At 55.1% G+C, this 71,001-nt stretch overlaps 1 long non-coding RNA gene across 1 annotated transcript; it reads right to left on the bottom strand.

Moving 5' to 3' along the window:
• Positions 1-38,778: 38,778 nt before the first annotated feature.
• Positions 38,779-43,678, bottom strand: LOC138562544 (uncharacterized). Its single transcript, XR_011299345.1, has 2 exons — positions 43,632-43,678; positions 38,779-39,151 (listed from the first exon to the last, which is right to left on the bottom strand). It is a non-coding gene; the product is annotated as an uncharacterized lncRNA (long non-coding RNA).
• Positions 43,679-71,001: the final 27,323 nt, after the last annotated feature.

Raw genomic sequence — 71,001 nt, 5'->3', positions numbered from 1 at the left:
TTTTGGGTGTCTAAAAATGGGGGCTGTGGTAAAATATTTTTTAAAATTTTAGAAAGCCTCCTCTGCTTCTTTGGTCCAGGAAAATGTCTTGTGCTTCTGCAATAATGAAGTGATTGGATGGACTAGTTGGGAAAATCCTGCAATAAAGCGTCTATAAAAATGGGCAAATCCTAAAAAACTCTGGACTCCTTTCACTGACATTGGGGAAGGCCAATTTAAAACGGCTTCAACTTTTCGATTATCCATTTGAATTGCCATTGGTGACGGGATGAATCCCAGAAATACCACTGCGGTTGCATGAAAGGAGAATTTCTCCAGCTTGACAAATATCTTATGTTGCCATAGTTTCATCAGTACTGCCCTTACATGAGTTATGTGTTTTCGGACCGAATTTGAATTAGACTGTCATCGAGATACCCTACTGCACAGATATCTAGCAATTCAAATAAGGCATCATTCATAAAGTTCTGAAAGGCTGCTGGAGCATTGCATAAGCCAAAAGGCATAACTTGATACTCATATAAGCCTTATTTTGTTTGGAAGGCAGTTTTCCATTCATCCCCTTCTTTGATTCTCACTAAGTGGTAAGCTCCTTGAAGGTCTAGTTTGGTGAAAACTTTGGCATCCTTAACTTGGTCCATTAACACAGGGATGAGTCGAAGGGGGTACCTGTTCTTAACTGTGATCTGGTTTAGGGCACAATAGTCTATGCAAGTACGAAGGTCCCCTTCCTTCTTGGGCACAAAGAACAGAAGAGACGCCATGGGGGACTTAGCGGGTCGAATAAAACCATTGGCAAGGTAGTTATCCAAATAGGTCTTCAAATGAGTATTCTCTTGTTCGGTTAAGGCATAGAGTCTACTGCAGGTGGTTTTTGAGCCAGGGATTAGATCAATTTGGCAATCATATGGCCGATGTGGAGGCAACAAGTTGGCCTGTTCTTATTCAAATACTTCTTGAAAATCTTGATACTGTGGGGTAAGGGTTCCTATTGATCCTAAGGTGGGGTCTTCTCTTGAGATCGCTGGGACTTATTTTCCAGGGGTTCTGCCTTGAACATAGCAGGAGTGTTTGCATTCTTCGGCGATGTTAGGCAGAAACCTGTGCAGTTCCCTTAGGAAACACTGCAAAAGATTTAGGACTACAGGTGTTAGCAGTAAACCCACTTGGTAGCAGTCTGTACCACCCAGATTTACCTGGTAGCTGTGGCTGAGCAGTCATACTTCCCTCAAGAAGAGTTAGGCAGTATGCAAAGTATACACAATAGGCACTCGGACACAACAATACAAGCAAACACTGACCAGAGCTTTGGTATCAAAGTATATAATTATTTATTCAAAAACACACTGTTTGAAACACTCCAGCACTCTTATTGTAAAATATTCTAAACAGTTACTATTGTAATATATACACCCCTTTTTCCTTATCAGATACGTCACTGTAAAACACCACTTATTTTCATACAGAGGTGAGCGCTTAACTAGATGGCACTCCAATAAGTTTGTGAGAAAGGGAGGGAAAAAGACAGAATATGGAAAGGTACACCACTCTAAGATTCAGGAACACTGTTAGCAAGGCGGAAGAGCATAAGTTCCTGATGAGCCAAAGTCCAAAGGCTGGGCCCACTCTTAGAGAGAGCAGAGCACAAATGCGCCCAAGATCACACAGTTACACTAGGCTTAGAAAGTCTTGCAGAGGGTTCAAAAAGAGTAGAGAGGCTTAGGAAAGTTTAGCCAGGGTGTCTCAGGCTAACCCAGGTTCGAAAGCCGGGGTCTAAATCTACCCCGTACAGTCGGTAGCAAGGGAAGCCAGGTGGGACACGGTACCTTAAGTGGGAAGGGTCCTCCAGCGGTGGCAGTTGATCCTGGTAGTGGGTGCAAGTTGCGTCGTCGTCCAGGGGAAGAGAAGATCTCGACTTGGAGGAGAGATGAAGGTCATTGCACTACCAGGGAAGAAACCAGCCGCAGAGTTTTCCGGTTAAAGGTGGTACCTTTGTTTCGCGGTCGTGGTAAAACGTGGTATCCCGGTTGCCGGGGTGCTTGGCACAGGCAAGGCGGCCACGAGGTACATCGGGAAGGCGAAAAGACGGTGAAACTGGTTATCGCCACCAGTTAAAGGAAGAAGACTCTCCGGCGGGAGATCTCCTCTGTCGTTGGGAAAAGTGGTGAGACGGTCCAGCAGGGCTCCACTGGTGGTGGTGTCGTGGCAGGTCGGCTCAGCTTCTCCCTCGTCAGATTCTTAGGTCCTGTGGCGACTTCTCAAGTTCCAGTCCCCAAAGCCCTGCTTTTATGTAGAAAACCCCCATTCACTCAGCCTAGCTGTCACTCAAACATGCTAAGTGGTGAGCCGGCCGTGGCAGTGTGGCACCACTTTGGAGGGCTTCTGTGAAGAAGCCCGCCAAAAAGTGGAAAAAAGGGCTCGACTTGGGTTGGAGTCACAGAAGAGAACACAAACGCCATTTTAGAATCAAGTTTTGGCAAAAAATACCAACCGGAGAATTAATATTAATTAAATAACCCGACGGTGTTCAAGGCTACCGTAAATAATTAAATAAAGGTAGTAGCCTGAAACAATGGGAAATCCCATAGGAAAATATGCGCGGTTGAATATAAAAAGTAGTATCCACTGCCACCAGCCAAAACTCGATCAGGGGGGACGGAGACGTGCCCCCTCGACTAACAGACCCCGGGGCAATTGAATTGCCCCAGCCAGTACGTCCACAATATGACGGTTTGTACTGGTTCTGTTCAGAATTTAAGACTAGTAAAGTCAATGGTGACTTTACATGCCCTGGGAGACAGTAGTCAGTCCCAGGGTATGGAGTCTATACTGGGGGGTCACTATGACACCCCTGTGTTACTGCACTGAGGGTGCTGTGTAACATCACAAAAACACATGAAGCCCTATGGAGTAAAAGACCCCATAGCCCATTAAACACATTTAGATTCAAAGAAACATACTCAAATCATGCCCAAGAATGAGGGTAAAAGAGTCTCACTCTTGGCAGGAGAAATAAATAAACCCCAAAAATCCAGCAAAGCTGCTGGGGGACTCACTAGGTTAGGAAATTCAGCCTAAACAGACTTCTCCCTAACACTCGCCCCCCCCCCCCAGACTAAGGGACAGGAGGATTTAATCCACTCCTGGATGAACCTCATACCTCTAGTCGATGACAGACATCCTAGAGAGTCCATCAGCATTTTGATGGTGACACCCTGACCTGTGCTCAATGGTGAAATCATACCCTTGCAGGCAGATTGACCATCTCAATAGCTTTGGATTGTCCCCCTTCATTTGCATTAACCATCTCAAGGGTTGGTGGTCAGTCTGAATGACAAAAGTAGAACCATACAAATATGGCCTAAACTTCTTCAGTGCCCACACAATAGCAAAGCATTCTCTTTCTATTGTTGCCCACCTTGTCTCAGGATCCTTCAGCTTACGGCTGATGAAGCAAATGGGGTGCTCCCTACCCTTCTCATCCAGTTGGCTTAGAACTGCACGTATACCTACATTGGAAGCATCAGTTTGTACAATGAAAATTTGGTGGTAGTCAGGAGCTCTCAATACTGGAGCTTGGCAAAGAGCTTTCTTCAGTTTTTCAAAGGCCTGATTGCACTCCTCATTCCATTTGACCTTCTTAGGGAATTTTGGAGAGGAGATTACATTCAGTGGAGAAGCTATGGTCCCATAGTTCTCAATAAAATTCCTGTAATACCCAGTGAGGCCTAGGAAGGCTCTCACTTGGGTTTGAGTAGTAGGTGTTGTCCAATTTTGCACAGCTTCAATCTTGCTGAGCAAAGGCCTTATTTCTCCACCTCCTACCTCATGCCCAAGGTAGACCACCTTACTTTGACCTATCTGGCATTTACTTGCCTTGATAGTCAAATTGGCTTGTCCAAGAGCCTGCAAAACATGTCCTAGGTGGTTCACATGGTCCTCCCAGGAGTGGCTGAAGACTGCAATGTCACCCAAGTATGCCATGCAGAAGTCCTCCATCCCAGCTAGAACTTGGTTCACCATCCTTTGGAATGTAGCAGGTGCATTTTTTAATCCAAAAGGCATGACCTTAAACTGGTACAAGCCAGCTGGGGTGGAAAATGCAGTTTTCTCCTTGGCATGGTCTGTCAAGGCTATTTGCCAATAGCCTGACGTAAGGTCAAATGTGCTGAGGTACTTGGCTGCACCAAGTTTATCCACCAACTCATCTGTCCTTGGTAAAGGGTGGGCATCAGTCTTTGTGACTGCATTAAGAGCTCTATAGTCCACACAGAATCTCAAGTCTTTGGATCCTGCCTTTGGCACTAACACAACTGGGCTAGACCATGGACTAGTAGAGGGTTCTATTACCCGGAGATCAAGCATCTTCTTGACCTCCCCCTTGATATGGGTTCTCACATTTTCTGACATTCGGTATCCTCTGCTTTTGACTGGCAGACAGTCACCAGTGAGTATCTCGTGCTGTCCCCAAGGGGTCAAGCCTGGTGAGAGTGAGAACAGGGAGGCAAACTGATTTAACAGATTTGCACTCCTCTTGTTGCTCAGGTGTCAGATCTGAAGAGAGATTGACTCCTTCAATGTTTTCATCTAAAGGTACGCCTCTGAGGAGATCAGGGAGAGACTCACTCTCTTCTTCCTCTGCTGCTGAAGCTAGAAGCAAGGCTCCTACTTCAGGTCTGGAGATGTACGCTTTCAGTCGGTTGGTGTGGAAGACTCTAGGAGCTTCCCTGGGTCGGCCCAGATCCACCAGATAGTTGACCTCTCCAAGTTTTCCCACAACCTTGAAGGGTCCCATCCATTTGTCTTGCAAGGCCCTCTGCCTTGTTGGGAGCATAACGAGAACTAACTGGTCTTGAGTGAACTCAACCATGTTAGCCTTTTGATCATGCCAATGCTTGACCAAAGCTTGTCCAGCTTTCAGGTTATCACTAGCTTCTGCCATCATGTGTGACATTCTCCTTCGGAGACCTATCACATAGTCAGTCACTCTGACTGGCTTGCGGGGAGGAGCACCTTCCAACCCCTCCTTAATCAGGGCCAATGGACCTCTGACCGGATGGCCATAGAGAAGTTCAAGGGAGAATAACCTACTCCCTCCTGCGGGACTTCTCTATAAGCAAAGAGAAGGCATGGCAGTAGAAGGTCCCACTTTCTTTTCAGAGGTTCCTCTAAAGCACCTATCATGCTCTTAATTGTTCTGTTAAACCTTTCTACCAACCCATTGGTTTGGGGGTGGTAAGCGATTGAGAACTTGTAAGTAACTCCACAGGTTTTCCACATGGCTTTCATGTAGTGGGACATAAAGTTTGACCCCCTGTCGGATATTACTTCCTTAGGAAACCCAACCCTGGTAAAAATACCAAGGAGGGCCTTAGCCACAGCCGGAGCTGTAACAGTCCTCATAGGAATTGCCTCAGGGTATCTAGTAGCATGGTCTACTACAACAAGGATAAGCCTTTTGCCTGAGGAGGTAGGGGGATCAAGGGGACCAACAATGTCAATCCCTACCCTCTCAAATGGGACTTCCACAACTGGGAGAGGCACTAAGGGTGCCACATTCTTGGCGCCAACCATACCAGAAGTTTGGCAGGTATGGCAGCTCTTGCAAAACTTATCTACTTCTGCCCCCATTTTTGGCCAATAGAAGTAGAGGGAGAGCCTTTCCTTGGTCTTCTTGAAGCTCAAGTGACCAGCCAAAGGAATCTCATGGGCTAAGTGCAAGAACTGTTGTCTGTTTTCTTGAGGTACTACAAGGCGTTTGTAGTCTCCAGGTTCAGACTCAGTTGGTTCACTGTAGAAGAGGCCATCTTCCCAGTGCAACCTATACTTCCTAGGCTCTTGCCCATCAGCCTGAGCAGCTGCCTGTTGGCGGAGACCCTCCAGAGTTGGACATTCTCTTTGCCCCTTACGGAAAGCTGCCCTGTTGGGCCCACCTTCTGCCATACAGGGTTGTACCTCCCTCTCAGCCTCAGCTGGAGGTGGAGGTGGAGTTACAGGTGGAAGCACTGGAGTGCTTGCTGCTGACTTTTTCCTAGGAGTCTTGGGTTGCCCCTTTGCTCCTGATCTGGTAGGTACTGCAGTGAGTTGCTCCAGTGGTAAAGGAGTGATCTCTGTCATCATCTCCTGAGATAACCCTTGCAGGGTTTTCTCTCTTGCAGGTTTTGTGAGCTCCTGTAACCTTTTACTAGGTGGTCTGGGGGTATGTGACAACTCCAAGAGCTTTCAGGTCATTACCCAACAGAACCCTACCTGGCACTTCACATTGTACACTGACAGGTATTTTTACAGCCATGTCATTACACTGGATGAGAACTGGTAACTGGGGACACATCTGCACAGGCCCTCCAGCTAACTTGGTGAGGCATTTGGGTGCCTTAGCAACATCCTCTTCCTTGAAAAATGATTCATCCACCACAGTTATGCTGGCCCCAGTGTCTAATGACAGGAGTCTCCTGACCATTCACCTGGACACTGTCTTTATAATACTCTTTAGTATTATCTGGGATAGAATTCTACACATCTAAATTATGTTGTTCCCACAACCCCAGAGAGACTAAAGAAACACTGGCTGAGACACCAATGGGTTCAACAGCCAGCAGTAGAAAGTTTCCACTTGCCATGGGGACTTCCTCTTCTGGAGCGAAGGCAAAGGAGGCAAGTTGGATCCCTGAAGGTTTACCCTTGCATCTGGGATCTCCTTTCACATGGTCAGTAGAGCCACAAACAAAGCATTTACCAAATGCCTTCTGGAATGGAGGCTTGTTCTGACCTCCCTCTGGTTTGGCACCAGAGGAGATACTATTCTGCTGTGGTTTCCCTAGTGGCTTACACCCTTCTGGTTTTGTTTGGGGCCCTCTTTGGAATTTGCAGTATTTTAATTCTCTTTGGAGTCCTTTTTAGGCTGTTTCCCCTCATCCTTTTTCTGAGTTACACATTCATACTCTTTCCTATCCTCCTCCCCCAACTCCATCACCACATCAGTTGCAACAGGGGGAAGCCTAGAGAACAACCAGGTGAGTAAGTCATTTCCTGTGATGTTCTGAAGCCCATGATTATATTCAAACAGACAACCAATCCAACACATCCAACTTAGGCTCATGCATACCAACCAATTCTTTAGGCATCCGGGGTCTTTTAGGACTGGAGCATCTAGAGGAGCCAGAGAGAGAAGCATTTTCAACAGATAATTTCTTCATTTCAGGGGACTCTTGACTATAAGTTTCCATAGTTGACATGTTAGAAAGATCACTTTTTCAGTGCTAAGCTTTGTGGTTAGTTGTACTAAGGTATCCTCAAGCACTCTAAAGTGTATACTCAATACAAATCCCACCGCTGTACACCAGTGTTAGGCAGAAACCTGTGCAGTTCCCTTAGGGAACACTGCAAAAGATTTAGGACTGCAGGTGTTAGCAGTAAACCCACTCGGTAGCAGTCTGTACCACCCAGATTTACCTGGTAGCTGTGGCTGAGCAGTCAGACCTCCCTCAAGAAGAGTTAGGCAGTATGCAAAGTATACACAATAGGCACTCGGATACAACAATACAAGCAAGCACTGACCAGAGCTTTGGTATCAAAGTATATAATTATTTATTCAGAAACACACTGTTTGAAACACTCCAGCACTCTTATTGTAAAATATTCTAAACACAGTTACTATTGTAATATATACACCCCTTTTTCCTTATCAGATAAGTCACTGTAAAACACCACTTATTTTCATACAGAGGTGAGCGCTTAACTAGATGGCACTCCAATAAGTTTGTGGGAAAGGGAGGGAAAAAGACAGAATATGGAAAGGTACACCACTCTAAGATTCAGGAACACTGTTAGCAAGGCGGAAGAGCAAAGGTTACTGGTGAGCCAAAGTCCAAAGGCTGGGCCCACTCTTAGAGAGAGCAGAGCACAAATGCGCCCAAGATCACACAGTTACACTAGGCTTAGAAAGTCTTGCAGAGAGTTGAAAAAGAGTTTAGAGAGGCTTAGGAAAGTTTAGCCAGGGTGTCCCAGGCTAACCCAGTTTCGAAAGCCGGGGACTAAATCTACCCCGTACAGTCGGTAGCAAGGGAAGCCAGGCGGGACACGGTACCTTAAATGGGAAGGATCCTCCAGCAGTGGCAGTTGTTCCTGGTAGTGGGTGCAAGTTGCGTCGTCGTCCAGGGGAAGAGAAGATCTCGACTTGGAGGACATATGAAGGTCGTTGCACTACCAGGGAAGAAACCAGCCGCGGAGTTTTCCGGTTAAAGGTGGTACCTTTGTTTCGCGGTCGTGGTAAAACGTGGTATTCCGGTTGCCGGGGTGCTTGGCACAGGCAAGGCGGCCATGAGGTACGTCGGGAAGGCGAAAAGACGGTGAAACTGGTTATCCCCACCAGTTAAAGGAAGAAGACTCTCCGGCGGGAGATCTCCTCTGTCGTTGGGAAAAAGTGGTGAGACAGTCCAGCACGGCTCCACCGGTGGTAGTGTCGTGGCAGGTCAGCTCAGCTTCTCCCTCTTCGGATTCTTAGGTCCTGTGGCGACTTCTCAAGTTCCAGTTCCCAAAGCCCTGCTTTTATGCAGAAAACCCCCATTTCTCAGCCTAGCTGTCACTCAAACATGCTAAGTGGTGAGCCGGCCGGCTCACCACTTGGGCCAATCAGGATGGAGTGCGACTTGAGTTGCCTAGGCAACTCAGTCCAGGGTGCCTAAATTCCCCTCCACGCCTCCTAAGTACCCCAGACAGAGTGGCACCACTTTGGAGGGCTTCTGTGGAGAAGCCCGCCAAAAAGTGGAACAAAGGGCTCGACTTGGGTTGGAGTCACAGAAGTGAACACAAACGCCATTTTAGAATCAAGTTTTGGCAAAAAATACCAACCGGAGAATTAATATTAATTAAATAACCCCGCGGATTTCGAGGCTACTGTAAATAATTAAATAAAGGTAGTAGCCTAAAACAATGGGAAATCCCATAGGCAAATATGCGCGGTTGAATATAAAAAGTAGTATTCACTGCCACCAGCCAAAACTCGATCAGGGGGGACGGAGATGTCCCCCCTCGACTAACAGACCCCGGGGCAATTGAATTGCCCCAGCCAGTACGTCCACAATATGATGGTTTGTACTGGTTTTGTTCAGAATTTAAGACTAGTAAAGTCAATGGTGACTTTACATGCCCTGGGAGACAGTAGTCAGTCCCAGGGTATGGAGTCTATACTGGGGGGTCACTATGACACCCCTGTGTTACTGCACTGAGGGTGCTGTATAACACACATCACAAAAACACATGAAGCCCTATGGAGTAAAAAACCCCATAGCCCATTAAACACATTTAGATTCAAAGAAACATACTCAAATCATGCCCAAGAGTGAGGGTAAAAGAGTCTCACTCTTGGCAGGAGAAAAAAATAAACCCCAAAAATCCAGCAAAGCTGCTGGGGGACTCACTAGGTTAGGAAATTCAGCCTAAACAGAGAATTCTCCCTAAAAGGCGAATCCTAAGGTTCTGGCACGCCAGTCAATCTGTGGATTATGTTTCTCTAGCCAAGGAATTCCTAAGATCACTTTAAATTGAGGAGCACTAATCAGGTCACACGAGATCTTTTCCTGATATCCCTCCTGGCAAAGCAAGGTACAAACTTCAGTACACTTCGTCACTGGTCCGGATATCAGTTGAGTACCATCCACTGCGGTGACATTTTCCACCGCAGCCTTTGGGTGCATAACAATACCCATCTTGCCTGCCAAATAAATATCCATGTAGTTCCCGATTGCACCACTGTCCACATATGCTTCCAAAGCATATATCTTGGAAGGTAAAAGGTCACTACTTAAGATAGCAGGAACAACGAAATTAGAGATCTGAATTTCCTTTTTCTGGATCGACAAGTTGACCTCTACACTTGTCAGGCGTTGGAGTTTTCCGTCGGCTCATCTTTTATTAAACTCCTGTCTGCCCCGTCTACGGCTCCCACTGGTTTCCATAGTGATTTTACTGGACAATTACGCAAATGATGACTGGCTGAACCACAATAGAGGCATAGATTCTGTTGTCTTCTTTTGTTTCTTTCTTCCTTGGAAATGGGCCCCTGAACACCTCCAATCTGCATTGGTTTTGAATGACTTTCAGTCATTTGATGAGTTCCACTGTCTTTTGAACGAACATAGATTGATCTAGTCTCTGATCTGGCCCGATCAGAGCGCCAGTCCTGCAGTCGGTGATCCAGTTGTATAGTTAGATCAATAAATGAGACACCTTGTAAGAGGGTTCACTACTTCCGCCAATATATCGTTGAGTTCCCCTCATAATCCTTGATAAAAGAGTAGCGTTCTCTTCTCCTCTGCTCAATTAGTCTCTGCTACTAGTCGATTAAACAGAGCTATATGAGCTAATAGTTCTTGGTTACCTTGGCGTAAAGAGAGCAGCTCATTATCTAAGTCCTGTCCCTGAGCATGATTGGCAAAGAGATTCCCCAACTCCTGCCTAAAACCAGGGAAGTTTCTCAATAATGGGTCATCATGATTGACTAAGGGTATGAGCCAGTCAGCAGCATGCCCACCCAGATATGATAACACAAATGCCACATTAGCCTGATCTGAAGGAAAGACCCCTGGTCTACACAGAAAGTGTAAATTACATTGATTCATAAGAAATGCGAAACGCCTTGGATTTCCCGTGAACCTTTCTGGGGGTGCTAGTGGAATGTTCCCGGGTAAAACTACCTGTAGAGGGGGACTGGGAGTGGAAACTTGACCCTGTGAAGCTCCAGCTGCAAGTGGTGCTGCTTGTCTTGCTTGCGACTGTAATAATTGACGTCGCAATTCATCAGTGCATTCTCTGTTAACCACCAACTCTCTTCTAAGAGAATTGGGTTCTGAACTAGTTGCATGGACTTCTGCCCTTAACTCCCACAGAATCTGAGATAAATTGTCTACTATATGGTGCTGGGGGCTGGAACGCCATGTTTCACTGCTCTCTGCGGACCTTCCCCGCTCAAAAGGAGGGACCACTACTCCGCCTTAGCCTACGAGGGCCTCTCCACCTGTGTCTGCCTCAGGGGCCCCCAGGTCTCCAGTCACTGTCTGGGGGTCTGCATCCGGCGCACATCTCCCCTACTTGTCAGAGGGGTGCCTGCAGCTCCCCTGCCCTATACCCTCCTTTTGTCAGCCTCCTAACCTCCACTGGGGGGCTGGCACATAGCTCCTGAATCGGGGGCCCACACCGCTCAGCCCCACTGGTGTCACACCTGTCCTTTATTCGCTCCTTCAGGCACCATGTGAGGGGGGGCTCTTGTCCCGCGTCCTCCTCCTCCTTGCCACCCTTTGTCCTCCCTCACTAAACTGGGCAGACACGAGCCTCGCCCTGGCAGGTCTGATGAGGCCGGGTGCCGGCTCCGAGCACACCTCACAAACTGGCCGTGCAGGGGACCTTCACTGCTTCTTTGTCTCTGGGTCATCCACACGGGGGTAAGCGGGGGCTCTGTCCTCTTTTCAGGACTGTCACGGGAGAGCAGAGCTCTGAGGAACTGCATCCAAGCACCCCATGGTGGCCAATCCCACATCACATCTTTAAGCCATGCTGGTAGACTGGGACCTCAATAATGTTAAATCCTGCTCGCATGGATGGCCCCACTCTTAGCACTGTCACGAGATGGGTGTACCTCACAGTCTCTATTGGAAGTGACAGTGTGTAGAGTAAAATTGGCTCTCAGTTGTTTCAGAAATCAGGATTGAAGGCCAATGGTGAGTGCCATTGGACAATGTCTATCCCGTACACGCACAACTGCTGCATGTGGTGCCTTGGCAGTCGCCACTACAGTACGGTGCGTCAGGCATTCTGGCCAGGACCACCAAGGGCAGGCAGTCCTTGGAGCACTGACTCTTGATGTCTCAGGAGAGGATTAAAGAACACAAATTATCTTCAGAGGGCAGCAGAGGTTCCTTCAAACCAGAACGGTCATGCTGTGAGCCCTCATGAGGGAGGGATTCTGGCCCCAGCACCCCCACCAGTCCCAAAAGGAGACATGAGAAGAGATCCCACTCAAGGAGTACCTCTTGCTTCTCTAAGCACAATCACTCATACAAGTCAAAGAAGTAGAAGAGAAAATGCAACCCCAACTTGGACCACACTGGTCAGTGGTTTCAACTGTAGTGCCCACACAGACACCAATGATCCTGGGACTGGCACTGTTGGTTCCGGAAATGCTGGAGACATGAAATCCTGCCATGAGATGCTGGCTATCTCCTTGGATGTGTTAGACGCTCCTCTGCACACCAGAACACTGCTAGTACCTCCATAACACCTTCCCTGGGTTCCCACACTACTCCCTCCAGGTTTCGAGACTCACGTGATGTGGTTGCCCCAAAGGACCGGTTACAGTGTACGTGCCCGGTTGCAGCCCTTCCTGCATTGGCAGTTGCCATGGAGAGCATACGGCAGAAGGGGCGGCGGAACTCTTCCGCATCGAACAATCGTCCGCTCACGTGATTCAGAGCGGCGTTTCCCATGTGACAATGGAAGGTGTCACATGACTCGGAAGAGCACAGTATTTAACGCTTCATGCACGGAGCACTCACCGCTTCTCAGCTGTCTTTCGACTCCTGTTTGGCGCTACGTTTGGACTTACTCTGCTGGTTTACCTTGACTTTGGATCACGCACCTGGACTCCCTCGGATTATCCTTTTGTACCTTTGCTTGGAACCGTTTACTCATTGCTGAACCTCGGCCCGTCCCTCAACTGCCTTCGGATCTAACCTTGGAACTTTATTGGACTTCTACGCCATTGCCCTTTGGGGACTCGCGCTACGCCTCCAGCTCTAGTTTCAGGTGGGCTGTCCTGTGTCCACGTGTGACTCCGGTCCCTGTTGTTCTAGGGATTGCCTCTCATCGGAGTCTCGAACCTCCCTCACTAGGTCTCCCGGGTTTTCCCACCACCGGATAGGTAAGACTACTCAGATCCTGTGATTCTTGTATTCTATTGTATTTGCCTGGTACTTAACCCAGTTTCTTTTCAGCAGCATCGGTGTTCCAGAGGTTCCGTGGATCCGGGAAGTAACATCTCCCACCTGTGACTCCAAAGGTCGCACAGCGGGGTTCTTTTGGTTCCCCTGTGCGTCACTTGGGGACGGAGGTCTCAATGGTCTACACAACACTCAAGTCAGAACAGACTGAGAAGCCGTATAGTCGTGTTGAACAATGCAGGGGTCCACGGAAGAACCCATAGTTGCTTTAGTACAGGCAATTACAGTATTAAGGGCAGATATGGCCGCCGCAAACACCGTTATTCACCAAAGGCTAGATTCCATACAGAGTGTCCAGCATTCCCTCCCTGCAGACTCTGAATTCGGGGATGCTGCCACTCCAGCCACACCTCCTCCATTAGCAAGTACCCCAGCTCCAAACCCGGTGGTCCTTCCAGCCATTTCTCCCCTGGCTGCTCCTGAACGTTATCAAGGCGACCCCAAGAAGTTCAGGACCTTCATCAATCAGTGCAAGTTACACTTCCTGTGCAGGCCTCTGGCCTTCCCTAACTCCACTGCTAAAGCGGCCTTTACCCTGTCACACCTGGCCGGAACGGCTGCCGCTTGGGCTAATCCTTTACTGGAAAACAATAGCCCGGTTCTCTATGATTTTGATCTGCTAGTTACCGAGATGTCCCGAGTCTTCGACACCCGACACAAGGCACAATCCAGGGATCTGGAGTTGTTAGAACTAACCCAGGGTAGAGGGACCTTGATAGACTACATCACCCGCTTCAGCCAATTGGTCGCCGAGACATCATGGCCAGAAAGCAAGCGGGCGGTCGTCTTCTATAGAGGGTTGAGTAATCCAATGAAAGATGCCTTAGCAGTGGTCCCTTCCGTGCCCACTCAGTATCAAGAACTAGTGGATCTTTCCCTGCAGGTAGATGCACGTCGCTCAGAGCGCAGGGCTGAGTTGGGCTTTTCCCATCCTACAGCGGTCAGTACTCCCGCCTCCAGCACTGTGGAACCCATGCAAGTGGGAGGTTTACGTAGTCCCATCACGACATCCGAGAGAGAACGTAGGAGGGTGGATAATGCATGTTTTTATTGTGGCACCACGGGTCATTATGTTAAGGAATGCCCTCGATGTCCCAAGAAGTCCCAGGTTTTTCGGACAGCTCGACCCTAGACCCGGAGACCAGGCCGAGCTTCCAGTCCTCATCTCCGGGTGCATCTCCTGCTTTTGCTCGTGTCCAGCCCATCTCTGTAGAGGCCACTCTTTGTCCCTCTTCAGGTATCTCCCACCCAGTCACGATCAACATTGACTCTGGTGCCACGGGGAATTACGTAGACATTGCTTTAGCCCATTCTCTCAATTTGCCTTTAGTGGTGAAAACCCGACCCGAACCGTTTCAGGCTGTAGACGGTACTGCCCTAGTCTCTGGTCCCCTTAGGCACCAAACTGCCCCCCTCTTATTGACTATACAAGACATTCACACAGAGATGCTAAGTTTTGATCTGATTACCACACCCCAGTTTGGTATCATATTAGGAATGCCCTGGTTGTGTGAGCACAATCGTCTCATTAATTGGCAAACAGGCATGGTCCTCTTTGAGTCAGATATCTGCCAGAACTTTTGTCTCCCAACCCATCAGGAAACGGATACTCCGTCACGAGCCTTGGGAGCTCTCGCTCAGCTCACATTGAATGATGGTGGATCAGTAGTTGTGAATTCCCATACTGTTGGAGGGGTAGTTAGCGGAATTCCCCCAGAGTACAAAGCATTTGAATCAGTGTTCGATCGCGGTTCTTCCGAGGTGCTTCCTCCACACAGACCATATGACTGCCCGATTGAACTAATCCCGGTTTCTACCGTTCCTTCGGGCAGGATCTATTCTCTGTCCCCCTCGGAAGAACAGGCTCTGAAGCAGTATGTCCAGAACGCCCTACGACTAGGTCACATCCGCCCCTCTACTTCAGCAGCCGCAAGCCCCATTTTTTTTGTTCCCAAGAAAGAGGGGGGATCTACGTCCTTGTGTGGATTACCGGCTCCTTAATGCCATCACGAAAAAGGACAGGTATCCAATCCCTTTGATCACCCCCCTCCTGGACCGCTTATCCCATGCCTCCGTTTTTACCAAGCTGGACCTTCGGGGCGCGTACAATCTTGTGCGCGTCCGCAAGGGCGATGAGTGGAAAACTGCCTTTTGCACCCGTTACGGGTTGTATGAATACCTAGTCATGCCCTTCGGCCTATGCAACGCCCCGGCCACATTCCAGCGTTTTATGAATGACATATTCAGGGACATTCTGGACGTATACATGGTTGTTTATCTGGACGACATCCTGATCTTTTCGCGGGATCTTGATGACCACGTGCAGCATGTCTGGGAGGTCTTATCCCGTCTAAGGAAACATTTGCTGTTTGCCAAACCCGAGAAATGTCAGTTCCATAAAACGTCTGTTGAGTTTCTGGGCTTCCATATCACCCCTGGGGCCCTATCCATGAACGAATCCAAGGTGAGGGCGGTCCTAGATTGGCCGGTTCCTCTGACACTCAAGGCCTTACAGGCCTTTTTGGGTTTCACCAACTTCTACAGGCGCTTTTTTTCGTCCTTTTCTACAATTGTGGCCCCACTCACGGCTCTGACTTGCCCTCAAGTACCCTATCAGTGGCGAAAGGAACAACAGGAATCCTTCGAGGCTCTGAAGACCGCTTTCACCACCGCACCGATCCTTCAGCACCCCAATCCCGAACTTCCATTCATAGTCGAGGCAGACGCCTCTTCTTTCGCCCTCGGTGCAGTGTTGTCTCAGACATGTCCGACTACGGGCAAGTTGCACCTGGTGGCATACCACTCCCGCAAGTTTTCCAGTACTGAGGCCCATTATACTGTAACGGAGAAGGAACTTCTGGCTGTCATGGACGCCTTTCGTGTCTGGCGCCATCATCTCCTGGGGGCTAAGCATCTAATCACTGTCTACTCCGATCATCAGAACCTGTAAGACTTGGCCTCCCTAAAGTGCATCAACAGCAGACAGGTCTGGTGGCATCTCTTCTTTATCGCCTTTGACTTTCACATCACTTATCGTCCTGGGGTCACTCATGGAAAAGCGGACGCCTTGTCACGCTCTCCGGGTGGGGTCTCGTTGCCAACCTTCCCCGATACTGTTCTAGGTAAGAGTCACGTGATTTGTCTCTGTACTCCCTCTCTCTCATTGTTGGATTCTGTGCGAGCATGGACGAGCAATCACTCTGACCAACTGCGAGATTGGGATCCGGTGTATTGTGACGGCTTGCCTTTCGTGCATGATCGTTTGTTTCTTCCCATGCCCGACACCCGTAACCTGGCCCTTGAATGGTCTCATGATGCCCCCTTTAACCCCCATCCCGGCCAGGAGCGTATCATGGATCTCCTAAAGCGCTGGTGCCCCTCTATGAAGCGCGACGTGGAATGTTATGTCAACTCCTGCTCTGTTTGCGCTCAAGCCAAACATAAAAGAGGCCGCCCAGTCGGCCTGTTGCATCCGCTACCGGTGCCCCCTAGACCTTGGCACACATGGACTATGGATTTTGTGACCGATCTCCCCAGGGTGCAGGGTTTTGATACCATCTGGGTGGTGGTGGATACATTTACTAAAATGGCTCGCTTTGTCCCCTGTAAGGGGATCCCTTCGGCCCCGGTCCTGGCTAACTTGTTTTTCGAGTCTGTATTCACGTTGTTTGGGCTCCCTTCTGTCCTTATCTTCGACCGGGGGTCGCAATTCACGTCTCGTTTTTGGAGAGCTTTGACTAAGCTGCTTGGCATCGATACCAGGTACTCCTCAGCCTATCACCCCGACTGATGGGCAGACCGAAAGGACGAACCAATCTATGGAGCAGTATCTCCGGTGTCTTATCTTGCAGCAGCAGTCCTTCTGGTTGAGTTTTACGGCTTACCGAGTTCGCCTACAATAACGCGGCTCACTCTGCTACGGGTCTCTCTCCTTTCTACGCCCTCTATGGCCAACACCCCAAGGTCTTGCCCGTCCCTGACGCTTCTGTCTCCTTGAATCCTGCGGTCACGGCTTGTCTTAGAGATCTGTCTGCTGTTCATGCTCGTACTCTGGTCCACCTTACTGAAGCAAAGGCCTCCATGAAGTCCCGTGCTGATGGCAAGCGCTTGGCTGCTCCTCCCATTGCGGTGGGTTCCCGGGTGCGGTTGTCTTCTCGTCATCTCCGCCTGGTTGGTTGTCGGAAACTTCTGCCTCGCTTTGTTGGGCCGTATGTGATCTCCCAGGTTGTGAATCCAGTGGCTTTTCGTCTGGTTCTCCCGAGCTCTTGGCGAATCCATCCTGTTTTTCATGTCTCCCTTCTCAAGCCTTGCCCTGATTCCTCCCGTCTCCGTGCCCCGGTGGCCCCGGTGTCCCTGGCCTCCCCTGATGTCTTTGAGGTGTCAGCTATTCTGGGTTCCCGTTGGTTTAGGGGTGGGCTCCAGTATTTGGTGGACTGGACGGGTTATGGCCCAGAGGAGCGCTCTTGGGTTTCCGCCCTGGACGTTAACGCTCCTCGGTTGGTGGCCCAATTCCATCGGGATCACCCGTCCTGCCCACGGGGTCGTGGGCCGTTGAGGGGGGGGCTATGTTAGACGCTCCACTGCACACCAGAACACTGCTAGTACCCCCATAACACCTTCCCTGGGTTCCCACACTACTCCCTCCAGGTTTCGAGACTCACGTGATGTGGTTGCCCCAAAGGACCGAAAGCTCCGTACCGGTTACAGTGTACGTGCCCGGTTGCAGCCCTTCCTGCATTGGCAGTTGCCATGGAGAGCATACGGCAGAAGGATCGGTGGAACGCTTCTGCATCGAACAATCGTCCGCTCACGTGATTCAGAGCGGCGTTTCCGATATGACGATGGAAGGCGTCACATGACTCGGAAGTGCACAGTATTTAACGCTTGATGCACGGAGCACTCACCGCTTCTCAGCTGTCTTTCGACTCCTGTTTGGCGCTACGTTTGGACTTACCCTGCTGGTTTACCTTGACTTTGGATCACGCACCTGGACTCCCTCGGATTATCCTTTTGTACCTTTGCTTGGAACTGTTTACTCATTGCTGAACCTCGGCCCGTCCCTCAACTGCCTTCGGATCTAACCTTGGAACTTTATTGGACTTCTAAGCCATTGCCCTTTGGGGACTCACGCTACGCCTCCAGCTCTAGTTTCAGGTGGGCTGTCCTGTGTCCACGTGTGACTCCGGTCCCTGTTGTTCTAGGGATTGCCTCTCATCTGAGTCTTGAACCTCCCTCACTAGGTCTCCCGGGTTTTCCCACCACCAGATAGGTAAGACTATTCAGATACTGTGATTCTTGTATTCTATTGTATTTGCCTGGTACTTAACCCCGTTTCTTTTCAGCAGCATCGGTGTTCCAGAGGTTCCGTGGATCCGGGAAGTAACATCTCCCACCTGTGACTCCAAAGGTCGCACAGCGGGGTTCTTTTGGTTCCCCTGTGCGTCAGTTGGGGACAGAGGTCTCAACGGTCTACACGACACTCAAGTCAGAACAGGATGCAACAATAACTGGCATTAATCACTTCTTCTCTCACAGTATCTATTACCAACCTTGAACCTGCAACACTACGCCACAGACCTCAACAGCATCAACAATGCCTAAGGTGCCAGGAATCCCAGAAAAGACAAGGAAGCCAACCACAATGGTAGTAGAACTGTTCAGAAGCGACTCCTCCACCCCCTCAGTGGAGTTGAGTGTCACTGCTAATCAGTCCTGGCATAGCTCCACACAATGCCCACCAGGCACCATTAACAACACCACCAAGGGCATTGCATAAGGCACTGGAGACTAACTACCTAGGAGCCTATTTTGATGTGGAAGAGGTGGACCCTGAAGTACAGGGGAGAGTGGATATACTCCTGGATAAGGGAGTACATGGCATTGGAGGTCGAAGAGACCATTTTGAGATACTGAGTATGAGTTCCTTAAGGACCTAAAAGATGCCAGAGGTTTGAGCATGTCAACAGAGAAAATCATGAATGAGAGGGTGTCTTAGGGCCCCAATGCTGAATTTGTATCTTACATGGCCTTTGTGAGAAGAGCAGTGTGATAAATGAGGGCACAAGGGAGGACCTACCTTTCCTGCCTTTTGAGGAATGCTTCAAGAACCCAATTATGGATTATTTGGGAAAGGTCATTGCCTTTTCCTGCACTGAAACAAACATTCTGGGAAATTACAGGTCTGTAATGGGAGGTCCCTTCCTATATGTAGGACTACCTGGCAGCGGACTCAGTGCTTGGGCATGCTGCAAATACTAGGGGGTGCCTAAGTGCCATTTCTACACACTCTTCAGCGCTTTAGCCAAGAAGGTTTTTAGATCAGGCTTGTTAGACCTTCGCTCGGTTAGTGCTCTCACCACCTTGTACAGGACCCAGTTTACCCTGTAGCAGGTGCTGGATAAAGCTTTGACGCCTCCAGACACATCCTTCAGGTGGACATAAAGGAGACTCTGTGGTCAGAGGAATGGCAACCTCAAGAGCGATTGTCAGGGTTTTCACTGATGTGCAGCCAAAGATTATGGCCATGCCCTTTCAGAGGGACAGCATATTTGAGGACAGGGTGGATCATACCTTGGAAGAGTTCAAGTAATCTGGACTGACTACTAGGTCACTGGGCCTATGTGCAACCCCTAAACTGTTTTTCTAAATTCTAGCAGTACAAGGACACCTCAGCCAGCCCTTAACAGCAGCATTTTGGCTGGGGCACTATAATGAGCACCTGGGTACAGAGAAGGCCATTCAATGTTAGGCGTCAGAGGAATAATGAACCCAGGAATTCAATAGCTGAGGGGGCAGCATCGCCTGGTAAGCTGTTTTAAATAATCCTCAACACATGCAACGGCAGTGAGGTCAGGCTGTGGGACTTCTTCAAGCAATAGAGGGCTGTGACCACAGATCAGTGGGTCGGATCTGCATGATTTTTCCGTCGTGGAAAAGTCAGTGATAGAAAGGTTTGCATGAGAAATGTGCAAACCACAAAAGGTTCACACATTTCCCTTGCGAACACGCATTCAAAACCCCTACATACCCCCACCCACACCCCCAACATAAACCAACCCTACTTACCTTTTTTACACGCTGAGTCCCTGCAGTGCTAGTTCCCTTTCACTTCCGTGATCGGGAACCGGCGCCACAGGGTCCTTTTGTTTTTTTGTTTTTTCGGGAGCTGCAGAGGTGTCCCTCGCAACCCGCGCTTGCTATACCACACAGTATAGTGAGCAGGGTGTTGCGGGGGACACCCCTGCAGTCTTTTTTTTATACTTACCTACAATACTACCACCAAAGGTTCGAACCTTTGGTGGTAGCATTTTTCTGACTTTTTGTACGGTCAGCCATTTTTTTCCGGTCCGATCGTACAATACCCAGTGGGTCCTGCAGATTGTGGAAAATTGTTACAGCCTCCCATTCTTGAGTTTTCCCTGAGTCTATGCCACACAGTGCAGAACACAGGAGCTTTATCAAAAGGAGTCCCTGTAGTAAGTAGAGCAGATATTTGAAAAAAGAGCTATAGAAGCGGTACTCGAAGTAGAACACCATACCAGGGTCTACTCAAGATAATTTCCAATCCGAGAAAAGAGAACCAGGGAAGTTGTGACCCATTCAAGACCGATGACACCTCAGCAAATACATCAAGAAAAACAAATTAAATATAGTACCAGAGGCTAAGATGCTGGCCATCATGTGTCAAGGCGACTAGCTATCATTGAACCTTGAGGAAGAATCCTTTCATATGCCCATTCCACCAACCCACAGGAAGTTTGTTCTCATTGTAGGGGCCGGTCGACACTGGCAGTTCCATGTGCTGCACTTCAGCTGACATTTGCGCACAGAGCGATGTCGGTCATGGTATCCCACTTGCAGCTGGCTGAAATGGAAGTATTTGCCCTATCTTGAGAAATGTTTGTTGAAATTGTACAACCGACAATGGATCCGGTCTGTGATTTACAGACCAATGGGCTGCCTTACAGTCTAGGTTTTCCACTGAACGCCAAGAAGTCAAAACTAATCCATACAATATGGCTACAGTTCATATTGGCGGTTCTTGACACAATGTTGATGAGGCCCTTTCCACCTCATGTAATGCTTCAAGCCAGTGAATTGACTATGAACAACCTCAGGATCAGGGCATGGATAGTTCTGAGCCTCCTGGGTTTGGTAGCCTCATGGATCCTGCTTATAGATCAATCAAATATTTGCATGAGGGAACTTAAGTTTGGTAGGAGCCAGCTGGCTGGGTCCCTTGAGGACAATCCACTGGTGGGCATTGAGTTGGTGGAGGACTTGAGCTTGTGGTACAAGGAGGAAAATGTCATGGTGAGAGAGCCATTTGCACTCCCAGGTTTTTTAGCACAGATGATCACAGATGCTTTGATGTCGGGTTGCAGAGCCTACCTCGATGACTCGCAAAGCCTCAAGGGCTTAGTCATTCACAACCCACCGGTGCCCGCTTGGTGATTCACTACCTACCGGTGCCCTTGAAAAAGCCCCAGTGTGACCTTAACATGGCCTTTACACAACTGATGGCTCCACCTTTTAAGCCAAAACACAGCTACGACTTCAAAGATCTTATTTGAAAACTACCTTTTTAGAGGACATCACATCGTCAATGCAGGCGATTGAACTCCAGGCCTTGTTGGCTGACAGTCCTTAACATTTTCATGAATGACGAAGTGACGCTTTAGGTGAAGCCATCTTCATACGCAAAGGCAATGTCATAAATTAATTTTGCACCAAACAATCAAATAAACTTCTGTCCTTCTTTCCACCTCCCCATCTCTCCCAAGTGGAGGAGAACTTGCACAAACTAGACCTGAAATACCCACTACATTCCCAGGTTGGTTGAGTACTGCGCTTAGTTCACCCTATAAGAGGGCATACATTAGGGCAGGCATTAAAGGTTTAGCAAACATATCTGGAAATGGAACGTTTTTTTCAGCCCAAAGGAGAAGGGTTTGATTCAGGAACACAAGAAAAACAACCATGAGAGAAGGTAAGCACAGTCGAGGTGAATGAGAGGGTGAGGAGGCCAAGTGCAGGGGGAGCAAGAGATCCAGGGGTAGGAATGGCCATTGGCCATAGTCTCCTGCGCTAGTAGATGAACAGGTTAACAAAGAAATAGCTGTCAAAATTAACTTTGCATTTTGAGCCTTCTTATCTGATTGGGTTGATTTCTACCAGCCCGTTGGGGAACTGTTGGATCGTTGTTTGCGGGCAGAAGTGATTTTCTGTCCATGTTTAATCCAGTTAGCGGAGTGTTGTGTAGAACGTTAAGGGTGGATTTACTAGCTATCTTAATGGCAGCTACCTTTAATAATGTTCTCCCCCGCCCCCGGCCCGAGTTTGCGCTTTTACTGTGGAAAATAAATCTTCATGCAAGGGGCACAGTTAACAAAAGATTGTAGGTGATTAAGTTCATCATTTTAATTTTGCAAGTCTGAACCAAGTTTGTTCTGCCGTGAAATAGTTAATGCTCTGTGTCTTTGAGTTCTACAGGGGTCTCGCTTTGGCAGAAGACAATATCCTACATTTGCCAGTCACATCCTTTGCTGTGTTGTGGGTCTTCGCTGGTGATGCCACCTGCCTGTGGAGCTCTCAACAGTGATTTTGCGCAATGTGTCCAACCTGCTAATCTAAGTGTCAAATCAAGAAACAAATGTTTAGATTGTTTTAACCCAAACTCTTCCCAACTGTAGTTTAGTGTTCTGTGCACCATCCTCAAGATCTTTATGTACATTAAAACTGTCCTTATGTGTTAATAAGTTGGACTGCACGTTGCTTGAAGGTGGCGAGGTGTGTCAAAGACATTCATAAATACCCCACCTGCAGAGAAGCATTGATAGTCACCCTCAGGAAAGCTGAACCATTTATGATGTGTCAATGTAGTTTTTAATCATAAAAAGGTGATAACCTTGCTCTTTTTCCTTTTGGCTCAACTCACCACAGTATTTCAGGAATTCTAATGTCCAGATGCTCTCCCCTCTTCCAGATAAGTCCAAAGCCCTGCTCCTGCACCAGGCCAGTCGCTACAACTGCTCTTTTTTTAATTGCAAAACTGTAGCTATAGTTTTAGAAATACTCAGTATGCACACAACCCATGACCGGTTCTCTCTACCCTAAAGAAATATAGAGTCGAAGCAGTTTAACTGACATGTCCTTGCATGTCATCTTTTCTTATTAAAAGTAATCTTTTCTTATTAAAAGTTCATGTCCCAATTGAGCTGGGTCTGTGGCTCAATGTGCTAATCTATCCACTGAAAGGGTCTGTGTTTGTCCTATTGTTTAAACTGCACACCGACATCCTTCGGAGGTCAATAAAATGACCATCCTTCGGTTTGGTAACGATATCCGTCTGTTATCTTGTCTACAAATCCAATGTAACCCTGTTGGAATCAATTTGTACTATACAGACATATCTCTTAAGTTACTGGACTTTTTTGGGAGTCTATCAGCTCTATACGCTCCTTTATTGGCTTTCGGCCTACCGTGAGCCAGCATCAGAGGCACGGGCAATTCCCATCCAGTGCAGATGTGTGCCTCTAGCATATGCGGGCAAAGGAAAAGGGACCAGCTCAAGAGGCAAGGAGGCGACGTTGCACCTCAACTGGTGCAACCTGGACATAGATAAGAAAAACCTGTACCCTGATTGGTGCATGTGCCTTTTGCTTCCATGTGTACCTGCCAGAAAGTTTCTAGTGCAATTTGAGATTTCTCTAGGCCATTAATGTAGCTTGCATATTGGATCTTTAATGCTGCAATTTGCATAGACACAATTTCCAGCAAAACGTGTCAGTACATTGGAGATTAAGAATAGGTCCCTTCCCAGTGCTCATAGTGAGTTCCTTCTCTGGTGCTGGATATGGCACTGGATATTTCTCATTTAGGTTCTGTTCTTTTTCATCATGACACTCCTGTAGACTTGTTAATATTCCAGACGCTGATGTGGCGCCTTCAGTTGATGTTCTTTTAACACCAAGGTTCACTCCTATTTCAGACATTTCTCCTACTTAGCATACAGGGCTAAATGTATTCTTGATAAGTCTTCAATGCCCAGTGTCTTATTTTTTATATACAGTAGCTGCCTTTTTGCTACCTCCATCAAGGGGCACTCATGTTGCAATTTCTCAGTGGATTTTTCTCACTCCTCCTATCTTATTGTTCCTCTGATGAGCAGGAGGGAAGGAGGTTGACCATTACAGCATCAGAATAAGATTTGTTGCTTGACTATCAGCCTCATCACGGGTTTGACAGTAACCCTTAAATGCACCAGTAACGCTATAACCGCTGCATTTAAAGGTCTGCTAAATCATAGGTTTGGAAGGATTTACCCCCAGCTCTGAGCTGGAGGTTAATACGCCACAAATTTGCTGATTTTCAGCATGATTACCGCACGGTAATACCACCGATGGTAGTTGCGCTAAAAATTCCCGAATGTGAAATTCCTGAATTGTCCCAATGTGGAATTCCCGTTCCACCAAAGCCGTGATACAGCGCTAACAGCACTGGGGGGTTTGGCGGTAATGCTATTGGCACAGGCAGTTTCCCAGCAGGAATACCGCCAGGATACTGCCCAACTCGTGATGAGGCCCTATGTCTTTTGCTTATTCATTGCATTTTCTTTCTAATAAGCTTATGATTACCATTTCACCTACTCCTGCCCAGCCTGACATTGAGGCAGCACCTATGTACATGGGTACTCCTATGGTATAACATGTAGCTGCGTCTCTTGTGGGGGAGCCAACTGCTTCCCCTTAGAGGGGCTGACCATTTGGATACTACTTCTCTACTTACTCAGAGTGGATGAGCCATGTGTCCTTTTAAACATATTTTCCAGGAGTATAATCAGTTAAGCAACAGAGGATTTGGGGTTAGTATCACTGGAAAAGTCATTGGGTCTCATTACGAGTAGCGCGGTAAAAACGGGGTCATTACCGGCATGGCGGAATGAGCGGGTCCGTGCTCATATGACCCCGCTAATAGCGGGTGATTACGAGCACGCGCAAATCCTCATGCCGGTAATGGCCATACCGGCATGCCGCAAAAGGCACTCCAAGCCCCCGATAGCGCCATCACGGGACCCGCCGATACCGCCACCGCCTTGAAGGAACCCCTAAATACTGACCCGATAATACCAACATGCTAATACCGGGCTCGTAATCCAGGACCCGGAAATAACGTCATTGCGTCGGAAAGGGAAATGGGCCGGTGGTCATCTTTAAAAACACAATCCATTGCAATCCTCCAAAACCACCAGTTGATTCCTCGAGAGCTCAGTGCCAATCCTTCCAGAATGTCTAAAGCAACCAGGAAGACCACCCCTCGGCTGCGGAAACAGCGCTTTACCGAAGCAGAGCTAAATATGTTAGCTGTCACCCTTGCAGCACAAGCAAACATAAAATCCCACAGCCTGAAGCGTGAGGTGCAGCAGCAGAAAAAGGACATGTGGCAGGAGGTAGCCCGCAAGGTGTCGGCAGTAGGAACCACCCCACGTAGTGTGAAGGACTGCAGGAAGCGGTGGGATGACCTCCGCTTGCGGGTGCGTAACATCATGGCAAGCAACAGGAGGGAGGCCATGGCCACAGGCGGGGGTGCCCACTCTCCTGTAAATATGACCACCTGGGAGGAGATTGCAAACTCATTCATCAGTCCAGATACCATCAAGGTATTTGGGGAGATGGAGACGGGTGCAGCATCATCACCAGAAGGGGTGAGTGACCCTGCAGATCCCTGTAGGGGAAACCATGACGTAGCACAAGTGATGGGGAAGAGAGTCTAGGCAAGGCAATGCATGTCCCAACACCCACATGGACACATACAAGTCCAGATGGCGGCCCAAACCCTGCCAGACAGAAATGCATGCTGAGTGCCAATCCCATCGACCGTGCTCATGTAATACATCACACAAACCCCAATTCAATGGCATGCCACCTGCCATGCAGCGAATGCCTAAAGGCCCCCTCAGACTACCCTGTGTGACACACCTTTAAGACATGAATGCATGATTAAATGAATAATGAACAGCTCCACAGTATGCTTCTGACATGTAACACCATCACTGATGCCCTGCATCTCTTCTACCCCCCAGGCACCGATGGTGAAGATGCCAGCGAAGACACCACGAGGGCATCCACCTCCCACCCAAAGAAAAGGGCTGCTACCACCACCACCACCACCACCACCTCGGGGGCCGCCAAGCAGGCCGCTCCTACAGCCAGTGTGCCTGAAACACTCGAGACCCAGCAGCCCACACCCACACCAGTGGAAGGGGAGTGCCTACAACCACTGGCTACCACTGAGGATGACTTGGAGGAGAATGTGGCCCAGGGGAAAGCCACGGTAGTGACATGTCCACCCACCCCAAGCCCCGTGTCCAGCCCTCACCCACCCACAGCAGTGCTGATCCCTGCCTCCATGATTCGGACCTGAGCCCCTTCCCGGAGGACAGCACCGAAGATGAAGGCCCCGTGAGCGCAGCACCCACCACTCCTTCTCCCACCAACACCTTCTAGTCACGTCTGGCGAGGGTGGAGGCCCGAAAGGAGTCCATGTCGGAGCTCCTGCGGCAGTACATGTCAGATGGCGGGGACACCAGGCGGGAAATCGCCACTGCCATAGCGGGGACCGCTGCTGCTATCAACGCCAATACAGCTCCAGTGAATGCGTCGGCAGTGCTAAGGAGGGACTGCCTGGGGCAGTGACACAGGTACTTACGTCCATACTGCTCCACATGCAGCGGCCACGCCTCGCAGCAGCCGTGGACCCTGCCACCGACTCCTCATCAGCCACCACACCTGCTTCCTCAGTCCCCACCAGCCCTGTGCGTCCTACCAGGAGGAGTGCAAGGCACACCGGAATGCTGCCCCCAGACAGCAAAAAGTCCTGCAAGTAGTGTGGGCAGACAATGGGAATGGGACACATGGTTGGGGGTGAATGTGAGCATTTAGTGGAGTCGATTGGGGGTGGGATTTGGGAGTTCACTGGGGGGTTTGGGAGTTGACGAGGGGGGGGGTTTGGGAGGGTAGTCACATTTTGGCTGTTTGATCCAATACACCTGGTCATTTGGTGTGAATCCAATTATTGTATGACAGTGTTCAGTGCCCAAATCCCAACATTCAATGTGTGCATGTCAACATGGACCGCGTGTGTCACTGCCAAATGTCTGTCAAAGGCCCTGTGGTTCAGAAGTATTTGTGAATCAGTGATTGGCATACTGCATGTCCATCCTGTGCATCACGTACTGGCAGGGGTGCTGCTTCACCTCCGTCTCCATCCTCATCATCCTCTCCCAGTGCATGCATATCAATGTCAGGTGGCAGTGGTACATTTCTCCGGATGCACATGTTGTGCAGCATGACACAGGCCATGGTGATTTTCCCCACCTTCTCGGGCCTATAAAGGAGTGCTCCACCAGACCTGCTTAGGCAGCGGAACCGCGCCTTCAACAAGCCAAAGGTCTGCTCAATCACAACACGGGTACGGGTGTGTACCCGATTGTACACTCCTCTTCATGGCTGTTTTGCGGGTTTCGCAGAGGGGTAAGTAGCCACGGCCTCAAGGGATATCCTCCATCACCTGCAAGCAAATACAAATAGGAGTGTGTCTGAGCTGCCACCTTAAGGAATCACAGTCATGGCCGCTGCTATTTGGTATGGACATGCACATGTCCCTGTACATATGCACGAATGTCATCTCGATGCATACTATACTGCTATGAGGTGTGGTAGTCTGGATGGCGTTAAATAGATGATGCATGGTGAAATGATGCATGCTGAGGGGGATTTACTGTGGTTGTACAACAATGTTTAGCCTCCCATTAATGCTGTGTATACAACACAGTAGTCACATTGGCACAGTTGCAATCCTGTTCAGTAATGCATTGCTTGACATTCACATGGTGGTCAGGTCGTGCGTCTTACATGTGGTCATTGACATGCGTTATTGGTCAGATGTGTGCCAATGATGTGTCATGTTGGGGGGGGTCAGGTCCGGTCTCATTGGTTGTGCGTACATTCTCCACTCATCGTCCAACTCCACCCAGGTGGGGCATGCATTCCCCCCATCTCCACCCAGGTGGGGCATGCATTCTCCCCCATCTCCACCCAGGTGGGGCATGCATTCCCCCCCCCCCCCCCCCCAATTCCCACCCAGGTGGGGCATGCATCACAATACATCCCTACCCCAATGCACTGCCGTGGCCCATTCACGCGACTCACCAAGCAGCCAGGCACGTGGTCCAGCATGTCGCTCCATGTGACGGGGTAGCGTGGAGTTGCGCAGCACCATGGCATTGTGTGTTGATCCGGGAAATAGGGCGCAGCAATGTGTGATGATCATGCTGGAGTCACATACCATCTGCACATTGATGGAGTGATATTGCTTGCGATTGCGGTACACCGCCTCTACGGAATGGGGGGACAACCAATTCGACATGGGTGCAGTCCAAGGCACCAACACAATTGGGCATGCCTGCCAGTGCATGGAAGCCTACTTTGGTGTCGGCTATCTCCTGGGCAGTTCGTGTTAGGGATATGTGGGTGCTAGCGTGCTTCAGGAGGGCATCCAGCACTTGGGTCAGCATGCGTGAAAATAGTGGTTGTGAAATGCCATGCAGTTGGCCCACTGTGTGCTGGTAGATGCCTGTGGCCAGGAAGTGGAGCACAGACACCACCTTTAGTAGCGGTCGGATGGCATTGTGTATTTCTATGAGGCTGGCAATGTCGTTGCCTATCATATCCACTATGGTGGTGATGGTGTCCCGGTCCAACCGGTACAGGGTGTGGATCTGCTCAGGGGTTAAGTTGAATGGACTGGGTCTGATGCGAGGGATTGGCGGCTGCCTACGAGGGACTACTGCCTGCGCCGGTGGTAATTGCTGGGTCTGTCTCACCCTCCTTCTCCTCCTGCGTCTCCTCTGTGCTCCCTGTTGCTGCTGATGTAGTTGTTGTAGTTGCTGTAGTTGTAGCAGTATAGGCATGTCCTCCAGCGCCATGATTGCAACAGCTAGTGGTAGCAGCATTTTGGTCTAGTAAGGGGTGTGGGTTTGTGGGTGTACTCATTTTATACTGGGACTGACTCCACTGAGTCCACCTGTGGCAGTTGGCTTGATTGCCGATTTCTGTTTGCGGGTGGTCCGCGATGCCTGTATGGCCAGCATTGTACAGCCCCTGATTATCGCCTTCGGGATGCCGGTATTTGCATGTCCGCGTGGGTTGTGATGTCCTCGTATTACCGGCATGCCGGTATTTGCTGCCAGAAGGGCCGCGTGTACGAGCACATGCCGGTATTAGGGGGCACAGTACGGGCGGTGCCTGTATTGGCGGGTTGTCGGGTCGGAATGCCCCGGACCCGTTAACGATGCCGCTATTACCATTCCACCTTCCTTTTTTAATTATTTCCATTCTCATGATGAGGCCCATTGTGTTTAGGATCGCTTGCCAGAATTTAACCCATGTACTCATCACCTTTCTCCAATAAAAACATTTGCAGCATATTTGTGGCAAAACCCCTTTTGCAGAGTGGCTGTTTCCAAAAAATAAGTGATACTGAGACAGAATCCAACTATTCATTTTTTGGCAGCCTTCCAAAAAGCGACCATATAGTTTTCAGTGAAAAGTAAATCTGTGTCTCTCGAGATTTGTTTTCCCAGTTACCAGGCCTTGGTAGGGCACCGTCTGAATCCTAGTTTCTCACCAAACCTGGAAGTGGTAGGCACAGCAGAAATAACAATGACTTATTCCAATAGGTTTTCAGTCCAGTCAAGTCACTAAACTCATTTACCTCATCAGTTAACAGAGCAATATTTACCTTACATTTACAGATGTACAGCAGGAGGTCATCTGCTTAGAATGGTGTTAATGGCCACTGATTATAGAAAACAAGCCCCCTATATGTATGGACCTCATGCAAGAGGCCAGCTGAGGGTGCACTACCAATGGTAAATATTAATATGGATAGGGGACATGCACCCTCATCCTTTTCAGAACCATCAACACGAAAAACATTTCCATCATGTCAGATGCCTTTTGGCACCCAGCAACATAACCTACATCCAGGATATTTGGGTTTAGCCAGTTCTGTGAATACTCACCTGAATTTTTGTCTGGGTGGTCCTTCCAGTTATGAATATAGATTGGTCCAGCAGAGAAACCTTAGCCAGGAGTAGGGGAGTTGAGTACCATAAAGGATCTTTGTGAAGATGGTATTATCCAAGTTCACCTGTGACAAGAGCAGGGGAGTTGCTAGGTCTGGAAAAAACCCGGGGCTAACCTGATGTCAGAACTGTCGGGACTGGGGGCTAGCTAGTCTTTTGGCTGTAGCTCCGGAGATTCTATCTGGGGCTACAACCAAAAGATCAGGGGCTATAGCCCCCCTAGCAACGCCCCTGGACAAGAGGCAGTAAAGATCATTTATGTTCCACTTAGCCAGTTTAAGGAATTACACTAATAAGCATTCATTGTGTGGAATAGCTGCATAGTGGAGGGCCAGGTTTCAGAACATTTCCTCCATGCAAGTAAACACTGTTAGATTCCCTGTGTTAAAGATCCTCCACCTAGGCAGGATGTGAATGTGGTTGTGGATTTGGTTACCAGGACATCTATAGAGCCAACTGGCTCTTGTAAATGTGACTCTCTCTCCTGGTAGTCTCTCTTGTGGTTGCAGTTCCTTCTAATTGTGGAGTAAGGGAGTGGTAGGCTCTATCCTAAATGAACCGTATACATATCTTCATGCTCAAAGTGGTGTTAAGGACAGTTCTCTATTCATCCCTATCGGAATTCCATTTGAGGTAGCAAATCTTTGTACACGTGTTTTAACATAGGACATGCATTTCTGCAGAACCTGGATGTGGCTGTGACTTTGAAGTTCTATTTAAACAGAACAAGCCCCTTACATAGGTCTCTAATTTGTGTTTCACCTGCCCATAATGTGGACAAAGAGATTGTTGGCTGACGAATGGAGTTGGGTTTATCTGACGTCTGCACTTTGCATTATTCTCCAATACTGAGATACTTCATACACATTACAGTGGATCAAAACGATACATCTGCAGCTTGCTAAATGCCTTGAGGATTTAGGCAGGGCACTTCTACATACCTTGTTTTCTCGACATTTGTTGTCATACACGGTCACTCACTCTGTATTTGTAGGCTGTTTAATCTGTTCCTAGAGATCGGGTGACTTAGATAGCAATATGCATCCTCTTTAGTCGGTAGCTTTCCCTTCATAATCCCACATGGCCGTCTACTTGTGTAAGAGGCAGTGTCATCTTGTTGTAAAAACATAGGAACTGGTGGTTGGCCCCTGTTAGGGAGAATTCTCATTTTATGGCTAATTTCCCTCACCTAGTGAGTCCCCCAGCAGCTTTACTGGATTTCTGGAGTTTGTTTTTTCCAGTTGGTAAGAGTGTGCCTCTTTTTCCCCACTCTTACCTGTGTTTTGCCATGTGTACTTTATCTGTTTTTGTGATTGTGGACTCTGGAGTGCACCACTTCAGTAGCCGCCTTCTTTTGTGTGTTACACGGCACCTTCAGTGCAGTGACACAGGGTTGTCTTTTAGACTTCCCACCGACTCCATTTCTGGGGCTGACTACAGTCCCCCAGAAAAGGGTAAAGTTGCCATTTACTTTACTTAGTCAAATAACTACAAATACAGTACACCCAATCTTACATGGAATAATGGAAAGAGTTAATCCTTAGCCCTTTTTATCTGTCCCTCGTAGAGCTTTGTTTTGCTCTTTTAACATTTAGACTTGGCTGGTGGCAGTGGTATCTACCCTAAATTTTCTACCGCGATTATACTATTTAAACGTGGTATTGTTTTAGGCTATTATATTAGCCTCGAACATAAACCCGCTTGACCAAATACTTGCTTTTGGCTCTGGTTGGGTTTATTCGCCATTTCTTTTTGTTAAAGTCCTTCTTGTGTTTTACTTTGCGCGGCAAACCAGGTTTGCCTTCTTTGTTCACTGTCTTTTGGCGTGCTTCTGCCAAGAAGCCCTCCTCTGGACGCCTGGCTGTCTAGGTGGGCTGAATGTGAGGGAGGGGTGTAGTCACCCACTGCACAGGGTATCCTAGGAAACCCAAGTTGCACTTTGCCATGATTGGCTGAGGTGGTTGTCCGTGCTGGACAACCACCCTGCTGTGTGATCGACAGCCATGCTCTGCGAATGGGGCATTTTCGCATAAACGGCAGGACTCTTGGGCTGGTAGTCAGAGTCACCATCGGAACTACAAGGAACCGACGAGAAGCGGAGAAGCCGGCTGCTTCAACTACCTCGTCCCGGTGAAGCCCTGCTGCAGTCCTGCGCCATCAACCCTTGAACGACCAGAGAAGATCCAGTCCAGAGTCTTCTTCCCTTGAGCTTGGTGGGGTCAACCAGCTCATCTTCCACAGCCAGAGGATTCTCTTTGTGGTCGAAATCGCTGCACACTGTTGTAGTGGTCCTGATAGCCATCTGAAGTGCCTCACCTGTTTTAAAGGAGCGCACCTTTTATTCACCGTCGCTGCTGCTGGCTTCATCCCTGTGGGTGCAGACCCCTCCAGATGTCGTCCTTCTTGCCGAAGCTCCAGGAACCATGGGTCTGCAGGAAACCAACAGTAACAACTGCTGTGGCATCAGCTTCTTCATTTGAAGAAGGTACTGTGTTCTGCTTGAGGAATTAGGGTGAATCCCTTTTCTCCTCTTCCAAGGTTTGCCCTGGTCTTCCCTCCTTCTTATAACTTTTGCTTCCTCTGTTGACAATATCTAAGTACTCCTGGCAACGCTGAATCTTGAACTGTTTGACTGTGTGATCCTCGACAACAGGAACCCGGTTCCACTTGACACTGGCTCCAGCCTATTGACTTTTGTATTTCTGTCAGCGAGTGTTCTCTGATTCGGTCTTCCTTGACAAAAGTATTGCATACGATTTTTGCCCCCAACTCTCTGGTCTACCCAGGTGCTAAGTGTGTTTTTGCCCCGGTAACGTTTCTTACCGCGGATATGCGTTTCTTTAATACGACTGAGTTGTCAAAAAGGGATTGCATATGTGTTCCCGGTAACGTCTTTTGATTCACAACACCGGTCTGCCAAAACACAAGGTACTTACTTTGAGCTATTCTGTACCAAGAGAATGGATTGGTTGTAGTATATGTTATGTATTGTTTTGAATGAATAAAGTGTTGTGCTTTACAGATGGTTTAAAAATAAATGTATTTTTTACCTGAAACCTTGAGTCAGTGTTTGCTTGAGTCCCAGTAATTGTGGTCCCTTTGTGTAATCTCTGCTACTGCTCATATACTCTTGAGATAAGCCTGGCTGCTCCGTTACCACTTTAACATAGAAGTACAGGCTTGTACCAAAGGTGAACTGTCCACTTGTAGTCTTAATTGTGTGTAGTGGTCCCTAAGGGCACTGCACAGGATTCTGCCTAACAGCCCCTCTGGAACAGCCCCGACTATTTGTGTAAGAGGCATTGTCATCTTGTTACTGCTTGTTGTAAAACCATAGGAACTGGTGGTTGGCCCCTCTGGATACATACCTAGAGGACAGGAAACCGCTGGGACCTGAAAAAATGTGCAAATACAGAGGGCGTTCTAACTCTATAGCTGCAGTTCATAATAGAAGAGTATTCTGGACAGTCACAGTTCCCAACAACTTGTGAAGGAGGGATAGCTACAGACTAAGTGTTCCTGAATGACCATTTAAATGATATATCCTGAAGGCTCTAATGTGCACACATTCAAGCCTCCCCCTCGACCCTCATATCCAGTGCACCCATTCTAATGCATATCCCTTCTTTGGTGCCTTCCTGTCCTCCCTGGCATGAGCATTGTTTCACTAAACTCATATTGACCTTTTCACTAAAAGGGTTTACAGAAGTTGTGCAATAAATCACATTTGACAACAAATCCTCTCAAGGACATCCACCACCATCTGGTCTAGCATTTACACAACTCATTCAATCCATACTGCTTGCTTCTGAGAGTGAAAGCTATTTCCTTCCGGCCAGAAGAAAGGCCCGCACTGAGATGTTTGTGGCAATCATCCACAGCCAATGGGCCTAGGCCTTTCTGCATAGCTTGAGGGAGCCCACTTTGATGTACTTGTTTACATAGTGCACAGCGATAGTGTTGTTGGATCAGCAGTCCCACCATAGGAGCTGCAGTTGGAAAGCTTGCAGGGCCAGGCGCATGGGCCTCGGCTCCATGATGTGGAGTCACCTAGGTAGGCTCTGCAACCCGGCATCAAAGCATCTGTGATATCTGTGCTAAAAAAACTGGGAGTGCAAATGGCTCTCTCACCATGACATTTTCCTCCTTGTACCACCAGCTCAAGTCCTCCACCAACTCAATGCCCACCAGTTGAATGTCCTCAAGGGACCTAGGCCAGCTGGTTCCTACCAAACTTGAGTTCCTTCATGCAAATATTTGCTTGATCTATAAGGATACATGAGGCCATAGCTGCAAGTTGGCCAGCTTTTCCAGGAGTTTACCTAGAAAATGAGAGATGGAGATCAGGCGAGTGTTTGCCAGACAGGAACGATCAGCAGAAGGCTTTTTAGGGATGCACATGGGAGTGCTTCAGTAGAGAGGGGAAAGTTCCAGTGGCAAAGAAAGGCGAGGAAAGTAGAGGAGGGGCAAGGCGGCCAAAGGGGGCCTGAGAGAAGAGAGAGGAAAAGGGAAGTGAGGAAAGGATTGCGTTTTATTGTTGAAATGAGAAGCCAAAGCCGGGCAGAGGGCCTGGGAGGGAACGGGACAGACTGCAGTAGGATTGGACAGCTCCTTGCAGATTTGAAAGAGTTTGGCGATGTTAAAGGCCACAGAGACGCAGCCTTGAATATGGACCCTCTTCTTGGAGAGTGATTCTCTCAAAGATCCTGCAGTGCAGAGTTAAATACCTTTCTTCGAATTTAAACACATTTTGTTGGGATAATATCAGGAGAAAGTATCCAAAAAAGAAAGAAGCACTAAGTTTATAGGGGTCTGGAGAATACTCTGCAAGTAAATACTTGCCCAGTTGCTGTGCTGTAATGGTGAATAACACCATAAGGGGGTGAGATGAGCAGGCTTAACACAGAAGAAAGGCGGCCATTACAGGGGCATGTAAGGGGCGGCGTGCCAATAGGAAGATTACAATGGGGCAGGGAGGCAGCTAGTCACATGATGGTATCGCTCTTGCTTAAAGGGGTGTAAATATGGACTGCTGGATTAAAAAATAAGAAAAGGGAACAATGGCCCAGTTAAAAAGGCTTTGCACATGATACAGGCAGTCCAAAACTGCAGAAAAAAAGTAATCTGGGACACGTTTTTATAAATGTGTGCAAAAAGTTAAATTCCACTTAAAAAACTGCAAAATGTACAAAAAAACACTAAATATTAATTCTATATTTTTTTAGCAAAAATTACATTTGCTGCCATGCATTGCGCATCGACAGCACCTGTTCCAAAAAGGAATAGGGAATGCGCTAGTGTCCTGCATCCCATTTGTGAATGCACTTTCAACTCATCTTAAAGGCGCTTAAAACCGGAGACCAGTCTCGAAGCGTGGGACCAGGATTAAAAACTGTTGCTTCCAAGACAAACTCTGCCCCTAAGCTATCCTCTTGGCCCAAGATGAACTGCAACGCTCCCTGATTGCAAAATTGTGCAAAGGGAATGAAAAAGGACGTGTCAGCGTGCACATCTTTCTTAAGCACATTCATGTGCCCTTTGGAAACGCAGTGGAACTTTTCTGGTGTAAACGAAGAGGGTGCGTGACTAAACAATTGGAGAATTGTGCCCATAATGAGCGCGTCCATCTGTAGATGGGGAGAGGGTACAATTCGATACGCCACAAATTGACAGGCACTAAATAAGCTTCCTTCCATCTACACAGCACAAGTGGGTAATGTGAAACTATTATGGTGCAGTTTATCTCATGGAAATATGAAACTGGCATGACAATTCTCTGGAAAATGAAACTAGTTTAGAATGCTTCTCCCAATGCAATGTGAAGTGGGGAAGGTAGTTTTCTGGGGCACTGATGGGGTAGATGCTTAATCCACTCTGAAACTAGGGCGTACGGTTCTTACTATGGGATGCTATCCGAGATGTGCCCATCATTTCCCCAGCATGCCCACCCGCAAGGTCTACCTGTACAGGGCTGGTGCTAGCACTAGACAAGGTTAGGTGCTTGCCTATAATTTGAGAATGTTGGAGCGGAAAATGCGGCAGACTGCAATAAGCACATTGTTTGTGTACCGTATTCTCTCTCGTCATCACGACTACGAGGCACTGTCAGCACTGCAGGTCCCGCAAGGTTTGGGTTGGGTGTGGCAGTGCAGGGCTGTATGCTGCACCTGCGCACAGCATTTGCCCCTGTGAAAATATTGTTTCTTCTCTGTGTTAGGGAGAATTCTCATTATGTGGCTAATTTCCCTCACCTAGTGAGTCCCCCAGCAGCTTTGCTGGATTTCTGGAATTTATTTTTCCACCTGGTAAGAGTGTGAACCTTTTTCCCACACTTACATGTGTTTTGCCATGTGCATTTCTACTTTTTTTGTGATCTTGGGCTCTGGAGCACACCACTCCATAAGCCCAACGTTTTGTGTGTGTTCCACAGCACCCTCAATGCAGGGACACAGGGTTATCTCTAAGGCTTCTCACTGACTCCATTTTTTTGGGGCTGACTACTCTCCCCAGAAACAGGTAAAGTTGCCATTTACTTTATGTAGTCATTTAAAATGCAGACCCAATACACCCCATGGGGTATTGGAAGGGTTAATTCCTAATCCTTTCTGTCTGCGTCTCTTGGAGCTTTGTTTCGTTCCCTTAACACTAAGGCTTGGCTGGTGGCAGCGGTATCTACCCTAACCTTTCTACCGCGATTATATTATATAAACATGGTGCTGTTTTAGGCTATTATATTAGCCTTGAACATAAACCCGCTTGACCAAATACTTTTTATTTTGGCTCCGGTCGGTTTAGTCACCATTTCTTTTTGTTAATCTCCTTCTTGTGTTTAACTTTGCGCAGCAAACCAGGTTTGCCTTCTTTGTTCGTCAACCTTTGGCGGGCTTCTGTCCAGAAGCCCTACTTTGGCGTCTGGGTGTCTAAGTGGGCTGAATGTGAGAGAGGGGTTTAATAACCCCCTGCACAGGGTCTCCTTGGAGACCCAAGTCGCACTTTGTGTCCATTGGCTGAGGTGGTTGTCCGGGCTGGACAACCCCCCTGCTGTGTGATTGACAGCCAGGCTGTGTGAATGGGGGATTTTCGCATAAAAGGCATGACTCTTGGGCTGGAAGTCAGAGTCGCCACTGGAACTACACTGGAACAAGAACCGAAGAGAAGAGAAGAAGACGACGGCTGCTGCAACTCCCGAGTCCCGGTGAAGTCCTGCTGCAGTCCTGAGCTATCTACCCTTCAACGACAGAGAAGATCCAGTCCGGAGTCTTCTTCCCTTGAGCCTGGTGGGACCAACCAGCTCACCTCTTCTTGGTCCTCTTCTTGGTCGAAATCGCTGCACATACCTGGTCCTGTTTTAAAGGAGTGCACCTTTTATTCACTGTTGCTTTTGCTGCTGCTGGCTTCATCCCTGGGTAGTGCAGATCGCTCCAGACGTCCTTGTCCCCACGACTGAAGCTCCAGGGACCGCGAGTCTGCAGGAACTACCAGGAACAACTGCCGTGGCACAAGCTTTTTCTTCTTACGAATAAGGTACTGTGTTCAGCTTCGAGGAATTGGGATGAACCCTTTTCTCCTCACCCAAGGCTTGCCCTGGTCTTCTTTCCCTCATATAACTTTTGCTTCTCTTCTGACAATATCGAAGTACTCCTGGCAATCTCGAATCGTGAACTGTTCTAACCTTGTGAACCTCAACAACAGGACCCCTGTCCCATTGACACTGACGCAGGCCTATTGACTTTTATCTACGTCTTAGAAAGTGTCTTGATTCTAGCTGCCTTGACAAAAGTATTGCCTATGATTTTTATCCCCAATTTTCTTGTGTTAAATCATGCGCTAAGTGTGTTTGACTACGGTAACATTTCTTCTCGCGGGTACGATTTTCTTTCGTAAGACCGAATTGTCATTACTGTCAAAAAGTGATTGCTCAACAACCCCCGGTAACGTCTTTGTTTCACAACACCGGTCTGTCAAATCCAAAGGTACTTTCTTTGAATTGTCTGCACAAGGGCAATTGGTTGTGTGTGGTGTATTTGAAGTGTGGTTTTAATTTAATAGAAGTGAAGTGTTTTGTGAACAGATGGTCTAAAAATAAATGTACTTTTACTTTTTAACCAGAAACCTTGAGTCAGTGTTAGCTTGAGTCGCAGTAATTGTAGTCCTTTGTGTAATCTCTACTACTGCTCATTTGCTCTTGAGATAAGTCTGGCTGCTCCGCTACTGCTACCACTTTAACTGTGTAGTACAGGCTTGTACCAAAGGTGAACCTGTATTACCACTTGTGGTCTTAATTGTGTGTAGTGGTCCCTAAGGGTACTGCACAGGATTCTGCCTAACACTCTGGACCATCAATGGCCCGCCCTGCGCCATGGAGGGAGCCCTGCCTGAGAGAGACTATCAGACACACGCACAGGCAGCTGAAGGGCCCATATTGTTTTGTAATTGTCCTCTAAGGTCGGGGGCAGCAATAGCCAAATTGGGATGAAAAAGACCAAATTGGAGCTGAAGTTTGTGGATTGCAGGCCAACAGTGCTGGAGGAGCTGCAGGTGGGGTTGTGCCACTCTTATCCGTCCTGCTCCCCACCGACACCAATGACCTTCACACACAGCACTCTGCAACACTGAAATAACTACACGGGAGACCAGAAGTAGAAAGGATGGCATGTATTAAAAGCAGGAACCAAATGCCTGGGTGGACTGCTCTCCCACCTCAGGCCAGTTGCATCTTGATAGAGACACAGTGGCTACTCCAGTCCTCATTACTCATGTTACAGTTTTGCCCGCGGGCTGTGTCCGGGTCCATGTAAGGCATGTCGGGGCAAGCGATAAATGTGCCAAGGTTCCGAGAATATGGTCTTCCTGCGAACGGGGCAGTTTAGCCTTGAGGGTCTGGTTCAGCTTGTAGTCACGAACAGCGTGTACTTCAAGGAGATGCTTTCCCACCGCCTGAGGCATGTCCGTCATGCATTCCACAGCCATTGGGACCTTGCTGGCGCCAGTCCAACCTCTCCTTGCGCAGGGCCTCAAGAAAAGTAGATAAACACAGTTAGATCTTTGAACATTCACCCACTTTTCTTTCTCTTTTGTTGCCAAATATTCCACATTTCTGTAATCACTAATCCTTTCTGCCCTATACATTTTACAAGAGCAATACGACATGCATTATTTACCGTAATAGCATTTCCGATTATTGTACCTGCTTAGATTCACATGTGCATATAGTGCGACATCTAGTGGCAATTGTAGAGTACTGCATCTTGTGGGATGTCGACATGGGCGTGCTTGTAACACTATCCCTTACGTGACATGTAGTGTACCCAAAATCCTTCACGCATCGAGGTCCTTTCTGGTTGTGTTTTTTCTGCTGTGAGGGAGCCTATGACCATTGTGAGCGATTACAGAGAGAGAAGAGTAAGATGTCTATGTTCCTTCTACTCCGAGAGGGGTGTGGCATGTGAATCTAAGCCGATACAATCATCCGAAATGCTAGTACGGAAAGTAATGCAAGTCTTCTGATGCTTGTGAATCTGCTTAGATTCACGTGCTGTGCATAGACTAGCGAGCCGGAGCCACCGGTGGCGGTGGGATGTGTGAATGAGCAGTAGCAAAGATGTCTCAGTACTGCTGTTCCACCTGAGAATCAGACCTAGAGTGAGTATCCAGGCAGTAGTTTTTTTAAAAGGTGTGTACAGCACTCCAGGTTGCTGCTTTGCAAATAGATTGAGAGGAACATTTGCAAGCCCCAGTGTCACGAGTAGTGTGCTTTAGGCTTGAAGGGCAGATCTCTCCTAGCCATAGTGTAGCACAGTGCGATGCAGTTTACAATCCACTGTGAAATGGCTGATTTAGAGACACAGTCCCCTTCTCTAGCAGCTGCCACTGAAATGAAAAACTGGTTTGTTTTTCTTAGTGGTTTAGTTTTTCTCCAGATAGTATACAACTGTTCTCCTCACAACCAGTGTGTGAGGTTTTTTTTCTGCCACACTAGTGGGGTATTTTGGAAGAAAGTGGGTATGTGTATTGACTGGTTTATATGGAACTTTGAAATTAATTTAGGCGCAAATGGTGGGTGAGTGCGCATAACCACTTTATCTTTGTGAATTGTGACAAACCGGTCTAGAACTGAAAGGCCCTGCAGATCGCCAATTCTTATTGAGATGACTGCCACCCGGAAGACGGTCTTGTGAGTGCTTTGAGGCTAGCGTTATGCATCGGTTCAAAGGGAGGACCCATTAGCCTTGTTAGAACAGCCTTCAGGTCCCATCCAGGAGCTGGTTTGGCAATAGGGGGATGACATCTTTTAACCCTTTCCATAAACGCCTTGATAATTGGTATTTTCAACCACTAAACCTTTTTCTGGGACGTAGTGTATAAAGTGCAGCTAAGTGTACCTTCAGTGAATTAAAAACTAGGCTCGAGTCTAGCAGGTGAGTCAGGTATAGGACAATATGTGTAGGTGAGCATTCTATGGGATTGAGACCCTTGGAATGGCAACAGATGAAGAAGGCTTCGATTTATTGGAGCTGCAATGTCTGGTGTTAGGCTTTCTCTGAGTATCTCCATGCATTTTTGAGGAAGTTGAAGGTGCCCGAAACCGTTGATCTCAGGAGCTAGGGCGCTAAATTGAGTATGTGGGCATGGATGGAGGGTTTCCCCTTTGTCCTGTGACTGCATGTTGTATGGGCATGGTAGTTTCCTCCCCAGGGAAACTGACATTGTCATCAGATGAGAAGCAGGGTTTGTGGGGCCACTAGGATCATCGTGACTGGTTCCTGGCGCATCTTGTGCACTAGCTTGTTCAGTAAGGGAGTTGGTGGGGTGGTGGTGTAGAAAGCATAAACAAATTTCCCTGATCGTGTTATCTAGAGACCGTTCCCCTTGGAGCGGTTCTGCGGGTACCTGGAGGCATAATCTGGGCTTTCTACAGGTTGATCTCTGGGAATCCCCAGTCTGCGTATAAGTTGGATGGATGGATTTGTGCAAATGCCACTCATACTCTACGGTTAGTGGGAAGTCTCTGCTGAGAACGTCTGCTACAAGATTGAGTTCCCCTGGAATGTGTTGTGACACGAGGAACATCTTGTGTTTGAGAGCCCATTTCCACATGTTCTGCGACTGTTTGGATATCCCTGGAGAGTGCGTGTCCCTTTGTTTGTTCAAGTAGTACAAGGTTGTGGTGCTGTCCATCAGGCCTAGGACTGTCTTTCCCTGTAGATGTGTCTGAAAAGCTTTCAGGGCTTTGAATACTGCAAGCAACTCCAATCGGTTTATGCGGTTGGATGCTACCGCTGGGGACCAACTGCCATGCATTGTGTGATAAAGATGTGAGCTCCCCACCCCGTAAGTGATGAGTCCACGGTGAGAGTGTCTTCCCCTGCAAGATGTTCTTTTGACCACCACGCCAGAGAGCACGAGGGCTGCCGAGACAACCACTAGATCGCTCCATTGTCTGCTGGCCTGACACCATTGGCTTGAGAGCCACTCGCATGGCACATAGGCAAACATGCGTGTGGGACTAGATAAATACAGGCAGCCATCATCCCTAACAGACGCATTGCTTTGTGTACGGTTACCGCGCGATTGTCTACATAGTGAGGGATCTGGAACAGCATGTTTTGAACCCTCTCATTGGAGGGGAAGATGAGCCAGTCTTTGGTCCGAATTTGGGCTTCCGGAAATTGCTCGACTTGGATAGGGTCCAAGCTGGACTTTCTCATTGATTGAGAATACCAGACTTAAGAGGTGGTCTACCGTCTTCTGAGTATTTGATAAGCATGTTCCGTATGAGTCCCCTGTTATTGACCAGTCATTGAGGTATGGATAAACTGGGATGGACTGCTTGCACAGGTGAGGCGCTACTACCGCCAGCCCCTTTGTAAATACCCTTGGGGCTGAGGCAACGCCGAAGGGAAGGACCTTGAACTGATAGTGCTGGTTGTCTAGCATGAATCTTAGGTACTTTCAGTGTGCTGGCAGCACTGAAAAAATGAAAGTCTGCATCTTTAATGTCCAATGTTGCTATGTAATCCCCCTGTGTTAGCAGAGGGATTACTTCATGTAATGCCATCCTGAACTTGAAGTTTGACAAGTGTTCACTGGGCGCAAATCTAACAGGGCACATAGTGAGATCCTTTTTGGGTACAAGGAAGTACACTGAATAGAAACACTTTTTTGCCTGTAGAATGGGGACAATTTCTATCGAGTAGAATCTTCAGGTGCGCTGGAGATCGGCGTCTGGATGTAGGGGGTTTGTATCGAGGTGGTCATCTGAACTCTATACAGTACCCGCGGGCAACGGTGTTGAGAACCCACTGATCTCTGGTGATCCCCCTCCCTTGCATGATTCGTCCCCCGACCAGGGAGGCATGGGAGGGGACCCGGACTAGTGAGTCACTTTTGACCACAGGCAGGGAATCCTCGAGGGGTGGAGTTTCTACCCTTTCCCTTTCCTCAGCGTTGGCCTCTGTTGATATTGGCCCGTAGTAGTTGCTCCTTCTCCGGAGGACCACTGTGTATTCCCTGTTCTGTACTGGATGTGGGAGGACGTGGGAAGGATTGCCCCCGAAAGGACCGGCGAGAGCTATCTCCTCGATGCTGGTATGGTCTTGCTGTAATCTGGTTTAGGGAGTAAGGTTTCATACTCCTTTTTTTGCAGTTTCAAGGGCATCATCCACTGCCTTTCCAAATAAGTTAGTTTCCTCCACAGGCTTATTAATAAGGGAAGCCTGTGTCTCAGGAGTAAAGCCCATATTTCTGAGCCATGCGTGCCTTTTAAGTAGGGTACCCTGTGCCAGGGTTCTTCTTGCTGTTTCTGCAGCATCCAATGTGATAGGTTGAAACACGGGTTTGCTTTTTCTTTGCTTGTTCAGTTAGAAATAATGGAACTTTATCTTTTGTATGTTGAGTTCGAGTGAACAATCTGTTTTAAGTGTTTGGTTTAATAAAACCTCATAATACATCATTGGCATTTGAATTGAATACTGAAGGGACATCAAAATACAACCAGTATTAGAGGCATAAACTGCTGCAATTCAAGACCTATGGGTTTGGTGCTGGAACTAGATCTTTTAGACTGTCTACAAGAAGGATAGGCAAGGAAGAAAGAATATGAGAAACAAAAATGGACATGTAAAGGAAACTAGGACACAGAATAGGCACTATAAAGAGACTGGTGCTATGAAAAGGGAATATGATTGAGACGAATGCTCAACAAATTTCACCTGCTTAAAAAAAGCTCTCCCCACCCTGTATATCAGTCAAAATAAAATGGACACAGGAACTGGTTATATCCAAACTAGATTACTGCAACAGCATGTGTGCGTATATAAGCCACCCCAAGACAAATATCCATATCCTATCTCATGCGATCTTCTGCCTCAAACATAGGGTCTAGCTTTTACTGCTTTAGATCATAAATGCTATGGATGGGGCAACAACAAATCCACAAAATTATCATATGACTCCCAAGGCCTTTTGAATGTAGCACCAAATTATATACCTACCAGATCCCTTGGTTCAGCATCTTCAAACAACTGCAACTGGAAAGTCCTAGAAAAAAAAGGACCAGACAAGATTAGTCTCAACCCAAGGCTTAATCACCCAAGGCTCCAATTATTCAAGACCCTGAAACATTGGAAAGACCCAGCAAAAACGCAAAGGTCCCTCAGCAGAACATTATTCCTTCACATCATGAACCTCTTAAATGCACTGTGCTAACCACACCTACCCATCTCATGAAAAATCGCTCAATCTTACTTACCACCACAGCACTAGTCATGGAACATTTTGTGCACTTCCCCAAGCAAGAATTTTTGGGAAACTTGACTGCTTGCTGAGGCCAATGTCCCATCAGGGCGAGACGCAAAGGTTGAGGCCCCACCAGGGCGAGAGGCCGAGGCCCCACCAGGGCGAGAGGCCGAGGCCCCACCAGGGCGAGAGGCCGAGGCCCCAACAGGGCGAGAGGCCGAGGCCCCAACAGGGCGAGAGGCCGAGGCCCCAACAGGGCGAGAGGCCGAGGCCCCAACAGGGCGAGAGGCAGAGGCCGAGGCCCCAACAGGGCGAGAGGCAGAGGCCGAGGCCCCAACAGGGCGAGAGGCAGAGGCCGAGGCCCCAACAGGGCGAGAGGCAGAGGCCGAGGCCCCAACAGGGCGAAAGGCAGAGGCCGAGGCCCCAACAGGGCGAAAGGCAGAGGCCGAGGCCCCAACAGGGCGAAAGGCCGAGGCCGCAACAGGGCGAGAGGCAGAGGCCGAGGCCCCAACAGGGCGAGAGGCAGAGGCCGAGCCGCACCAGAGCGAGAAGCCGAGGCCGCACCAGAGCGAGAGAGGCCGAGGCCCCACCAGGGCGACAGGCCGAGGTCACACCAGGGCGACAGGCCGAGACACCCCAACAGGGTGAGAGGCCGAGGCCCCACCAGGGTGGGAGGCCGAGGCCCCACCAGGGTGGGAGGCCGAGGCCCCACCAGGGCAGCCTAGGCCCCACCAGGGGGGGAGGCTGAGGCCCGTCCAGGGGGGGAGGCAGAGGCTAAGAGGCCAAGGACCCACCAGGGCGAGAGGCCCCACCAGGGCGAGAGGCCCCACCAGGGCTAGAGGCCCCACCAGGGCGAGAGGCCGAGGTCAAGGCCAAGGCCCCACCAGGGAGAGAGGCCGAGACCAAGGCCCCACCAGGGAGAGAGGCCGAGGCCAAGGCCCCACCAGGGAGAGAGGCCGAGGCCAAGGCCCCACCAGGGAGAGAGGCCGAGGCCCCACCAGGGCGAGAGGCCGAGGCCCCACCAGGGCGAGAGGCAGAGGCCGAGGCCCCACCAGGGCGAGAGGCAGAGGCCGAGGCCCCACCAGGGCGAGAGGCAGAGGCCGAGGCCCCAACAGGGCGAGAGGCAGAGGCCACGGCCCCACCAGGGCGAGAGGCAGAGGCCACGGCCCCACCAGGACGAGAGGCAGAGGCCACGGCCCCACCAGGGCGAGAGGCAGAGGCCACGGCCCCACCAGGGCGAGAGGCAGAGGCCACGGCCCCACCAGGGCGAGAGGCAGAGGCCACGGCCCCACCAGGGCGAGAGGTAGAGGCCGATGCCCCACCATGGCAAAAGAGGTTGATGCCCCACCAGGGCGAGAGGCCCCGGACCCACCAGGGCGAGAGAGGCAGAGGCCGAGGCCCCACCAGGGTGAGAGGCAGAGGCCGAGGCCCCACCAGGGTGAGAGGCAGAGGCCGAGGCCCCACCAGGGTGAGAGGCAGAGGCCGTGGCCCCACCAGGGTGAGAGGCAGAGGCCGAGGCCCCACCAGGGCGAGAGGCCGAGGCCCCACCAGGGCGAGAGGCCGAGGCCCCGTCAGGGTGAGATGGCGAGAGGCCGAGGCCCCACCAGGGCGAGAGGCCGAGACCCCACCAAGGCCCCACCAGGGCAAGAGGCCGAGGCCCCAACAGGGCGAGAGGCAGAGGCCGAGGCCCCAACAGGGCGAGAGGCAGAGGCCGAGGCCGCACCAGGGCGACAGGCAGAGGCCGAGGCCGCACAAGAACGAGAAGCCGAGGCCGCACAAGAGCGAGAAGCCGAGGCCGCACAAGAGCGAGAGAGGCCGAGGCCCCACCAGGGCGACAGGCCGAGGTCACACCAGGGCGACAGGCCGAGACACCCCAACAGGGTGAGAGACCGAGACACCCCAACAGGGTGAGAGGCCGAGGCCCCACCAGGGTGGGAGGCCGAGGCCCCACCAGGGCAGCCAAGGCCCCACCAGGGAGAGGCGCCGAGGCCAAGGCCCCACCAGGGAGAGAGGCCGAGGCCAAGGCCCCACCAGGGAGAGAGGCCGAGGCCAAGGCCCCACCAGGGAGAGAGGCCGAGGCCAAGGCCCCACCAGGGCGAGAGGCAGAGGCCGAGGCCCCACCAGGGCGAGAGGCAGAGGCCCCAACAGGGCGAGAGGCCGAGGCCCCAACAGGGCGAGAGGCCGAGGCCCCAACAGGGCGAGAGGCCGAGGCCCCAACAGGGCGAGAGGCCGAGGCCCCAACAGGGCGAGAGGCCGAGGCCCCAACAGGGCGAGAGGCCGAGGCCCCAACAGGGCGAGAGCAATACGACATGCATTATTTACCGTAATAGCATTTCCGATTATTGTACCTGCTTAGATTCACATGTGCATATAGTGCGACATCTAGTGGCAATTGTAGAGTACTGCATCTTGTGGGATGTCGACATGGGCGTGCTTGTAACACTATCCCTTACGTGACATGTAGTGTACCCAAAATCCTTCACGCATCGAGGTCCTTTCTGGTTGTGTTTTTTCTGCTGTGAGGGAGCCTATGACCATTGTGAGCGATTACAGAGAGAGAAGAGTAAGATGTCTATGTTCCTTCTACTCCGAGAGGGGTGTGGCATGTGAATCTAAGCCGATACAATCATCCGAAATGCTAGTACGGAAAGTAATGCAAGTCTTCTGATGCTTGTGAATCTGCTTAGATTCACGTGCTGTGCATAGACTAGCGAGCCGGAGCCACCGGTGGCGGTGGGATGTGTGAATGAGCAGTAGCAAAGATGTCTCAGTACTGCTGTTCCACCTGAGAATCAGACCTAGAGTGAGTATCCAGGCAGTAGTTTTTTTAAAAGGTGTGTACAGCACTCCAGGTTGCTGCTTTGCAAATAGATTGAGAGGAACATTTGCAAGCCCCAGTGTCACGAGTAGTGTGCTTTAGGCTTGAAGGGCAGATCTCTCCTAGCCATAGTGTAGCACAGTGCGATGCAGTTTACAATCCACTGTGAAATGGCTGATTTAGAGACACAGTCCCCTTCTCTAGCAGCTGCCACTGAAATGAAAAACTGGTTTGTTTTTCTTAGTGGTTTAGTTTTTCTCCAGATAGTATACAACTGTTCTCCTCACAACCAGTGTGTGAGGTTTTTTTTCTGCCACACTAGTGGGGTATTTTGGAAGAAAGTGGGTATGTGTATTGACTGGTTTATATGGAACTTTGAAATTAATTTAGGCGCAAATGGTGGGTGAGTGCGCATAACCACTTTATCTTTGTGAATTGTGACAAACCGGTCTAGAACTGAAAGGCCCTGCAGATCGCCAATTCTTATTGAGATGACTGCCACCCGGAAGACGGTCTTGTGAGTGCTTTGAGGCTAGCGTTATGCATCGGTTCAAAGGGAGGACCCATTAGCCTTGTTAGAACAGCCTTCAGGTCCCATCCAGGAGCTGGTTTGGCAATAGGGGGATGACATCTTTTAACCCTTTCCATAAACGCCTTGATAATTGGTATTTTCAACCACTAAACCTTTTTCTGGGACGTAGTGTATAAAGTGCAGCTAAGTGTACCTTCAGTGAATTAAAAACTAGGCTCGAGTCTAGCAGGTGAGTCAGGTATAGGACAATATGTGTAGGTGAGCATTCTATGGGATTGAGACCCTTGGAATGGCAACAGATGAAGAAGGCTTCGATTTATTGGAGCTGCAATGTCTGGTGTTAGGCTTTCTCTGAGTATCTCCATGCATTTTTGAGGAAGTTGAAGGTGCCCGAAACCGTTGATCTCAGGAGCTAGGGCGCTAAATTGAGTATGTGGGCATGGATGGAGGGTTTCCCCTTTGTCCTGTGACTGCATGTTGTATGGGCATGGTAGTTTCCTCCCCAGGGAAACTGACATTGTCATCAGATGAGAAGCAGGGTTTGTGGGGCCACTAGGATCATCGTGACTGGTTCCTGGCGCATCTTGTGCACTAGCTTGTTCAGTAAGGGAGTTGGTGGGGTGGTGGTGTAGAAAGCATAAACAAATTTCCCTGATCGTGTTATCTAGAGACCGTTCCCCTTGGAGCGGTTCTGCGGGTACCTGGAGGCATAATCTGGGCTTTCTACAGGTTGATCTCTGGGAATCCCCAGTCTGCGTATAAGTTGGATGGATGGATTTGTGCAAATGCCACTCATACTCTACGGTTAGTGGGAAGTCTCTGCTGAGAACGTCTGCTACAAGATTGAGTTCCCCTGGAATGTGTTGTGACACGAGGAACATCTTGTGTTTGAGAGCCCATTTCCACATGTTCTGCGACTGTTTGGATATCCCTGGAGAGTGCGTGTCCCTTTGTTTGTTCAAGTAGTACAAGGTTGTGGTGCTGTCCATCAGGCCTAGGACTGTCTTTCCCTGTAGATGTGTCTGAAAAGCTTTCAGGGCTTTGAATACTGCAAGCAACTCCAATCGGTTTATGCGGTTGGATGCTACCGCTGGGGACCAACTGCCATGCATTGTGTGATAAAGATGTGAGCTCCCCACCCCGTAAGTGATGAGTCCACGGTGAGAGTGTCTTCCCCTGCAAGATGTTCTTTTGACCACCACGCCAGAGAGCACGAGGGCTGCCGAGACAACCACTAGATCGCTCCATTGTCTGCTGGCCTGACACCATTGGCTTGAGAGCCACTCGCATGGCACATAGGCAAACATGCGTGTGGGACTAGATAAATACAGGCAGCCATCATCCCTAACAGACGCATTGCTTTGTGTACGGTTACCGCGCGATTGTCTACATAGTGAGGGATCTGGAACAGCATGTTTTGAACCCTCTCATTGGAGGGGAAGATGAGCCAGTCTTTGGTCCGAATTTGGGCTTCCGGAAATTGCTCGACTTGGATAGGGTCCAAGCTGGACTTTCTCATTGATTGAGAATACCAGACTTAAGAGGTGGTCTACCGTCTTCTGAGTATTTGATAAGCATGTTCCGTATGAGTCCCCTGTTATTGACCAGTCATTGAGGTATGGATAAACTGGGATGGACTGCTTGCACAGGTGAGGCGCTACTACCGCCAGCCCCTTTGTAAATACCCTTGGGGCTGAGGCAACGCCGAAGGGAAGGACCTTGAACTGATAGTGCTGGTTGTCTAGCATGAATCTTAGGTACTTTCAGTGTGCTGGCAGCACTGAAAAAATGAAAGTCTGCATCTTTAATGTCCAATGTTGCTATGTAATCCCCCAGTGTTAGCAGAGGGATTACTTCATGTAATGCCATCCTGAACTTGAAGTTTGACAAGTGTTCACTGGGCGCAAATCTAACAGGGCACATAGTGAGATCCTTTTTGGGTACAAGGAAGTACACTGAATAGAAACACTTTTTTGCCTGTAGAATGGGGACAATTTCTATCGAGTAGAATCTTCAGGTGCGCTGGAGATCGGCGTCTGGATGTAGGGGGTTTGTATCGAGGTGGTCATCTGAACTCTATACAGTACCCGCGGGCAACGGTGTTGAGAACCCACTGATCTCTGGTGATCCCCCTCCCTTGCATGATTCGTCCCCCGACCAGGGAGGCATGGGAGGGGACCCGGACTAGTGAGTCACTTTTGACCACAGGCAGGGAATCCTCGAGGGGTGGAGTTTCTACCCTTTCCCTTTCCTCAGCGTTGGCCTCTGTTGATATTGGCCCGTAGTAGTTGCTCCTTCTCCGGAGGACCACTGTGTATTCCCTGTTCTGTACTGGATGTGGGAGGACGTGGGAAGGATTGCCCCCGAAAGGACCGGCGAGAGCTATCTCCTCGATGCTGGTATGGTCTTGCTGTAATCTGGTTTAGGGAGTAAGGTTTCATACTCCTTTTTTTGCAGTTTCAAGGGCATCATCCACTGCCTTTCCAAATAAGTTAGTTTCCTCCACAGGCTTATTAATAAGGGAAGCCTGTGTCTCAGGAGTAAAGCCCATATTTCTGAGCCATGCGTGCCTTTTAAGTAGGGTACCCTGTGCCAGGGTTCTTCTTGCTGTTTCTGCAGCATCCAATGTGATAGGTTGAAACACGGGTTTGCTTTTTCTTTGCTTGTTCAGTTAGAAATAATGGAACTTTATCTTTTGTATGTTGAGTTCGAGTGAACAATCTGTTTTAAGTGTTTGGTTTAATAAAACCTCATAATACATCATTGGCATTTGAATTGAATACTGAAGGGACATCAAAATACAACCAGTATTAGAGGCATAAACTGCTGCAATTCAAGACCTATGGGTTTGGTGCTGGAACTAGATCTTTTAGACTGTCTACAAGAAGGATAGGCAAGGAAGAAAGAATATGAGAAACAAAAATGGACATGTAAAGGAAACTAGGACACAGAATAGGCACTATAAAGAGACTGGTGCTATGAAAAGGGAATATGATTGAGACGAATGCTCAACAAATTTCACCTGCTTAAAAAAAGCTCTCCCCACCCTGTATATCAGTCAAAATAAAATGGACACAGGAACTGGTTATATCCAAACTAGATTACTGCAACAGCATGTGTGCGTATATAAGCCACCCCAAGACAAATATCCATATCCTATCTCATGCGATCTTCTGCCTCAAACATAGGGTCTAGCTTTTACTGCTTTAGATCATAAATGCTATGGATGGGGCAACAACAAATCCACAAAATTATCATATGACTCCCAAGGCCTTTTGAATGTAGCACCAAATTATATACCTACCAGATCCCTTGGTTCAGCATCTTCAAACAACTGCAACTGGAAAGTCCTAGAAAAAAAAGGACCAGACAAGATTAGTCTCAACCCAAGGCTTAATCACCCAAGGCTCCAATTATTCAAGACCCTGAAACATTGGAAAGACCCAGCAAAAACGCAAAGGTCCCTCAGCAGAACATTATTCCTTCACATCATGAACCTCTTAAATGCACTGTGCTAACCACACCTACCCATCTCATGAAAAATCGCTCAATCTTACTTACCACCACAGCACTAGTCATGGAACATTTTGTGCACTTCCCCAAGCAAGAATTTTTGGGAAACTTGACTGCTTGCTGAGGCCAATGTCCCATCAGGGCGAGACGCAAAGGTTGAGGCCCCACCAGGGCGAGAGGCCGAGGCCCCACCAGGGCGAGAGGCCGAGGCCCCACCAGGGCGAGAGGCCGAGGCCCCAACAGGGCGAGAGGCCGAGGCCCCAACAGGGCGAGAGGCAGAGGCCGAGGCCCCAACAGGGCGAGAGGCAGAGGCCGAGGCCCCAACAGGGCGAGAGGCAGAGGCCGAGGCCCCAACAGGGCGAGAGGCAGAGGCCGAGGCCCCAACAGGGCGAGAGGCAGAGGCCGAGGCCCCAACAGGGCAAAAGGCAGAGGCCGAGGCCCCAACAGGGCGAAAGGCAGAGGCCGAGGCCCCAACAGGGCGAAAGGCCGAGGCCGCAACAGGGCGAGAGGCAGAGGCCGAGGCCCCAACAGGGCGAGAGGCAGAGGCCGAGCCGCACCAGAGCGAGAAGCCGAGGCCGCACCAGAGCGAGAGAGGCCGAGGCCCCACCAGGGCGACAGGCCGAGGTCACACCAGGGCGACAGGCCGAGACACCCCAACAGGGTGAGAGGCCGAGGCCCCACCAGGGTGGGAGGCCGAGGCCCCACCAGGGTGGGAGGCCGAGGCCCCACCAGGGCAGCCTAGGCCCCACCAGGGGGGGAGGCTGAGGCCCGTCCAGGGGGGGAGGCAGAGGCTAAGAGGCCAAGGACCCACCAGGGCGAGAGGCCCCACCAGGGCTAGAGGCCCCACCAGGGCGAGAGGCCGAGGTCAAGGCCAAGGCCCCACCAGGGAGAGAGGCCGAGACCAAGGCCCCACCAGGGAGAGAGGCCGAGGCCAAGGCCCCACCAGGGAGAGAGGCCGAGGCCAAGGCCCCACCAGGGAGAGAGGCCGAGGCCCCACCAGGGCGAGAGGCCGAGGCCCCACCAGGGCGAGAGGCCGAGGCCCCACCAGGGCGAGAGGCAGAGGCCGAGGCCCCACCAGGGCGAGAGGCAGAGGCCGAGGCCCCACCAGGGCGAGAGGCAGAGGCCGAGGCCCCAACAGGGCGAGAGGCAGAGGCCACGGCCCCACCAGGGCGAGAGGCAGAGGCCACGGCCCCACCAGGACGAGAGGCAGAGGCCACGGCCCCACCAGGGCGAGAGGCAGAGGCCACGGCCCCACCAGGGCGAGAGGCAGAGGCCACGGCCCCACCAGGGCGAGAGGCAGAGGCCACGGCCCCACCAGGGCGAGAGGTAGAGGCCGATGCCCCACCATGGCAAAAGAGGTTGATGCCCCACCAGGGCGAGAGGCCCCGGACCCACCAGGGCGAGAGAGGCAGAGGCCGAGGCCCCACCAGGGTGAGAGGCAGAGGCCGAGGCCCCACCAGGGTGAGAGGCAGAGGCCGAGGCCCCACCAGGGTGAGAGGCAGAGGCCGAGGCCCCACCAGGGTGAGAGGCAGAGGCCGAGGCCCCACCAGGGCGAGAGGCCGAGGCCCCACCAGGGCGAGAGGCCGAGGCCCCGTCAGGGTGAGATGGCGAGAGGCCGAGGCCCCACCAGGGCGAGAGGCCGAGACCCCACCAAGGCCCCACCAGGGCAAGAGGCCGAGGCCGCAACAGGGCGAGAGGCAGAGGCCGAGGCCCCAACAGGGCGAGAGGCAGAGGCCGAGGCCGCACCAGGGCGACAGGCAGAGGCCGAGGCCGCACAAGAACGAGAAGCCGAGGCCGCACAAGAGCGAGAAGCCGAGGCCGCACAAGAGCGAGAGAGGCCGAGGCCCCACCAGGGCGACAGGCCGAGGTCACACCAGGGCGACAGGCCGAGACACCCCAACAGGGTGAGAGGCCGAGACACCCCAACAGGGTGAGAGGCCGAGGCCCCACCAGGGTGGGAGGCCGAGGCCCCACCAGGGCAGCCTAGGCCCCACCAGGGGGGGAGGCTGAGGCCCGTCCAGGGAGGGAGGCAGAGGCTAAGAGGCCAAGGACCCACCAGGGCGAGAGGCCGAGGTCAAGGCCAAGGCCCCACCAGGGAGAGAGGCCGAGGCCAAGGCCCCACCAGGGAGAGAGGCCGAGGCCAAGGCCCCACCAGGGAGAGGCGCCGAGGCCAAGGCCCCACCAGGGAGAGAGGCCGAGGCCAAGGCCCCACCAGGGAGAGAGGCCGAGGCCAAGGCCCCACCAGGGAGAGAGGCCGAGGCCCCACCAGGGCGAGAGGCAGAGGCCGAGGCCCCACCAGGGCGAGAGGCAGAGGCCCCAACAGGGCGAGAGGCCGAGGCCCCAACAGGGCGAGAGGCCGAGGCCCCAACAGGGCGAGAGGCCGAGGCCCCAACAGGGCGAGAGGCCGAGGCCCCAACAGGGCGAGAGGCCGAGGCCCCAACAGGGCGAGAGGCCGAGGCCCCACCAGGGCGAGAGAGGCCGAGGCCCCACCAGGGCGAGAGAGGCCGAGGCCCCACCAGGGCGAGAGAGGCCGAGGCCCCACCAGGGCGAGAGAGGCCGAGGCCCCACCAGGGCGAGAGAGGCCGAGGCCCCACCAGGGCGAGAGGCAGAGGCCGAGGCCCCACCAGGCTGAGAGGCAGAGGCCGAGGCCCCACCAGGCTGAGAGGCAGAGGCCGAGGCCCCACCAGGCTGAGAGGCAGAGGCCGAGGCCCCACCAGGCTGAGAGGCAGAGGCCGAGGCCCCACCAGGCTGAGAGGCAGAGGCCGAGGCCCCACCAGGCTGAGAGGCAGAGGCCGAGGCCCCACCAGGGTGAGAGGCAGAGGCCGAGGCCCCACCAGGGTGAGAGGCAGAGGCCGAGGCCCCACCAGGGTGAGAGGCAGAGGCCGAGGCCCCACCAGGGTGAGAGGCAGAGGCCGAGGCCCCACCAGGGTGAGAGGCAGAGGCCGAGGCCCCACCAGGGTGAGAGGCAGAGGCCGAGGCCCCACCAGGGTGAGAGGCAGAGGCCGAGGCCCCACCAGGGTGAGAGGCAGAGGCCGAGGCCCCACCAGGGCGAGAGGCCGAGACCCCACCAAGGCCCCACCAGGGCGAGAGGCCGAGGCCCCACCAGGGCAAGAGGCCGAGGCCCCACCAGGGCAAGAGGCCGAGGCCCCACCAGGGCAAGAGGCCGAGGCCCCACCAGGGCAAGAGGCCGAGGCCCCACCAGGGCAAGAGGCCGAGGCCCCACCAGGGCAAGAGGCCGAGGCCCCACCAGGGCAAGAGGCCGAGGCCCCACCAGGGCAAGAGGCCGAGGCCCCACCAGGGCAAGAGGCCGAGGCCCCACCAGGGCAAGAGGCCGAGGCCCCACCAGGGCAAGAGGCCGAGGCCCCACCAGGGCAAGAGGCCGAGGCCCCACCAGGGCAAGAGGCCGAGGCCGGGGCCCCACCAGGCTGAGAGGCAGAGGCCAAGGCCCCACCAGGGCGAGAGGCCGAGGCCCCGTCAGGGTGAGATGGCGAGAGGCCAAGGCCCCACCAGGGCGAGAGGCCGAGACCCCACCAAGACCCCACCAGGGCAAGAGGCTGAGGCCCCACCAGGGCGAGAGGCCGAGGCCCCACCAGGGTGAGAGGCATAAGCCGAGGCCCCACCAGGGAGAGAGGCATAAGCCGAGGCCCCACCAGGGCGAGAGGCCGAGGCCCCGTCAGGGTGAGATGGCGAGAGGCCGAGACCCCACCAGGGCCCCACCAGGGCAAGAGGCCGAGGCCCCACCAGGACGAGAGGCCAAGGCCCCACCAGGACGAGAGGCCGAGGCCCCACCAGGGCGAGAGGCCGAGGCCCCACCAGGGCGAGAGGCCGAGGCCCCACCAGGGCGAGAGGCCGAGGCCCCACCAGGGCGAGAGGCCGAGGCCCCACCAGGGCGAGAGGCAGAGGCCCCACCAGGGCGAGAGGACGAGGCCAAAGCCCGACCAGGGCGAGAGGACGAGGCCCAGGCCCGACCAGGGCGAGAGGACGAGGCCCAGGCCCGGCCAGGGCGAGAGGCCGAGGCCCAGGCCCGGCCAGGGCTAGAGGCAGAGGCCCCCACCAGGGCGAGAGGCAGAGGCCGAGGCCCCACCAGGGCGAGAGGCAGAGGCCGAGGCCCCACCAGGGCGAGAGGCAGAGGCCGAGGCCCCACCAGGGCGAGAGGCAGAGGCCGAGGCCCCACCAGGGCGAGAGGCAGAGGCCGAGGCCCCACCAGGGCGAGAGGCAGAGGCCGAGGCCCCACCAGGGTAAGACGGTGAGAGGCCGAGGCCCCGCCAGGGCTAGAGGCAGAGGCCGAGGCCCCACCAGGGCGAGAGGCAGAGGCCGAGGCCCCACCAGGGCGAGAGGCAGAGGCCGAGGCCCCACCAGGGCGAGAGGCAGAGGCCGAGGCCCCACCAGGGTAAGACGGTGAGAGGCCGAGGCCCCACCAGGACGAGAGGCCGAGGCCCCACCAGGGCGAGAGGCCGAGGCCCCACCAGGGCGAGAGGCCGAGGCCCCACCAGGGCGAGAGGCCGAGGCCCCACCAGGGCGAGAGGCCGAGGCCCCACCAGGGCGAGAGGCCGAGGCCCCACCAGGGCGAGAGGCTGAGGCCCCACCAGGGCGAGAGGCTGAGGCCCCACCAGGGCAAGAGGCCAAGGCCCCACCAGGGCGAGAGGACGAGCCCAAGGCCCCACCAGGGCGAGAGGACGAGCCCAAGGCCCGACCAGGGCGAGAGGACGAGGCCGAGGCCCCAACAGGGCGAGAGGCAGAGGCCGAGGCCCCAACAGGGCGAGAGGCAGAGGCCGAGGCCCCAACAGGGCGAGAGGCAGAGGCCGAGGCCCCAACAGGGCGAGAGGCAGAGGCCCCAACAGGGCGAGAGGCAGAGGCCCCAACAGGGCGAGAGGCAGAGGCCGCAACAGGGCGAGAGGCAGAGGCCGAGGCCCCAACAGGGCGAGAGGCAGAGGCCGCACCAGGGCTTGAGGCAGAGGCCGAGGCCGCACCAGAGCGAGAAGCCGAGGCCGCACCAGGGCAAGAGAGGCCGAGGCCCCACCAGGGCAAGAGGCCGAGGCCCCACCAGGGCGAGAGGCCGAGGTCACACCAGGGCGACAGGCCGAGACACCCCAACAGGGTGAGAGGCCGAGGCCCCACCAGGGTGGGAGACCGAGGCCCCACCAGGGCAGCCTAGGCCCCACCAGGGGGGGAGGCTGAGGCCCGTCCAGGGAGGGAGGCAGAGGCTAAGAGGCCAAGGACCCACCAGGGCGAGAGGCCCCACTAGGGCAAGAGGCCGAGGCCCCACCAGGGAGAGAGGCCGAGGCCAAGGCCCCACCAGGGAGAGAGGCCAAGGCCCCACCAGGGAGAGAGGCCGAGGTCACACCAGGGCGACAGGCCGAGACACCCCAACAGGGGGGGAGGCCGAGGCCCCACCAGGGGGGGAGGCCGAGGCCCGTCCAGGGGGGGAGGCCGAGGCCCGTCCAGGGGGGGAGGCAGAGGCTAAGAGGCCAAGGCCCCACCAGGGCAAGAGGTCGAGGCCAAGGCGAGAGGCCGAGGCCAAGGCCCCACCAGGGCAAGAGGTCGAGGCCAAGGCGAGAGGCCGAGGCCAAGGCCCCACCAGGGCGAGAGGCCGAGGCCAAGGCCCCACCAGGGCGAGAGGCCGAGGCCAAGGCCCCACCAGGGCGAGAGGCCGAGGCCAAGGCCCCACCAGGGCGAGAGGCCGAGGCCAAGGCCCCACCAGGGAGAGAGACCGAGGCCAAGGCCCCACCAGGGCGAGAGGCCGAGGCCAAGGCCCGACCAGGGCGAGAGGCCGAGGCCAAGGCCCGACCAGGGCGAGAGGCAGAGGCCGAGGCCCCACCAGCAGGCAGAGGCCGAGGCCCCACCAGGGCGAGAGGCAGAGGCCGAGGCCCCACCAGGGCGAGAGGCAGAGGCCGAGGCCCCACCAGGGCGAGAGGCAGAGGCCGAGGCCCCACCAGGGCGAGAGGCAGAGGCCGAGGCCCCACCAGGGTGAGAGGCCGAAGCCGAGGCCCCACCAGGGCGAGAGGCCGAGGCCAAGGCCCCACCAGGGAGAGAGGCCGAGGCCAAGGCCCCACCAGGGAGAGAGGCCGAGGCCAAGGCCCCACCAGGGAGAGAGGCCGAGGCCAAGGCCCCACCAGGGAGAGAGGCCGAGGCCAAGGCCCCACCAGGGAGAGAGGCCGAGGCCAAGGCCCCACCAGGGCGAGAGGCCGAGGCCAAGGCCCCACCAGGGCGAGAGGCAGAGGCCAAGGCCCCACCAGGGCGAGAGGCAGAGGCCAAGGCCCGACCAGGGCGAGAGGCAGAGGCCAAGGCCCGACCAGGGCGAGAGGCAGAGGCCAAGGCCCGACCAGGGCGAGAGGCAGAGGCCAAGGCCCGACCAGGGCGAGAGGCAGAGGCCAAGGCCCGACCAGGGCGAGAGGCAGAGGCCGAGGCCCCACCAGGGCAAGAGGCCGAGGCCCCACCAGGGCGAGAGGCCGAGGTCACACCAGGGCGACAGGCCGAGACACCCCAACAGGGTGAGAGGCCGAGGCCCCACCAGGGTGGGAGGCCGAGGCCCTACCAGGGCAGCCTAGGCCCCACCAGGGGGGGAGGCTGAGGCCCGTCCAGGGAGGGAGGCAGAGGCTAAGAGGCCAAGGACCCACCAGGGCGAGAGGCCCCACTAGGGCAAGAGGCCGAGGCCAAGGCCCCACCAGGGAGAGAGGCCGAGGCCAAGGCCCCACCAGGGAGAGAGGCCGAGGCCAAGGCCCCACCAGGGAGAGAGGCCGAGGCCAAAGCCCCACCAGGGAGAGAGGCCGAGGCCAAAGCCCCACCAGGGAGAGGGGCCGATGCCCCACCGGGGCGAGAGGCAGAAGCCGAGGCCGCACCAGAGCGAGAAGCCGAGGCCGCACCAGAGCGAGAGAGGCCGAGGCCACACCAGGGCGAGAGGCCGAGGTCACACCAGGGCGAGAGGCCGAGACACCCCAACAGGGGGGGAGGCCGAGGCCCGTCCAGGGGGGGGGGGGGGAGGCCGAGGCCCGTCCAGGGGGGGGGGGGGGAGGCCGAGGCCCGTCCAGGGGGGGAGGCCGAGGCCCGTCCAGGGGGGGAGGCAGAGGCTAAGAGGCCAAGGCCCCACCAGGGCAAGAGGTCGAGGCCAAGGCGAGAGGCCGAGGCCAAGGCCCCACCAGGGCAAGAGGTCGAGGCCAAGGCGAGAGGCCGAGGCCAAGGCCCCACCAGGGCGAGAGGCCGAGGCCAAGGCCCCACCAGGGAGAGAGGCCGAGGCCAAGGCCCCACCAGGGAGAGAGGCCGAGGCCAAGGCCCCACCAGGGAGAGAGGCCGAGGCCAAGGCCCCACCAGGGAGAGAGGCCGAGGCCAAGGCCCCACCAGGGAGAGAGGCCGAGGCCAAGGCCCCACCAGGGAGAGAGGCCGAGGCCAAGGCCCCACCAGGGAGAGAGGCCGAGGCCAAGGCCCGACCAGGGCGAGAGGCCGAGGCCACGGCCCGACCATGGCAAAAGAGGTTGATGCCCCACCAGGGCGAGAGGCAGAGGCCCCACCAGGGCGAGAGGCAGAGGCCCCACCAGGGCGAGAGGCAGAGGCCGAGGCCCCACCAGGGCGAGAGGCAGAGGCCGAGGCCCCACCAGGGCGAGAGGCAGAGGCCGAGGCCCCACCAGGGCGAGAGGCAGAGGCCGAGGCCCCACCAGGGCGAGAGGCAGAGGCCGAGGCCCCACCAGGGCGAGAGGCAGAGGCCGAGGCCCCACCAGGGCGAGAGGCAGAGGCCGAGGCCCCACCAGGGCGAAAGGCAGAGGCCGAGGCCCCACCAGGGCGAGAGGCAGAGGCCGAGGCCCCACCAGGGCGAGAGGCAGAGGCCGAGGCCCCACCAGGGCGAGAGGCAGAGGCCGAGGCCCCACCAGGGCGAGAGGCCGAAGCCGAGGCCCCACCAGGGCGAGAGGCCGAAGCCGAGGCCCCACCAGGGCGAGAGGCCGAGGCCAAGGCCCCACCAGGGCGAGAGGCCGAGGCCCCACCAGGGCGAGAGGCCGAGGCCAAGGCCCCACCAGGGCGAGAGGCCGAGGCCAAGGCCCCACCAGGGCGAGAGGCCGAGGCCAAGGCCCCACCAGGGCGAGAGGCCGAGGCCAAGGCCCCACCAGGGCGAGAGGCCGAGGCCAAGGCCCCACCAGGGCGAGAGGCCGAGGCCAAGGCCCCACCAGGGCGAGAGGCCGAGGCCAAGGCCCCACCAGGGAGAGAGGCCGAGGCCAAGGCCCCACCAGGGAGAGAGGCCGAGGCCAAGGCCCCACCAGGGCGAGAGGCCGAGGCCAAGGCCCCACCAGGGCGAGAGGCCGAGGCCAAGGCCCCACCAGGGAGAGAGGCCGAGGCCAAGGCCCCACCAGGGCGAGAGGCCGAGGCCAAGGCCCCACCAGGGCGAGAGGCCGAGGCCAAGGCCCCACCAGGGCGAGAGGCAGAGGCCAAGGCCCGACCAGGGCGAGAGGCAGAGGCCAAGGCCCGACCAGGGCGAGAGGCAGAGGCCAAGGCCCCACCAGGGCGAGAGGCAGAGGCCACGGCCCCACCAGGGCGAGAGGTAGAGGCCGATGCCCCACCATGGCAAAAGAGGTTGATGCCCCACCAGGGCGAGAGGCCCCGGACCCACCAGGGCGAGAGAGGCAGAGGGCGAGGCCCCACCAGGGCAAGAGGCCGAGGCCCCACCAGGGCGAGAGGCAGAGGCCGAGGCCCCACCAGGGCGAAAGGCAGAGGCCGAGGCCCCACCAGGGCGAGAGGCAGAGGCCAAGGCCCCACCAGGGCGAGAGGCAGAGGCCGAGGCCCCACCAGGGCGAGAGGCAGAGGCCCCACCAGGGCAAGACGGTGAGAGGCAGAGGCCCCACCAGGATAAGACGGTGAGAGGCCGAGGCCCCACCAGGATAAGACGGTGAGAGGCCGAGGCCCCACCAGGGCGAGAGGCTGAGGCCCCACCAGGGCGAGAGGCTGAGGCACCACCAGGGCGAGAGGCTGAGGCACCACAACAGGGGGAGAGGCCGAGGCCCCACCAATGCGAGAGGCTGAGAGGGCGAGGCCCCACCAGGGCGAAAGGCAGAGGCCCCACCAGGGCGAAAGGCAGAGGCCCCACCAGGGCGAAAGGCAGAGGCCCCACCAGGATAAGACGGTGAGAGGCCGAGGCCCCACCAAGGCGAGAGGTTGAGGCATCGCCAGCCGAAAGGCAGATGCCGAAGCTCCAACAGGGCAAGAGGGCGAGGCTCTACCAGGGCGAGAGGCCAAAGACCCACCAGGGCGAGAGGGCGAGGCTCTACCAGGGCGAGAGGGCGAGGCTCTACCAGGGCGAGAGGGCGAGGCTCTACCAGGGCGAGAGGGCGAGGCTCTACCAGGGCGAGGCTCTACCAGGGCAAGAGGGCGAGGCTCTACCAGGGCGAGAGGCCAAAGACCCACCAGGGCGAGAGGGCGAGGCTCTACCAGGGCGAGAGGGCGAGAGGGCGAGGCTCTACCAGGGCGAGGCTCTACCAGGGCGAGAGGGCGAGGCCCCACCAGGGTGAGAGGCCGAGGCCAAGGCCCCACCAGGGCGAGAGGCCGAGGCCAAGGCCCCACCAGGGCGAGAGGCCGAGGCCCCACCAGGGCGAGAGGCAGAGGCCGAGGCCCCACCAGGGCGAGAGGCAGAGGCCGAGGCCCCACCAGGGCGAGAGGCAGAGGCCGAGGCCCCACCAGGGCGAGAGGCAGAGGCCGAGGCCCCACCAGGGTAAGACGGTGAGAGGCCGAGGCCCCGCCAGGGCCAGAGGCAGAGGCCGAGGCCCCACCAGGGCGAGAGGCAGAGGCCGAGGCCCCACCAGGGCGAGAGGCAGAGGCCCCAACAGGGCGAGAGGACGAGCCCAAGGCCCGACCAGGGCGAGAGGACGAGGCCGAGGCCCCAACAGGGCGAGAGGCAGAGGCCGAGGCCCCAACAGGGCGAGAGGCAGAGGCCGAGGCCCCAACAGGGCGAGAGGCAGAGGCCCCAACAGGGCGAGAGGCAGAGGCCCCAACAGGGCGAGAGGCAGAGGCCCCAACAGGGCGAGAGGCAGAGGCCCCAACAGGGCGAGAGGCCGAGGCCGCAACAGGGCGAGAGGCAGAGGCCGAGGCCCCAACAGGGCGAGAGGCAGAGGCCGAGGCCCCAACAGGGCGAGAGGCAGAGGCCGAGGCCGCACCAGGGCTTGAGGCAGAGGCCGAGGCCGCACCAGGGCTTGAGGCAGAGGCCGAGGCCGCACCAGAGCGAGAAGCCGAGGCCGCACCAGGGCAAGAGAGGCCGAGGCCCCACCAGGGCAAGAGGCCGAGGCCCCACCAGGGCGAGAGGCCGAGGTCACACCAGGGCGACAGGCCGAGACACCCCAACAGGGTGAGAGGCCGAGGGCCCACCAGGTTGGGAGGCCGAGGCCCCACCAGGGCAGCCTAGGCCCCACCAGGGGGGGAGGCTGAGGCCCGTCCAGGGAGGGAGGCAGAGGCTAAGAGGCCAAGGACCCACCAGGGCGAGAGGCCCCACTAGGGCAAGAGGCCGAGGCCAAGGCCCCACCAGGGAGAGAGGCCGAGGCCAAGGCCCCACCAGGGAGAGAGGCCAAGGCCCCACCAGGGAGAGAGGCCGAGGCCAAGGCCCCACCAGGGAGAGAGGTCGAGGCCAAAGCCCCACCAGGGAGAGAGGCCGAGGCCAAAGCCCCACCAGGGAGAGGGGCCGATGCCCCACCGGGGCGAGAGGCAGAAGCCGAGGCCGCACCAGAGCGAGAAGCCGAGGCCGCACCAGAGCGAGAGAGGCCGAGGCCACACCAGGGCGAGAGGCCGAGGTCACACCAGGGCGACAGGCCGAGGTCACCCCAACAGGGGGGGAGGCCGAGGCCCCACCAGGGGGGGAGGCCGAGGCCCGTCCAGGGGGGGGAGGCCGAGGCCCGTCCAGGGGGGGGAGGCCGAGGCCCGTCCAGGGGGGGGAGGCCGAGGCCCGTCCAGGGGGGGGAGGCCGAGGCCCGTCCAGGGGGGGGGAGGCCGAGGCCCGTCCAGGGGGGGGGGAGGCCGAGGCCCGTCCAGGGGGGGGAGGCCGAGGCCCGTCCAGGGGGGGAGGCCGAGGCCCGTCCAGGGGGGGAGGCCGAGGCCCGTCCAGGGGGGGAGGCAGAGGCTAAGAGGTCGAGGCCAAGGCGAGAGGCCGAGGCCAAGGCCCCACCAGGGCAAGAGGTCGAGGCCAAGGCGAGAGGCCGAGGCCAAGGCCCCACCAGGGCGAGAGGCCGAGGCCAAGGCCCCACCAGGGCGAGAGGCCGAGGCCAAGGCCCCACCAGGGCGAGAGGCCGAGGCCAAGGCCCCACCAGGGAGAGAGGCCGAGGCCAAGGCCCGACCAGGGCGAGAGGCCGAGGCCAAGGCCCGACCAGGGCGAGAGGCCGAGGCCAAGGCCCGACCAGGGCGAGAGGCAGAGGCCCCACCAGGGCGAGAGGCAGAGGCCGAGGCCCCACCAGGGCGAGAGGCAGAGGCCGAGGCCCCACCAGGGCGAGAGGCAGAGGCCGAGGCCCCACCAGGGCGAGAGGCAGAGGCCGAGGCCCCACCAGGGCGAGAGGCAGAGGCCGAGGCCCCACCAGGGCGAGAGGCAGAGGCCGAGGCCCCACCAGGGCGAGAGGCAGAGGCCGAGGCCCCACCAGGGCGAGAGGCCGAAGCCGAGGCCCCACCAGGGCGAGAGGCCGAAGCCGAGGCCCCACCAGGGCGAGAGGCCGAAGCCGAGGCCCCACCAGGGCGAGAGGCCGAAGCCGAGGCCCCACCAGGGCGAGAGGCCGAGGCCAAGGCCCCACCAGGGCGAGAGGCCGAGGCCAAGGCCCCACCAGGGAGAGAGGCCGAGGCCAAGGCCCCACCAGGGAGAGAGGCCGAGGCCAAGGCCCCACCAGGGAGAGAGGCCGAGGCCAAGGCCCCACCAGGGAGAGAGGCCGAGGCCAAGGCCCCACCAGGGCGAGAGGCCGAGGCCAAGGCCCCACCAGGGCGAGAGGCAGAGGCCAAGGCCCGACCAGGGCGAGAGGCAGAGGCCAAGGCCCGACCAGGGCGAGAGGCAGAGGCCAAGGACTGACCAGGGCAAGAGTCAGAGGCCAAGGCCCGACCAGGGCGAGAGGCAGAGGCCAAGGCCCGACCAGGGCGAGAGAGGCCGAGGCCCCACCAGGGCAAGAGGCCGAGGCCCCACCAGGGCGAGAGGCCGAGGTCACACCAGGGCGACCGGCCGAGACACCCCAACAGGGTGAGAGGCCGAGGCCCCACCAGGGTGGGAGGCTGAGGCCCCACCAGGGCAGCCTAGGCCCCACCAGGGGGGGAGGCTGAGGCCCGTCCAGGGAGGGAGGCAGAGGCTAAGAGGCCAAGGACCCACCAGGGCGAGAGGCCCCACTAGGGCAAGAGGCCGAGGCCAAGGCCCCACCAGGGAGAGAGGCCGAGGCCAAGGCCAAGGCCCCACCAGGGAGAGAGGCCGAGGCCAAGGCCCCACCAGGGAGAGAGGCCGAGGCCAAGGCCCCACCAGGGAGAGAGGCCGAGGCCAAGGCCCCACCAGGGAGAGAGGCCGAGGCCAAGGCCCCACCAGGGAGAGAGGCCGAGGCCAAAGCCCCACCAGGGAGAGAGGCCGAGGCCAAAGCCCCACCAGGGAGAGGGGCCGATGCCCCACCGGGGCGAGAGGCAGAAGCCGAGGCCGCACCAGAGCGAGAAGCCGAGGCCGCACCAGAGCGAGAGAGGCCGAGGCCACACCAGGGCGAGAGGCCGAGGTCACACCAGGGCGACAGGCCGAGACACCCCAACAGGGGGGGAGGCCGAGGCCCGTCCAGGGGGGGAGGCCGAGGCCCGTCCAGGGGGGGAGGCCGAGGCCCGTCCAGGGGGGGGGGGGGAGGCCGAGGCCCGTCCAGGGGGGGGGGGAGGCCGAGGCCCGTCCAGGGGGGGGGGGAGGCCGAGGCCCGTCCAGGGGGGGAGGCCGAGGCCCGTCCAGGGGGGGAGGCAGAGGCTAAGAGGCCAAGGCCCCACCAGGGCAAGAGGTCGAGGCCAAGGCGAGAGGGCGAGGCCAAAGCCCCACCAGGGCAAGAGGTCGAGGCCAAGGCGAGAGGCCGAGGCCAAGGCCCCACCAGGGAGAGAGGCCGAGGCCAAGGCCCCACCAGGGAGAGAGGCCGAGGCCAAGGCCCCACCAGGGAGAGAGGCCGAGGCCAAGGCCCCACCAGGGCGAGAGGCCGAGGCCACGGCCCGACCAGGGCGAGAGGCCGAGGCCACGGCCCGACCAGGGCGAGAGGCCGAGGCCACGGCCCGACCAGGGCGAGAGGCAGAGGCCGAGGCCCCACCAGGGCGAGAGGCAGAGGCCGAGGCCCCACCAGGGCGAGAGGCAGAGGCCGAGGCCCCACCAGGGCGAGAGGCAGAGGCCGAGGCCCCACCAGGGCGAGAGGCAGAGGCCGAGGCCCCACCAGGGCGAGAGGCAGAGGCCGAGGCCCCACCAGGGCGAGAGGCAGAGGCCGAGGCCCCACCAGGGCGAGAGGCAGAGGCCGAGGCCCCACCAGGGCGAGAGGCCGAAGCCGAGGCCCCACCAGGGCGAGAGGCCGAAGCCGAGGCCCCACCAGGGCGAGAGGCCGAAGCCGAGGCCCCACCAGGGCGAGAGGCCGAGGCCGAGGCCCCACCAGGGCGAGAGGCCGAGGCCAAGGCCCCACCAGGGCGAGAGGCCGAGGCCAAGGCCCCACCAGGGCGAGAGGCCGAGGCCGAGGCCCCACCAGGGCGAGAGGCAGAGGCCGAGGCCCCACCAGGGCGAGAGAGGCAGAGGCCGAGGCCCCACCAGGGCGAGAGAGGCAGAGGCCGAGGCCCCACCAGGGCGAGAGAGGCAGAGGGCGAGGCCCCACCAGGGCGAGAGAGGCAGAGGGCGAGGCCCCACCAGGGCAAGAGGCCGAGGCCCCACCAGGGCGAGAGGCAGAGGCCCCACCAGGGCGAAAGGCAGAGGCCGAGGCCCCACCAGGGCGAGAGGCAGAGGCCGAGGCCCCACCAGGGCGAGAGGCAGAGGCCGAGGCCCCACCAGGGCGAGAGGCAGAGGCCGAGGCCCCACCAGGATAAGACGGTGAGAGGCCGAGGCCCCACCAGGGCGAGAGGCTGAGGCCCCACCAGGGCGAGAGGCTGAGGCCCCACCAGGGCGAGAGGCTGAGGCACCACCAGGGCGAGAGGCTGAGGCACCACCAGGGCGAGAGGCTGAGGCACCACAACAGGGGGAGAGGCCGAGGCCCCACCAATGCGAGAGGCTGAGAGGGCGAGGCCCCACCAGGGCGAAAGGCAGAGGCCCCACCAGGGCGAAAGGCAGAGGCCCCACCAGGGCGAAAGGCAGAGGCCCCACCAGGATAAGACGGTGAGAGGCCGAGGCCCCACCAAGGCGAGAGGTTGAGGCATCGCCAGCCGAGAGGCAGATGCCGAAGCTCCAACAGGGCAAGAGGGCGAGGCTCTACCAGGGCGAGAGGCCAAAGACCCACCAGGGCGAGAGGGCGAGGCTCTACCAGGGCGAGAGGGCGAGGCTCTACCAGGGCGAGGCTCTACCAGGGCAAGAGGGCGAGGCTCTACCAGGGCGAGGCTCTACCAGGGCAAGAGGGCGAGGCTCTACCAGGGCGAGGCTCTACCAGGGCAAGAGGGCGAGGCTCTACCAGGGCGAGAGGCCAAAGACCCACCAGGGCGAGAGGGCGAGGCTCTACCAGGGCGAGAGGGCGAGGCTCTACCAGGGCGAGAGGGCGAGGCTCTACCAGGGCGAGAGGGCGAGGCCCCACCAGGGTGAGAGGCCGAGGCCAAGGCCCCACCAGGGCGAGAGGCCGAGGCCAAGGCCCCACCAGGGCGAGAGGCCGAGGCCAATGCCCCACCAGGGCGAAAGGCAGAGGCCCCACCAGGGCGAAAGGCAGAGGCCCCACCAGGGCGAAAGGCAGAGGCCCCACCAGGGCGAAAGGCAGAGGCCCCACCAGGGCGAAAGGCAGAGGCCCCACCAGGGCGAAAGGCAGAGGCCCCACCAGTGCGAGAGACAGAGGTTGAGGCCTCGCCAGCCGAGAGGCAGATGCCGAAGCTCCAACAGGGCAAGAGGACGAGGCCCCACCAGGGCGAGAGGGCGAGACACCCCACCAGGGCGAGAGGCAGAGGCCCCACCACAGCGAGAGGCAGAGGCCCCACCACGGCGAGAGGCAGAGGCCCCACCACGGCGAGAGGCAGAGGCCCCACCACGGCGAGAGGCAGAGGCCCCACCACGGCGAGAGGCAGAGGCCCCACCACGGCGAGAGGCAGAGGCCCCACCAGGGTGAAAGGCAGAGGCCAAGGCCCCACGAGCGCGAGAGGCCGAGGCCAAGGCCCCACGAGGGCGAGAGGCTGAGGCCCCGTCAGGGTGAGATGGCGAGAGGCCGTGGCCCCACCAGGGCGAGAGGCAGAGGCCCCACCAGGGCGAGAGGCAGAGGCCCCACCAGGGCGAGAGGCAGAGGAGGCCCCTTATGATGAGGAAGAGGGACCACAATGATAAGGATAATGTAGTCTAGAATGAGGTTATACCAAAGTCTGAGAGAGAAAAATGGACATGGAAAAGAGACTAGTAAGCGGGACTAGGACACAGAATAGGCACTATAAAAGGATCGGTACTATGAAAAGGGAAAATGATTGAGGAATGCTCAACAGATTTCACCTGGTTAAAAAAAAACTCCCCACCCTGTATATCAGTCAAAATAGAATGGACCCAAGAATTGGTTATAGCCCAACTAGATTACTGCAACAGCATGTTTGTGTTTATAAGCCACCCCAAGAAAAATATCCATCTCATACATGTGTCTCATGTGATCTTCGGCAACATAGGGACTAGCTTTTACTGCTTTAGATCATAAATGCTATGGATGGGGCAACACAAAAATCCACAAAATCATCGTCTGACTCACAAGGCCTTTTGCAATGTAGCACCAAATTATATACCTACCAGATCCCTTGGTTCAGCATCTTCAGACAACTGCAACTGGAAAGTCCTAGAAAAAAAAGACCAGGCAAGATTAGCCTCAACCCAAGGCTTCATCACCGAAGCCTCCAATTATTCAAGACCCTTTTAAGAATGGAAAGACCCAGCAAAAACGCAAAGGCCCCACAGCAGAACATTATTCCTGCACATCATGAACCTCCTAAATGCACCGTAATAACCACACCTACCCATCTCATGAACAATCGCTCAATCTTACTTACTACCACAACACTAGTCATGGAACATTTTGTGCACTTCCCCCAGCAAGAATTTTTGGGAACCCTGACTGCTTGCCGAGACTGAGGACCCGCCAGGGCGAGAGGCCGAGGCCCCACAAGGAGCCCCACCGGGGCGAGAGAGGCCGAGGCCCCTCCAGGGCGAGAGACAGAGCCCGAGGCCACACCAGAGCGAGAGGCAGAGGCCGAGGCCCCACCAGGCCGAGAGGCCGAGGCCACACCAGGGCGAGAGGCAGAGGCCGAGGACCCCCAAGGCGAGAGGCAGAGGCCCCACCAGTAATATATGCAAATATACAATTTGAAAGCAATGTGTTTGGCAAGATGGAGAGTACCATGGATGATACCAAGACTCGCCCTCTGACTCTAGAGAAAGCTATATAATGTTTTAAATATCCAGTTCAAGCACCAAACCCATAGGTCTTAAATTGCCAGCAGTTTATGCCTCAAATAAATACTGGTTGTATTTTGATGTTCCAATCAATATGCAATTCACATTTCAATTCAATTCAATGTTTTATGTGGCTTTATTAAAGCTAATCCTCAACATACATAGGTTCTATTTCTTCCAACTGAACAAGCTCAAGTAAAGAAATTGACACAGTATCTGTAGATCACTTTCCTAATCTGCAACAAATACAAGCTGAACAAATACAAGCTGAATAGCTTGCACTTGAATTAACTTGATATTTAGACCATCCACCCTAATGGAAAAGAAATAAAATGTAGCCTGTGTTCCTGATAAGACTGTCACTTGAAATGCTTATGTACAACCAGTGGAGTGTTCCTAGCTTCTAAATTGGAGGAACCTCTTTCAGGCTCCCTCCAATGGCTTTCCTCACGGGCGCCCACGAGGAAAGCCCTAAATATCAAGTTCAAGCTATTCGGTGCAGATTAGGAAAGTGATCTACAGAGATGTCTCAATGTAGCCCGGATGAAAACTTGTTATAGGTTGAAACACTGGTTGGCTTTTTCTTTGCTTGTTCAGTTAGAAAGAATGGAACTTTATATTTTGTAAGTTGAGTTAGAGTGAACAATCTGTTTTAAGTGGTTGGTTTAATAAAACCTCGAAACATTATTGGCATTTGAATTCAATATTGAAGGGACATCAAAATGCAACTAGTATTTGAGGCATAAACTGCTGCAATTCAAGACTTATAGGTTTGGTGCTGGAACTAGGTCTTTTAGACTGTCTACAAGAAGGATAGGCAAGGAAGAAAGAATACGAGAAACAAAAATGGACATGAAAGGAGACTAGGAAGCGGGAATAGGACATAGAATAGGCACTATAAAGAGACTGGTACTATGAAAAGGGAATATGATTAAGAGGAATGTTCAACAAATTTGACCTGCTTAATATATCAGTCAAAATAGAATGGACCCAGGAACTGGCTATATCCCAACTAGATTACTGCAACAGCATGTGCGTGTTTATAAGCCACTCCAAGAAAAATATCCATATCCTACTTATGTCTCTCATACGATCTTCTGCCTAAAACATAGGGACTAGCTTTTATTGCTTTAGATCATAAATGTTATGGATGGGGCAACAAAAAATCTGAGACCCCACCAGGGCGAGAGAGGCTGAAGCCCCACCAGGGCGAGAGGCAGAAGTCGAGGCCCCACCAGGGCGAGAGGCCGAGGCCCCACCAGGGCGAGAGGCCGAGGCCCCACCAGGGCGAGAGGCCGAGGCCGAGGCCCCACCAGGGCGAGAGGCAGAGGCCGAGGCCCCACCAGGGCGAGAGGCAGAGGCCGAGGCCCCACCAGGGCGAGAGGCAGAGGCCGAGGCCCCACCAGGGCGAGAGGGCGAGGCCCCACCAGGGCGAGAGGGCGAGGCCCCACCAGGGCGAGAGGGCGAGGGGGGCGAGAGGGCGAGGCGCCCCACCAGGCCAAGAGACCCAGGCCCCACCAGGGCGAGAGGCCGTGGCCCCACCAGGGCGAGAGGGCGAGGCCCGACCAGGGCGAGAGGGCGAGGGGGGCGAGAGGGCGAGGCGCCCCACCAGGCCAAGAGACCCAGGCCCCACCAGGGCGAGAGGCCGAGGCCCCACCAGGGCAAGAGGGCGAGGCGCCCCACCAGGGCGAGAGGGCGAGGAGCCCCACCAGGGCGAGAGGCCGAGGCTGAGGCGCCCCACCAGGGCGAGAGGCCGAGGCTGAGGCGCCCCACCAGGGCGAGAGGCCGAGGCTGAGGCGCCCCACCAGGGCGAGAGGCCGAGGCCCCACCAGGGCGAGAGGCCAAGGCCCGACCGGGGCGAGAGGCCGAGGCCCAGGCCCGACCGGGGCGAGAGGCCGAGGCCCAGGCCCGACCGGGGCGAGAGGCCGAGGCCCAGGCCCGACCGGGGCGAGAGGCCGAGGCCCCACCAGGGCGAGAGGGCGAGGCCCGACCAGGGCGAGAGGGCGCGAGAGGGCGAGGCGCCCCACCAGGCTAAGAGACCCAGGCCCCACCAGGGCGAGAGGCCGAGGCCCCACCAGGGCGAGAGGGCGAGGCGCCCCACCAGGGCGAGGCGCCCCACCAGGGCGAGAGGGCGAGGCGCCCCACCAGGGCGAGAGGCCGAGGCTGAGGCGCCCCACCAGGGCGAGAGGCCGAGGCTGAGGCGCCCCACCAGGGCGAGAGGCCAAGGCCCGACCGGGGCGAGAGGCCGAGGCTGAGGCGCCCCACCAGGGCGAGAGGCCGAGGCCCAGGCCCGACCGGGGCGAGAGGCCGAGGCCCAGGCCCCACCGGGGCGAGAGGCCGAGGCCCAGGCCCCACCGGGGCGAGAGGCCGAGGCCGAGGCCCCACCGGGGCGAGAGGCCGAGGCCGAGGCCCCACCAGGGCGAGAGGCAGAGGCCGAGGCCCCACCAGGGCGAGAGGCAGAGGCCGAGGCCCCACCAGGGCGAGAGGCAGAGGCCGAGGCCCCACCAGGGCGAGAGGCAGAGGCCGAGGCCCCACCAGGGCGAGAGGGCGAGGGGGGCGAGGCGCCCCACCAGGCCAAGAGACCCAGGCCCCACCAGGGCGAGAGGCCGAGGCCCCACCAGGGCGAGAGGGCGAGGCCCGACCAGGGCGAGAGGGCGAGGCGCCCCACCAGGCCAAGAGACCCAGGCCCCACCCAGGGCGAGAGGCCGAGGCCCCACCAGGGCAAGAGGGCGAGGCGCCCCACCAGGGCGAGGAGCCCCACCAGGGCGAGAGGCCGAGGCTGAGGCGCCCCACCAGGGCGAGGAGCCCCACCAGGGCGAGAGGCCGAGGCTGAGGCGCCCCACCAGGGCGAGAGGCCGAGGCCCCACCAGGGCGAAAGGCCGAGGCCCCACCAGGGCGAGAGGCCAAGGCCCGACCGGGGCGAGAGGCCGAGGCCCAGGCCCGACCGGGGCGAGAGGCCGAGGCCCAGGCCCGACCGGGGCGAGAGGCCGAGGCCCAGGCCCGACCGGGGCGAGAGGCCGAGGCCCCACCAGGGCGAGAGGGCGAGGCGCCCCACCAGGCTAAGAGGCCGAGGCCCCACCAGGGCGAGAGGGCGAGGCGCCCCACCAGGCTAAGAGGCCGAGGCCCCACCAGGGCGAGAGGGCGAGGCGCCCCACCAGGGCGAGGAGCCCCACCAGGGCGAGAGGCCGAGGCTGAGGCGCCCCACCAGGGCGAGAGGCCGAGGCCCCACCAGGGCGAGAGGCAGAGGCCGAGGCCCCACCAGGGCGAGAGGCAGAGGCCGAGGCCCCACCAGGGCGAGAGGCAGAGGCCGAGGCCCCACCAGGGCGAGAGGCAGAGGCCCCACCAGGATAAGACGGTGAGAGGCCGAGGCCCCACCAGGGCGAGAGGCTGAGGCCCCACCAGGGCGAGAGGCTGAGGCCCCACCAGGGCGAGAGGCTGAGGCACCACAACAGGGGGAGAGGCCGAGGCCCCACCAATGCGAGAGGCTGAGAGGGCGAGGCCCCACCAGGGCGAAAGGCAGAGGCCCCACCAGGGCGAAAGGCAGAGGCCCCACCAGGGCAAAAGGCAGAGGCCCCACCAGGATAAGACGGTGAGAGGCCGAGGCCCCACCAAGGCGAGAGGTTGAGGCATCGCCAGCCGAGAGGCAGATGCCGAAGCTCCAACAGGGCAAGAGGGCGAGGCTCTACCAGGGCGAGAGGCCAAAGACCCACCAGGGCGAGAGGGCGAGGCTCT

The sequence above is a fragment of the Ambystoma mexicanum genome, unplaced genomic scaffold (genome assembly GCF_040938575.1).
Source record: "Ambystoma mexicanum isolate Mex_15411 unplaced genomic scaffold, UKY_AmexF1_1 Mex_scaf65, whole genome shotgun sequence".
Classification (NCBI taxonomy): domain Eukaryota; kingdom Metazoa; phylum Chordata; class Amphibia; order Caudata; family Ambystomatidae; genus Ambystoma; species Ambystoma mexicanum.
This window is presented reverse-complemented; position numbering and strand designations above follow the sequence as displayed.